This window comes from Eretmochelys imbricata, chromosome 4, assembly GCF_965152235.1.
Source record: "Eretmochelys imbricata isolate rEreImb1 chromosome 4, rEreImb1.hap1, whole genome shotgun sequence".
Taxonomy (NCBI): domain Eukaryota; kingdom Metazoa; phylum Chordata; order Testudines; family Cheloniidae; genus Eretmochelys; species Eretmochelys imbricata.
This window is the reverse complement of record NC_135575.1, coordinates 77,242,518-77,314,606: the sequence shown is the minus strand read 5'-3', so window position 1 is coordinate 77,314,606 and position 72,089 is coordinate 77,242,518.

Below are 72,089 nucleotides of genomic sequence, written 5' to 3'. Positions count from 1 at the left end.
ATCAATACACTAACGGGAAATCTCTTACTGGTAGCATTGTTATCATAAAGCAAGCTGGAGTTTAACAAATCTTTAACGTTAAAAAAAAACAACAACCCCAAATATGAATATTGTAATGTGTTTTCACATCAGTTCTCCCCCATCAGCTTCAGTGGTCACGACCAAGAGAGAGCCACTGCATATGGATACAGCTTTTTTTTTTCTTCTGCAGAAAAAGATGTAGACGAATATTCTAACTGAATAATATGCGTAGTTAACTAAACGTCTTTATAATGTCTATTGTTTATGTACAGAGCCACCATTAAAAGCTCATTACTTAGTGACAAGCTCAATGCTCTTGTTTTGAATTAGAACTAAATCAAATTTTTAAATAGTAAAATCATCTGCAAAATGGAATTGCTTTTCTCCACACAACTCTAATTATTAGGTTAGTGTCTCTCCATTGCTGATACACCTCTCTGCTCCCTGATTAGCACTGGCTTTGTGGCCCCATAAGCATTTTGCTATGGGTCTTTCCTAATTTGGAGGACCAAGGAATGTAAAGAAGAATCTTGGCTTATTTACTTAATAAACTGAAAGTGTCTATCCTTTTTCCCTGTTAAAGTAGCCTGAGAAATGTAAGCTGATGCAAAACACTGCAAAGCTAACCTTTTTACGTTCAACTGAGCGAGATATTCTCTGGTATTTCACTCACTCAGTTCATGTAGAAAACATATACAATAATTATGTTTACAAGGATGACCAAACCAACTCATATCGTTTTAACTTTACACAATAGTTTTTTGTATGTCAGCACCTACTGAAGATCAGAAACCGTACTAATCTAGGGCCAGCTTCTGCCCCCAATACAGGTCCCATTACTTTCAGTGACAGCTGGGGGGTGCTTGCATTGCTTACATCCACTCAGAAAGAATTTGGGCCAAGTTATTTAGAAGCAATTTGATGTAAATACTCCCAATTATTTATCATTAGAAAACGTATATTTTTTTAAACACCTGGTTGAAAAGGGACCCTGGCGGCTCCCATTAAAAGTCCGGTTGGGGCTGGCAGGCTTCCTACCTGGCTCCCCGGAAGTGGCGACATGTCTCTTGGCTCCTAGGCGGAGGATCGGCCACAGGGACTCCATGCGTTGCCACCGCCCTGAGCACTGGCTCCAGAGCTCCCATTGGCTGCTTCCAGGGAGCTGCCCAAGCTGAGTGCCGCCTGGATCTGGCACCCAAAAACCTCTCCCATGCCCCAACCACCTCCCCAAACCCTCGCCCGCACCCAAACTCCCTCCCAGAGCCCGTGTCCTGCGCCCACTCCCGTGCTCCAGTCTTTAGGCCCCTCCTGCAACCAAACTCCCTCCCTCTTAGTTAACCAGAATTTTTGACTTACCGGCACCCCCAATTTCCCGCAACATGCCAGAGAACAACTCTTTTAGTTTGTGTGTGTGTGTGTGTGTGTGTGTGTGTGTGTGTGTAAACTAATGAAGGATTATTCTTTGCTATTACAATCCTTCATTGGTTTTCATAAAGTTTTAACACCTGACTACAATCTTGAATTAACGCACCTTTGATCTAGATTCTTTTAATTACAGGGTATACATAATGTAGAATTAATGTAATAGCAAACTACAGGCTATAGACAGATGAAAATAATACAATCAACAGTTCCTTTGATTCCTATTCGCATACGAGTGAATTAGTTTGAATGCCTACTAACACTTAACATTTCTTTGATATTCACATACAGGTGAATTGGTCTGAGACTCTGGCATGTGCGGGCACCTGGCCCATCAGCATCAGGCATGTAAACCTTTAGCAATAAACTGAGGTTTTAGATCAGTGGTGGGCAACTTGCGGATGCGGTGCATCAGGATAATCCGCTCATGGGGGCTGCCAGACAGTTTGTTTACATTTGCACGGTCGCCCGCAGCTCCCAATGTCTACAGTTTGCTGTTCCCGGCCAATGGGAGCTGTGGGAGGTCCCTGCTGCTTGCTGCAGCTCCCATTGGCCGGGAACGATGAACCGTGGTCACTGGGAGAGGCAGGAAGCTGTGCAAATGTAAACAAACTGTCTGGCGGCCCGCCAGCAGGATTATCCTGATGGGCCACAGGTTGCCCACCACTGTTTTAGATATACCACTGTGACCTCCATACAGTCCAAGATTATTTCTGTGTCACAATGCCTGTGGTGTCTGGAAGTACAATTTTTTTTCTGATTTAGAATAGGAGATACATGTGCTAACTGTATGGCTGTAATAATTGGCAGTTGTTGACTGTTTAATGGCTTTTACTGGGCTTGTCAGTCCCCATAATCACCCTTAAAACCTTGCTAGTTTGCTCTAGGTAAATACCACTTTTTTGTTCCATTCTTCTCCGCTCTTTATTTACTGGGCTATACCTGCCCACAGCTGTGTAATGGTGTATACTCGTGTAGCGTGAAGCTTTGCACTGCCCTGTGGGAGCACTGAGAAAGAATGTCCCTTAGAAGACTGCATGGTGGGGTGTGTAGTCTGTGCCATTAGAATCATGCAGATTACTGTTCTTGGTATTCCAGCGCTGTACTGTAGACTGGTGTAGGGCAGGTCTATGACCCTGCTTCTTTCCCCGCCTTTTTCTGAGTGATTTGCACAGTATTGTCAAGCACAAACATTCAAAAATCATGAAACTGGCTTAAAAATCATGGAGTTTTTAAAAAATAATTAATTTTGGATTCTTTTTATTTGCCTTCTAGTTTCTGAGCCATTAGGATACACTTGATTCACCAGGCTAGGAACATTCTTTTTTCCCCAAAAGCTGAGATTCTCATACAATCTTGTGATTCTAGGAGTTGTTTTTATTAAAGCCCCTAAATGTTACAAGACTCATGATTAAAAATTACAAAAAGTGGCAGCCCTGCTTCCCCAAGTCATCTGGAACTTGTGTAGATTTGTTTCTTGTCTCCTGGCTATAAATACTTGTTTGTAGTTTCCTGCCAATGACTCCAGCCTGTAGGGGAGAAGCAGTCAAAGCAGGGTCCTTTGACAATTCAGATAACTTTTTACACTTTTGACAGGACTTTCTCTTCCCTGTGATGATTGTCTGTTTTGCTTCAACTCTTTCTTTCCCCTTTCCCTGCAGTCTCTTACATCAGATTTTCTCCACACCTGACCGTCTTTCCCTCTTCTCCACTGCCCAGTCCCCCTCACCTCTTTTCCCTTCCCTCCAACTTATCCCCTCCTACCTAACCCCCCCCACAACACACACACACACACACATATTGTGGAACTAACCTGACATTTGCTGCCATCAGTTGTTCACACTTCGTGTGTCTTATATTCCTTTCTTCATCATGTCTATCTTGTCTTTTTAAAGAGCAAGCTCTTTGGGGCAGGGACTCTGTACTTGTACAGTGGCTAGCACAATGGGCCCCCATTCTTGGCTGGTCCTTAGATACTACTGTAATAAGCGTTATTAATAATAGTACTCAGGACGATCTGTACCCTATTTGGAATTACATTTTAGGGCATCAGCTAGAAAAGCTATTAAAATATGAAATCAGAGGTGACATTAATATAGTAGTATTGAGAAAAGGAGATTGAAATTTTTTTGACTGAAAGTTTTTCTATTGGAAAAAGCTGGGAATGTGTTGATTTCAACAAAATTTCATTTTGAAAAAAAAAATGAAATGAAGTGTTATGTCAGAATTTTACTGACCAGCTCTAATCATAATCTAAAGCTACAGAAATTTTAATTTATAACACTTTATTGAACAGGTATGTTTAGGTATACGGTAACTTTAAATTAATTTCAAATACTGAATTAGCCCAATATCAGAATTCGGAAACATTTGATAGTTTTGCCTCTAAAAGGCATTAAAAGTAAAAGGCTCAAATCATCTTTGAACTTATGAAATGATAGTTCTTAGTAAAAGTGAGATTTTTTCACTGGACCATGGAAAAATGCTCATGGAAATGGAAATGTTAAAGAATATTGTTAGAAAACAAACAAAACCGGGACCAACTTGGCTATAGACTAGTTTGGCTTGATTATTGCCATCAATATGCTTCAACGCCAGAGAAGCTATAGAAAAGAATAAAGAGTCTGACAACAAGCTTCCATGTAATTATTTATTATTTTATTAGTTGCAGTACTGTAGTGTTTAAGAAAGCTACTCATGGACCCAGGACCCCCATGAACTAGGTGCTGTATTAACTTAGAAGAAAGAAGAGAGTCGGGCATGCTCTGCCCCATCTGCTGGTGACCCAGAAACCTCTCAGACTCTCTCCACTGAGTGGTAATTTCACGTAATTTATTTACACACACACACGCCCACCCACACCCCACACACATTTATTTCCCGGAGCGCTCCCCTGGGTGAATTTAAGCCCTGGTCTTCTCTATCTTTAGCCCTTTACCACAGGGCTGGGGAGGAACAGAGGTATCCCTTTCTTAAGAGTTCTGCAGACAATGAGCTTAGCTAGCCCTGGTTACCCCTCTCTCCTCCTGGTACTTCCTTCCTGTGTCCTTGTACCCTTCTGCTGATGGGCTAATTGGCTCATCCAGCTTCCCAGCCAGATCAGCCAATTAGCTTTCACATCCCCAATCAGCCTTCTCCAGGGGAGCTGATTGATACCTAAGTAATTGGAGTGCTAGCTTCCTGGACTCTGTCACAGCTTACATTGCTTATAGTTTTAAAGTATCAGGGTGGCATTATCCGAGTTAATCATTGCATTATGCTGAGTTTTCAAAACATCATTTTATTTCTTTGTAATTAATATTTGCATATAAAGTGAATTCCGAGTACAGGCACTTGAGCTGTGAATGTGAGAGCAAGAAATTTACAGTTGATGCAGTAGTGAAGGGAATAGAGTCAACAATGGGGACAATGTAGAGGGAACATGCATGGAATAGAAAAATTATGGGAAAAAGCCACATCCTTAAGTGACAAAGTGAAGCCAACATAACCCCCAGCATAAACAGAGCTAGGTCGATGGACAAAATCTTCAGTTGACTTAGATACTGTTCTTGGGGAGATGGATTAACTACAGCAATGGTAGAACCCCTCCTGTTGTTGTAGGTAGTGTCTACACTGACACGCTACATTGGGGCAGCTGCATAGTCACAGACATGTACACTGTTCTGATTCCCTTTACAGTGAAACCTGTCTTAAACGATCTCACAAGAATTCAGCAAAAAGCTGTTGCTAGTAGCAGTCGATCTTTAAAGGTCCAACAAAATGTACCAGAAATCTGGGGAGTATTTTAAACTTGTCTCTTAAGAGAAGGGGTTGTTTGGTTTGGGTTTCAATTGGAAGGTTGACAACGCGAATATATCAGGTTGCTTACGTTCTGTTAATTACATTCTGATACATGCATGAATAGAAAAGGGTTAGAAATGATTTTTAAAATAATATTATGTCCTACAGAGTCCGCTGATAACCACACAAGGCAGGTATGATTTTCTGCCTTGTATGCTAAATTGAACAATTTACTGGGTGGTTATTTGAGAAAAGGGGAGATTCACTTTACTCTGAACCCCAGCTTGTTGCCATGATGGGTCAATGGGCTGATCTGGAATGGCAAATCCCATGTTCCTGTGCCTGTGAAACAGGGGTCACTACCACAAATCCTTCCAAGGATCTCTGATTCTCTAGCCAAAATTTTGTATTTTTATTATTAGACAAAGGTACTATGGATTGTGAGACTGGCTAATAAAGCTTCCCTGTAACTGCTTAGTATCAGTAAGAATTCTATGTTAGAAACAAATCTGAATAAATGTAGGTTTTTAAAATTACTGATTTAGCCAAGGATTAGAGAGTCATAGTTTTATGCTATGTTTGGCTGAAATTCTAAAGGATAGACAGCAAAGTGTCTTGAAACATTGAATTTTGCTGGCTGAAAAGGAGGAGAAGATATGATACAGTCTAATACTAAAAACGCTAATGTTTAGCATGTAATCGATGGTAGGCTAAAGTTGACAGTGTATGTACTTTGGCTTGCCTTGCAGTGATATTTAACCAACTTCTTTCTCTGGGGGACAATTTTTTGCCATCTGAAAGCTGATCTGAAATCAATTTATGTGATTTAGTTTTCTGGATTAAGAGGATCCTCTAAACATGTTGTATTAAGAGATTCTAATTAGTTTGCAAAGGGAATTTAGTTTGAATATCTCCCAAAATGTGCACCATTATTATTATTATTATTATTGTGTTGTTTCTGGGCTTTCTGCCTCCCCACCAAAGAAAACTAGTGCTGTGGATAACATAGCTGGGTAACAAGGATATTCTACACCCCGTTGATTCTTTCAAAGGCACTAAGTAAATAACAAAGATTAAAAAAGGATTACAGGATCCAGAGGGTATGCTGAGCCAACAGCATTAAATCAGTACTCCTGGAGGATATCTATAAACTGTTCTTTTATAGTCTGTTGTTGTGTAGTCATTTTAAATTATGTTTTTTAAACCTTTCTCTGATCTTTTGGGGATGTGAAGAGGGTTAAGGGGTAGTTATAGGCTTACTTACTTTTATGTTCTTCCAGGACATAATTTAAATAAAATTTCATTTGCTGATGAACATCTGGATTGTACAAAAGTCTCATTTGCTGTATTTTCTTCTAATGAAAAATTAAGTCCTTCACTAACCCAGTCCTCTGTACTTGAGTAGAATGTGGATATATATTATAACTGGGCAGAGGAGTGTTTGCAGAAGAAGAAATGAAAGACCACTGAATAATGTCCTTTCAGTAGAAATGTGAAATGGTAAGCAAGATTTTACTAATTGCAGATTCCAATATATTGAACAGAGTTGAAGAAAACAGTGCTGAATACTTTTAAGTGGCACAGGAGAATCTCATGCCTAGCATAGTTTATCATGTTGATTAGTTTACAGTTGAGAGAATGGAGTCAGTATACCATTTCTAGACTTCTTACATCTGTAATTTGAAAACCAGTTCAGAGTCAGAGGCAGACTGCTCTTTTAGGGATATAGTAAGGTGTAAAAAGGCTGCTGGTAAAAATCTGTGAGCACAGTTTAACTTTTAGAAGTTCACTACAAATTCAAGATTTGTTATCTTGCCCAGTTTTATAACATACACACTCATCTAACGCTGACCTTAAAACACTGTTAAATATTTATGAATGTGTTGGCTTTACAATTCTTTTTAGTCCTCCAGCTATATGTGCTCGTGGGAGGGCTCAGCAAGCAGGCTTTTGTCTAGTTCTCTTTGTTCCGTTGCTTTTTGTCCCCTTCTTCAGTTCATTTTTCAACTCTTCTTTGTCTCCTAGTGGGAAAATGGGATGGATGGCATTTAGTAAGATGGGTCAACAGAAGTAAAGGGGTGCTAAAGTATGGGTGTAGCTGGCATTTTCACAGAGAATCTATGTAGATGATTATTTGTCCAAGCCTAAAAGAGAAGAGCCCTTAATGGGGCATCTGAACCTATTTGGAGCTCAAAACTTCCTGCCACTGCCAGCATATTTTTAGCTCCCTATAATCATTTTCTTTGCCCAACTCATTAGCTCAAGTTCATCTTACATTCCTTAAAACAGTTGTAGAGCTCCCATAATCATCCCATCTTGGTTGACAGGAATTTTCTAAAACAAAAATTAAAAAGAGCAAAAAAACCCCACAACCGCCACCAATCCTCATGCTGTCTTTGTTTTCCCATGCACAGTTCTGGTTGATGGCAGTGTATGATCCTGAGTCTGATGTGTGGACTTTCTTAGATACATAATTCCCATTGATGTTGCCATGTGGTTAACTAAGGAAACCATAATGTACTGCAGATTTCTCACAAGATATTAAAATTGGCAAAAGCCTGAATATAACTTATTTAAAGGGTCAGCAGAAGATTGTATTATTGTTTTGAAATATTTATATTTAGATGTATGTTTAGCAGTACTAAAGAGCAGCATTTAAAAAAAATGGCTGTACAAACACACACACAGAAAGATGTAGTCCCTCATCCAAAAAGCTTAGTCTAAAGCCCTGATCCTGCATTGTGATCCATGTGGACAGACTACAGTGGCCTCCCAGAACCCCATTGACTCCAATGGTGTAGGAGCAGAACCTAACTAAAACCAAAAAGAAACAGGTGAGTGTAATAGGCAAAAGGAGTGGGCAGTTAAAGTTAGCAACAGTAAATCTTAGTTACATATGTTAATTATATTCACAACTTAATGGTTCTATACCTTTTGGACTTCTGTGATTAATAGTTTATATCAGCAACCCCCCAATTATCACTCAACTTAGCCTATGTTAGCGGCTGATTCTTCTAGGCATAGTATCACTGTAAAAATGGATCTTGAGGTAGGATTTGAAGGTATTTGCAAATAGTTTCTTCAAGTGATGGCCTGATCATGGGTACTTAGCTCATGCAAATCCTGTTGAAGTCACTGGGAATTGCAGATGCACAGCATCACTAAACATCAGGCCAAGATTTTTTTCTGTTGTGTGAAGAATAATTATTTGCAGTAAAATAGATGCTGGAATACTATTCATTCAGATATAGAACTCACTACTGCGGAATAACTTATTTGTCAGTGTTTTCCCACCAATATGCAATCAGCTCTAGGACAGTGAAGAGTGCCCAACAGTAAGATGACCTGCAAGGCCCTGATAGATTATCTTTTTCAACAACAGTTGGGGCAACAGTATCTACAGCATCATTTTTAGGTAACAGCTTCATTACTTGACCATGTTAGAATGTCAACGGTATAATGTAGGGATTCTATTAAAAACTAAACTTGATGGGCCAGATACTCAGTTGGCATCAATCCGATAGCTCCATTGACTTCAATAGACCCACACTGATTTAAACCAGCGGAAAATCTGATCCAGTATATTGTTAGAAACGTTTTTGTGGTGCCTTGACTATAGTGATATAGTTTTACTAGATTTTTTTTCTTTTTCTTAGAATGCGAGCTCTGTTTGGTCTTTGCAGAAATGTTGTCATGTTAGTATTGTGATTCAGTTTCTTTTTTGGGGAGCTGTGGCAAGCATCAGGGAGTTTGCCCTCTCACTTAATCTCACAAACTAGAGCGAGTTCTTGGTGCAGAGGTAATCGGGCATTGGTACTCCAAGCAGAGATTTCTGAAAGAAGCATTGCCTGTACGCTGTTTGTGATCGCCTCTGTCCCAGCATTGGTATATATTGTTTAAGCAAAGTGGTACTGAGAATACCCAGACTCCACTTGATTGATTTCTCTTGCCAACAGTAAGCTGACCTGCAAGGCCCTGATAGATGGTCTTTCTTGACAACCGTAGGGGCAACACAATCTACAGCATCATTACATTTAGAAGAACAATTTCTTCAAGAAATCTTTCTCTCTCCTTGTGTTGCACTGGAAAGGGAACAGAAATGAGGGCAGGGACAAAAAAGCGTAGAGATAAGGGAAGGTTTAAATGATCAGGGGGAAAGAAGAGATGTATAGAAATAAGGGATGGGGAGGAAATGACTAATGTAAAAATGTAGGCATGGAACAGAGAAGCAGAAAAGTAACTAAAATAAATTATATACAATGTTCCTCCTATAATTTATTTTTTTCCCTTTGTAAATATTTATGATACTGTGGTGCTCTTGCTTTCAATGTAGCGTACCTTTACATTTCTGAGAACTCTGCCTGTTGGCAGAGACAAGATACCTTGTTCTCAAAGGAGAAACACACTTCTTTTCTTCTCTTTTTTTCCTTCTTGTTATCGTTTTCCTTAATCTGAACTGAGTCATTCCTAATGAAAATATATGATTTCTTGCAGAGTATGTATAACCCATTGGTCAGTGTGTGTTACCTGTCCCCGCTCAGGGCCAATCCACAAGTCTGTTACTGCCTCCACTTATGTCATGACTACCATCTTGGTTGCAACACTGCGGATTGAAGAAAGGACCTCCAGAGCTAAAAACACCAGGCTCTAAAGCATTCAGCACAAAGAGCTAGAGAAAAAGCTGAAAGCTTTAACAGCTATGCGGCGGGGGGAGGGGGGATACATAACACACACTGACCACTATGGTACGTATGGCATAATATTATATCCCTTACATCAGTGTGTCAGGAAGATGTCTCCAATGAAAGAGAAAAAAATTAAATAACTCTGCATTATGAAACCCTACGAATATGCACTTTGGTGCATATTGACCACAGAGGAAATCAAGGGAACGTGAAGGTTCTTTCAAGATTTGAAAGCTCTCAGGAAACAAAAATACAATTTTAATTAATTGTGATTGATTCATAAGTCATAAAGCCTGAAGTGAGGGGAACATTGTGATAATCTAATCTGACCCCCTGCATAAAAGGATTGGGCCTGAAGAAATCTGATGAGGTTCAACAAAGACAAGTGCAGAGTCCTGCACTTAGGACAGAAGAATCCCATGCACAGCTACAGACTAGGGACAGAATGGCTAGGCAGCAGTTCTGCAGAAAAGGACCTAGGGGTTACAGTGGACAAGAAGCTGGATATGAGTCAACAGTGTGCCCTTGTTGCCAAGAAGGCTAACAGCATTTTGGGCTGTATAAGTAGGGGCATTGCCAGCAGATCAAGGTACGTGATCGTTCCCCTCTATTCAACATTGGTGAGGCCTCATCTGGAGTACTGTGTCCAGTTTTGGGCCCCACACTACAAGAAGGATGTGGAAAAATTGAAAGCGTCTAGCGGAGGGCAACAAAATGATTAGGGGTCTAGAACACATGACTTATGAGGAGAGGCTGAGGGAAGTGGGATTGTTTAGTCTGCAGAAGAGAAGAATGAGGGGGGATTTGATAGCTGCTTTTAACTACCTGAAAGGGCGTTCCAAAGAGGATGGCTCTAGACTGTTCTCAGTGGTAGCTGATGACAGAACAAGGAGTAATGGTGTCAAGTTGCAGTGGGTGAGGTTTAGGTTGGATATTAGGAAAAACTTTTTCACTAGGAGGGTGGTGAAGCACTGGAATGGGTTACCTAGGGAGGTGGTGGAATCTCCTTCCTTAGAGGTTTTTAAGGTCAGGCTTGAGAAAGCCCTGGCTGGGATGATTTAGTTGGGGATTGGTTCTGCTTTGAGCAGGGGGTTGGACTAGATGACCTCCTGAGGTCCCTTCCAACCCTGATATTCTGTGATTCTATAACACAGGACCAGGGGTTTCACTGAATTAATCCCTAGTTGTATTAGAACACATCTTTTAGAAAAATATCCAATCTTAATTTAAAAAAAGTCAGTGATGAATAATCCATCCCAATCCTTGATAAATTGTTCCAATGGTTAATTACCCTCATTGTTAAAATTTTGTGTGTTATTTCTAGAGCACATTTGTCTAGCTTCAACTTCCAGCTATTGGATTTTGTTATACCCATGTCTGCTAGACAGAAGAGAGCCCTCTATTATCAAATTTCTGTTTGCCCAGGAGGCATAGGTGCTGACTCTGGGGGTGCTCTGGGGCTGGAGCACCCCCAGGGGAAAAATGGTGGGTGCTGAGCATCCACCAGGTCAGCCCCCCATCAGCTGTCCCCCACCTCCCCAGTACTTCCTGCCTGCTGGCAGGCCACACATGCCCGCTGTGATCAGCTGTTTCGTGGTGTGCAGGAGGCTGAGGGGAGGAAGGAGGAGGTGGCGGGCTCGGGGGAGGGGCGGAACTGGGCGGGAAGAGGCAGGGCAGGGTGGAGTGGGGGTGGGAAAAGGCGAGGTGGGAGCTTGGGGGAAGGCTGGAGCGGGGGTGGGGCCTGGAACAGAGCCGGGGGCGAGTACTCCCCAGCACTTCGGAAAGTCAGTGCCTGTGCTTTAGGTACTTGTAAATTGTGACCAAGTAATCCCTTAACCTTATCTTTGTTAAATGGATTGAGCTCCTTGTCTTTCACTATAAGGGATCTTTTATTTGTCCTGGTTTGTCTCTGAACCCTCTCCAATTTATCAACTTCTTCTTGAATTGTGGATTCCAGAATTGGATACAGTATTCCAGGAGTGGTTGCACCAGTGTGAAGCACAGAGTTAATATAACTTCTCTGTTCCTTCCTGTTCGTACATCCAAGATCACGTAAACCATAGGCGCCAAGTTTCTAATCTGCTGGGGGGGGTGCTCCCCCCCTGGTTCCACCCAGGACCCGCCCCCACTCCACCCCTTTCCCCAGTGTCCCACCACTGCCCTGTTTCTTTCCACCCCTGCTCCTCCGTGCCCCCCCCTTCCTGCCCCCACTCTTCCCCACCTAGTTCCACCCCCTCCCCCAAACACACTGCACCCTCGCTCCTCCCCCCCAGTACCTCCTGACGCCGTGAAACAGCTGATCTGCAGCAGACGGTCACTGGGAGGGAGTGGGAGGCGCTTATTGGTGGGGCCCACCAGCTGGCAGGAGAAGCTAGGGGGAGGTTCTGCTAGGGGAGATGCTGGTAGGTGCTCAGCACCCACTATTTTTTTTCCTGTGGGTGCTCCAGCCCCAGAGCACCCATGGAGTCGGCGCCTATGACGTAAGCCCTTTTGGCCACAGTGTTGCAGTAGGGGCTCGTGTTCAGCAGATCATCCAGCATGACCCCAAAGTCCTTTTTAAAGTCACTGTTTCTCAGGATAGAGTCCCTCATCCTGTAAGTATGGCTTAGATTCTTTGTTCCTAGATGCATGACTTACATTTGCTGTATTAAAACAGGTATTGTTTTCTTGCACTCGGCCTACCAAAGTTAGTCAAGCACTTAATTTTTTTGGAAGAGACAGCATTAACTTTTACATTATTAACTGTAAGAACTTTTTTAGCTTACAATATTGTGCTTAACCTTGACATTAAAACTTTCAACAAAATGAACCCAAGGGGGGGAAAAACCAAGAGAACCAGATCTCCATATGGTAGCTCTATTGAAGTCATATGGACCTATGCCAGTTTATACCACCTGAGGATCTGGCCCAATAATAATAAAACATATCAAAGAGTCTTTTGCTTTGGGAAACTTATGAGGTATATGACATGGTACCAATTTGGATGTGCACTCTGGAGTGTAATGGGTTAGGATTTGACACACATGGACTTAATTTAATTTATCAACTGATGTGGCTATACTTTTTATGATCCAATTGTAAAAATGTAAACCTTAATTGGTGGTAATCTGGAAACACATCTGGTCAAAATTCAAGGTTTTAAGTTGTGGTAATAGTCTGGAAATATGTTAAGGCTGGTATTTTATATCAAAGGCACCATATAAATCTAAGGTATTACTATAATAATTCCCTTAGTGAGTATAGCTCTTGGGTAGTATTATATTTGTGTCCTGAAAGGAGAGTGTTTTTTAAAATCTCAAATTTTAAGATTATATATTGCAATACTCGGTGTCATAGGTAGCAGAAGGCATCTGCAACAAAGTGAAAATTTCTAAATGGGTTAGTTATTCAGAGCAAGGCTGTCCTTGATCCCTTTTATAATTAGTAATATAAATATAATTTGGTAATACAGAGCCACATGTAAATTAGACTACTGTATCTTTCTTTACTAAATATAATCCTTCATTGCTGAAAGTAAAGTACTAGGTTACCAGGATAGGGAAAAACAAATGATAAATACATTTTCAAATTCAGGAAGAGAATTGTAAGAGACAAAAATAAAGGCAAAGGTAGGAAAGCAATAAGGGAACAAGGAAGACCATATCCATATGCATACAGGAGGACACTGAACTCTCATTAAAAGTAAAATGTAAACCTGACCTTAACACTACCTAAACAATAAGAAAAGCCCTTCCTTTCTCCCTTTATACACACTTGTACCAATTATGGGGCACACTTCCTCTTCTCTTTGTCCACACTCTCACAATATTATGGGCTAGATTTTGAGCTTTTGTAAATTGGTGTAGTTCCATTGATTTCAGTGGTATTATGTTGATTTACAGCAGCTGATCATGTCTCTATATAATATGGACATCCTACCATTCTCTTAAGCATGAGCTTTATGATTGGTTTTACCTCTGGGGATATTTCTCTTGATTAGCAGTAGTTCTGGAAAAGGGGTACATGTACCTCTGGGAGTACGAGAGGTCTTCCGGGGATACATCAACTCACAGGCACTGACTTTTATTTTTCTTGGTGGGTGTTCCACCCCCTCTGTGCCCCGAGGTACTGCCCCTGCTCTGTCCCTCCCCCCAAAGGCCCTGCCCTCACTCCGCCTCTTCCCGCTCCTGCTCTGCCCCCTCCCACAACACCTCCCGCCTGCTTGAGGCTCTGTGCCCTCCCCTGAGCGCCTCCCACCAGCTGTCAAACAGCTGATTGATGGACCCCACCGAAGAGCTGTGGCCAGTGGGTGCAGAGCACCCCTTATTTTTTTTCCGTGGATACTTGAGCCCCAGAGCATCCATGGAGTCGGCGCCTTTGCATCAATGTATCTAGATATTTGCCTAGTTTTACAACAGGCTATATAAAAAGCACTAGCGAAGTCAGTACAAACTAAAATATCATACAGACAAAATGAGAAAGTAAGCAATTTTTCAGTAATAGCATGCTGTGACACTCCTGTATGTTTATTTCTGATTTTGTAAGCAAGTAGTTTTTAAGTGAGGTGAAACTTGGGGTATGCAAGACACATCAGACTCCTGAAAGGGGTACAGTAGTCTGGAAAGTCTTGACAACCACTGCCCTATAGCCTTGTTACCCCCACTGTTTTACCTCCTTTCTAGTTGCTGTTTTGGAAATCCAGGACCCAAGTCCTTGATCCCGTCATAGCTTATTTCTTGAGGTACTGATAACACATAGTTACCCCAGTTAGATCTTCCCTTCAATTCCTTTCCTCACCGTTTCAGTGTTCCTCCCTTCCTCAGAGCTAACTTTTGTTAGTTACTTTTTCATGACTTGAAACACATCTGTTCCCAGACGTTTGCCTGATTGTGTAACATAACGGAAATTGTGGGTTTTGGTGGGATTTTAGTTCTTCATCTTGAGGCTTGTTTCCTCCACCCTTGTCATATTATTTAATGTGCACATGCCCTGGAGTGTGTATTTAGGCATATTTTAGAAATTTTAAATAAACAGCACTGAAAGCTGCTGCCTCCAGCATTGTCCCATAGGGAATTCCAGGGGTGAAATCTCTTCATTCCATCACTAAATGGTAGTATTTCTGGTGTTATTGTGCCAAACTTTAAATACATGAAGTGTTTTTTTTAATGAAGATCTGATATAAATAATGTTTATCATGAAGAACAAGACATTATTATGCAAAATTTTACTGTGAAATTCATTAACTCGTGTTTTTACCATTTTAGTTTGTGTAGTATTTTACAGTCTTCTTGAACCTAAGTGACCTTGTTGTTTAACTTTTCCAAGATAGTTACTACATACTATAGTGTACCTGGCAGCTCTGTTGTGGGCTACTCATTCCTTTCTTGGTTGTTTTAGTCGATGTAAAAATAATACTTAGCTCTCTGTGACACTCTGTAGCTTGAAGTAGCACCCTAGACTAGACCCTCATATTTGCCACTGCGATATGATTACGATATGTTTTGTATAAAGTATGTCTTGTGAGGTATCATTTTAAAAGTCTTGAACTGCTGAACATTAATGTCCTATTGAATTGTATGTGCTGTGATTGTATATGACGTTATGAAGTATTACTATGTGTGTGTTACTGAAATATGTTGTGAAGTTGGGAAACGCCCACAGCTAGCCTTTCAGTGACAACAAAGGAGCACTTAGTAAGACAGATTTTCGACAAGACCAGCCATATATGTATTGATGGCCCATTAAGGGAAATCTTTCCCAATGGCCATCCTAGAGACTTCTCAGAGAGGGCATGTACACATTGAGGGCTGCTTAACCCCCATGTCACAGCGAGGATCTTTCTAGCAGCTGAAAGAAAGTATAAAAGAAGGGAAATGACATCATCACTTGGCCTCTCTCCTCCCCCATCTCAACACCTGGAAGATCATCTGGAAGACAAAGACTTTGAACTGGGGAGATTGGTCCCAGACTGGGAAGGGAATCCAGTCTGTGTATCGAGAACTGTGAGCTACCTATAACATCCATTAGAGCTGCTTGATTCAAATCTTGCTTATTCTGTAGAACTTAGACTGCAAATTTATTTTTGTTTCCTATGTAACCAACTTTGATCTCTATGCCTGCTACTTATAATCACCTAAAAATCTACAATTCTGTAGTTAATAAATGTGTTTTATATATTATCTACATCAGTGGGTTTTTGTTTGAAGTGCTTGGGAAATCTCAGCTCAGATTACAAAGGCTGGTGCATGTCCACTTTCTTTTGCCAAAGTGGCAAACTAATTAATGAGCTTTCACTCTCCCAGGGAGTCTTGAGCAACTGTAAGACGGTATATTTCTGTGGTGCAAGACTGGGGTGATTGGCTGGTGCCCCTCTCTGTACGATTCATGAATAAAGCTGCAATTTAGTCACAGAGATCCTGGAAGTCACAGAATCCATGACTTCCAAAGACCTCCGTGACTTTGGCCAGTGCTGGTTGGGAGCTGCAGGGTCCCCTGCTGCCCGCGGCCTCCCTGCAGCTCCCGGCAGCTGCAAGTAGCAGGGGCCACCACCGCCCACTCCCCGCCACCTCTGGCAGCAAGGGGGACCCTCACCCGCTCCCTGTCACCTCAGTGGCAGTGGGAATCCCGCAGCTGGAAGGTGCCAGCAGAGGTGGACCCTGTGGCTCCAAGCCCCACGGGTGGTGGGGGCCCCTGGAGCTCCCAACCCACTGGCAGATGCCCAGGCTCCCCATTTTGTCATGTATATTTTTAGTAAAAGTCAAGGACATGTCATGGCTTCTGTAAATTTTTCATTATTGCCCATGACCTGCCAGTGACTTTTACTAAAAATGTCCATGACAAAATCTTAGCCTTATTCATGAGTGGCTTATTGAACCTTCATGCAATTTAGCTGGGTGTGGGGCCCCACATGCTGATGGCTGATAGATCACAGTGCCCGGAGGAGATGAGTGTTTGTCACTGACATAGCTGGAGAGTTAAGGGGGCACAGCAGTACCAAAATTCCAGGTTGTACCCCGGGATCCTCTCACAACCTCTCATGCTGCTTTTCATGTGTAGATCAACATAGTGCTTTCCAAATGAAGGCAAATATAATTATCCTCATTGTGTAGTTGGACAGAGTGAGGCACAGAGTACTGAAGTGACTTGCCCAAGGCCAGTAGTAGAACTGGGGATAGAACTCAAGTGCCTTGTCATCTACTCCATGGTTCTACCTGCTTCACCACACTTTAAAGCAGTGGTGCACAAACTTTTCCAGTCACATTCCTCTTACCATTCATAGCCTTTGTCTACACTAGGAGTTGAGGTCGAATTTAGCAGTGTTAAATCGATTTAACCCTGCACCCGTCCACACGATGAAGCCCTTTTTTTTGACTTAAAGGGCTCTTAAAATCGATTTCCTTACTCCACCCCTGACAAGGGGATTAGTGCTGAAATCGGCCTTGCCGGGTCAAATTTGGGGTACTGTGGACACAATTAGATGATATTGGCCTCCGGGAGCTATCCCAGGGTGCTCCATTGTGACCGCTCTGGATAGCACTCTCAATTCGGATGCACTGGCCAGGTAGACAGGAAAAGGCCTGCAAACTTTTGAATTTCAATTTCCTGTTTGGCTAGCGTGGCAAGCTGCAGGTAAGTGCAGAGCTCATCAGCAGAGGTGACCGTGCAGAGCTCATCAGCAGAGGTGACCATGATGGAGTCCCAGAATCGCAAAAGAGCTCCAGCATAGACTGAATGGGAGGTACGGGATCTGATCGCTGTATGGGGAGAGGAATCCGTGATATCAGAACTACGTTCCAGTTTTCAAAATGCCAAAACATTTGTCAAAATCTTCCAGGGCATGAAGGACAGAGGCCATAACAGGGACCTGAAGCAGAGCCGCATGAAATTTAAGGAGCTGAGGCGAGCCTTCCAGAAAACCAGAGAGGCAAACGGCCGCTCCAACTCGGAGCCCAAACATGCCGCTTCTATGATGAGCTGCATGCCATTTTAGGGGGTTCAGCCACCACTACCCCACCCATGTTGTTTGACTCCTTCAATGGAGATGGAGGCAACACAGAAGCAGGTTTCGGGGACAAGGAAGATGATGATGATGATGATGGGGTTGTAGATAGCTCACAGCAAGCAAGCGGAGAAACCAGTTTTCCCGACAGCCAGGAACTGTTTCTTACCCTGGACCTGGAGCCAGTACCCCCGGAACCCACCCAAGGCTTCCTCCTGGATCCGCCAGGCGGAGAAGGGACCTCTGGTGAGTGTACCTTTTAAAATACTATACATGGTCTAAAAGCAAGCATGTTTAAAATGATTAATTTGCCCTGGCATTCACGGCTCTCCTAGATGTACTCCCAAAGCCTTTGCAAAAGGTTTCTGGGGAGGGCAGCCTTATTCCGTCCACCATGGTAGGACACTTTACCACTCCAGGCCAGTAGCACGTACGCGGGAATCATTGTAGAACAAAGCACTGCAGTGTATGTTTGCTGGCGTTCAAACAACATCCATTCTATATCTCTCTGTGTTATCCTCAGGAGAGTGATATCATTCATGGTCACCTGGTTGAAATAGGGTGCTTTTCTTAAGGGGACACTCAGAGGTGCCCGTTCTTGCTGGGCTGTTTGCCTGTAGCTGAACAGAAATGTTCCGCGCTGTTAGCCACGGGGAAGGGGGAGGGATGAGGGGCTCGCCTCGTGGTGGGGGGAGGCAAAATGTGACCTTGTAACGAAAGCACATGTGCTATGTATGTAATGTTAACAGCATGGTTTACTGTGAAAGAGCATACCTATTGTTCTATAAAATGTGTCTTTTTAAATACCACTGTCCCTTTTTTTCTCCACCAGCTGCATGTTTTTCAAGGATCACAGGATCTCCTCCTTTCCAGAGGCTAGCGAAAATCAGAAGGTGAAAAAAATGCACTCGTGATGAAATGTTCTCTGAGCTTATGCTGTCCTCCCACACTGACAGAACACAGACAAATACGTGGAGGCAGACAATGTCAGAGTGCAGGAAAGCAGAAAATGACCGGGAGGAGAGGTGTTGGGCTGAAGAGAGTAAGTGGTGGGCTGAAGAGAGGGCTGAAGCTGAAAGGTGGCAGCAGCGTGATGAGAGGAGGCAAGATTCAATGCTAAGGCTGCTGGAGGATTAAACTAATATGCTCCAGCATATGGTTGAGCTGCAGGAAAGGCAGCTGGAGCACAGACCGCCACTACAGCCCCTGTGTAACCAACCGCCCTCCTCCCCAAGTTCCATAGCCTCCTCACCCAGACGCCCAAGAATGCGGTGGGGGGGGGCCTCCAGCCGCTCCACCCCAGAGGATTGCCCAAGCAACAGAAGGCTGACATTCAATAAGTTTTAAAGTTTTAAACTTTTAAAGTGCTGTGTATCCTTGTCCTTCCCTCCTCCACCACCCCTCCTGGTGCTTCTCTCCTCCACCACCCCTCCTGGGCTACCTTGGTAGTTATCCCCCTATTTGTGTGATGAATTAATAAGGAATGCATGAATGTGAAGCAACAATGACTTTATTGCTTCTGCAAGCGATGATCGAAGGGAGGAGAGGAGGGTGGTTAGCTTACAGGGAAGTAGAGTGAACCAAGGGGCGGGGGGTTTCATCAAGGAGAAACAAACAGAACTTTCACACCGTAGCCTGGCCAGTCATGAAACTGTTTTTCAAAGCTGCTCTGATGTGCACTGCACCCTGTGTTCTTCTAACCGCCCTGGTGTCTGGCAGTGTGTAACCAGCAGCCAGGCAATTTGCCTCAACTTCCCACCCCACCATAAATGTCTCCCCCTTATTCTCACAGATATTGTGGAGCGCACAGCAAGCAGTAATAACAGTGGGAATATTGGTTTCGCTGAAGTCTAACCGAGTCAGTAAACTGCGTCAGCGCGCTTTTAAAGATCCAAATGCACGTTCTACCACCATTCTGCACTTGCTCAGCCTGTAGTTGAACAGCTCCTGACTAGTGTCCAGGCTGCCTGTGTATGGCTTCATGAGCCATGGCTTTAAGGGGTAGGCTGGGTCCCCAAGGATAACTATAGGCATTTCAACATCGCCAACGGTTATTTTCTGGTCTGGGAATAAAATCCCTTTCTGGAGCTTTTGAAACAAACCAGAGTTCCTGAAGATGTGAGCATCATGTACCTTACCCGGCCATCCCACGTTGGTGTTGGTGAAACGTCCCTTGTGATCCACCAGTGCTTGAAGCACTATTGAAAAGTACCCCTTATGGTTTATGTACTCACCAGCTTGGTGCTCCGGTGCCAAGATAGGGATATGGGTTCTATCTCTGGCCCCACCACAGTTAGGGAATCCCATTGCAGCAAAGCCATCCACTATGACCTGCACATTTCCCAGGGTCACTACCCTTGATATCAGCAGATCTTTGATTGCGTTGGCTACTTGCATCACAGCAGCCCTCACAGTAGATTTGCCCACTCCAAATTGATTCCCGACTGACCGGTAATTGTCTGGCGTTTCAAGCTTCCACAGGGCTATTGCCACTGGCTTCTCAACTCTGAGAGCTGCTCTTATTGGTATTCTTGCGCCTCAGGGCAGGGGAAAGCAAGTCACAAAGTTCCATGAAAGTGCCCTTACGCATGCAAAAGTTTCACAGCCACTGGGAATCGTCCCAGACCTGCAACAGTCTGTGCTTGTTTCCCAATCCCAGAATCAGCGTTCCACCGCATGAACCTGTCCCATTAGCACCATGATGCCCACATAGCCAGGGCCCGTGCTTTGAGAGAAGTCTGTGTCCATGTTCTCATCACTCTCGTCACCACGCTGATGTCGCCTACTTGCCCGGTTTTGCTTTGCCAGGTTCTGGTGCTGCATATACTGCTGGATAATGCGTGTTGTGTTTAATGTGCTCCTAATTGACAAAGTGATCTGTTGGGCTCCATGATTGCTGTGGTATGGCGTGTGCACAGAAAAAAGGTGTGGAACGATTGTCTACCGTTGCTCTGATGGAGGGAGGGGCGACTGACGACATGTCTTACAGGGTTGGCTTACAGGGAATTAAAATCAGCAAAGGGGGTGGCTTTGCAAGAAATAGAATGGCCCCCTCAAGGATAGAACTCAAAACTGAGTTTAGCAGGCCGTTGATTTCACGGAGGGAGGGAGGAGAAAGTGAATACAAAACAAATCTGGTCTATTTCTTGTTTTGATCCACTTCATCTATCTTTATAAATCTTGCTGGCAGCAGACTGTGCAGTACGACTGCTAGCCATTGTCATCTCCTGGGTGCTCGGCAGAAGAAGGTGCAGTATGACTGCTGGCCATTGTCTTCTGCTGGCTGTGAATTAAAAGACAGTGCACTGCCGGTAGGACTGAATTGCCATGAAATGACAAGGGAAATGGGAAATGACCTGGCTGAGTCACTTGCATGTTTGCCCAGGTGCCCCGACCTCCACTGATGTCGGTTAAAAGAGCACCCAGGACTACGTCGAAGATGGCTACCAGTCATACTGCACTGTCTGCTGCCAAAAGGCAATAAACTGCTGCTGTGTAGCAATGCAGTGCTGCGTCTGCCAGCACCCAGGAGACATACAGTGACGGTAGCTGAGCAGGCTTCATGCTTGCCGTAGTATGGTGTCTGCTCAGGTAACTCAAGAAAAAAGGCGCAAAACGATTGTCTTCCCTTGCTTTCACAGAGGGAGGGAGGGAGGAAGGGGGGGCCCTGATGATATGTACCCAGAACCACCCGCGACAATGTTTTAGCCCCATCAGACACTAAGATTTCTACCCAGAATTCAAATGGGCGGCGGAGACTGCGGGAACTGTGGGATAACTACCCACAATGCAATGCTCCGGAAGTTGACGGTTGCCTCGGTACTGTGGACACACTCCACCGACTACATGCACTTAAAGCATTTGTGTGGGGACACACACAATCGACTGTATAAAAAGGCTTTCTACAAAACCGACTACTATAAATTCGACCTAATTTCATAGTGTAGATATACCCATAGACTTTGTTGTGCCCCCCGTCCAGCCATGCCCCACTGCCCCTTACTTCTGCACTTGTGCTGGTGGTGGCACTGCCTTCAGAGCTGGGTGGCTGGAGAGCATCAGCTGCTGTCCAGGCCATTCATGTTGTATGTGGCGTGGGAGGACTCTTTGTTTTGTTTTGTTTTTTTAATCTGATCCCATCCTGCCCCACAATACCTGTTCCCACTCCCACCCCTTTTCTGTTGAATTTTTATCCCATTTCTGGTATTATGTCTGCGGGTCCTGCAGCATCCATAGGATCCCAGTCCTGCCGAAGGGCTCTACTAGTAAGTCTGCTGTGAAAAGTGATATTTGTATAGTTGTTTTTTAAAAGAACAAAAGGTCGAAGTTTCTTCATGCTCCTTTTCCTCCAGAGAAACTCTCATGCCCCCGAGCTTGCGTACCACTGTTTTATAATATCCTAATTGCTGGCAGATGGTCTGTTGATCTCATCAGCTTCCAGTTGATTGGTTACTGAACTATTTACCGGGTCCTGATACCAGAGTTGGATGTTTTGTCTTGTTTCATTCTTTACAAGTAATATCATTATATTATGTTCACTTGCACTATAAAGGCCATCTGACTTTATCTTTTTATCTTATCCAGTCTTCTTAAACCGAATGGCTTCTTCTCGCCACTTGTACTGTGTTGTAATTTATTGTTAGTCCCAATCCCTATTTTGATATTGGACAGGCCTTAGCACACTGCTGGAATGATTCTTTTATGGACTTCAGAGAAAGCAGATTTCTTCTAGAGCAACAGAAAATACAGTAGGAGTGAAGGGTCTGGCATAAGATTCTCTCACTCCTCACTCTCACTTTATTGTATGGAGATTATAAGGTAGATCATGAAAAACTAACTTGATTTCCTTCTTTGAGAAAACAATTGATTTTTTTTTGATAAGGGAAATGCAGTGGATCTAATATGTTTGGATTTCAGCAGAGCATTTGACACAGTACTGCATGGGAAATTATTAGTTTAATTAGGGAATTTGGGGAACAGTACAAGCATTTTAAAATGGATGGAGCATTAACTAAAGGGAAGAAAATAGTGGGTTGTGCTGAAAGTTGATCTATCGGACTGGAAAGCGGTTACTAGCAGAGTTTCTGAAGGATCAGTCTTTGGAACAATCTTATTCAATATTTTTACTAATGATCTTGGCACAAAAAGTAGGAGTGTGCTAATGAAATTTGCTGATGATACAAAGTTGGAAGCATCCTCAATACAGAGGAGGACCAGAATATTGTAGATCTGAATGACCTTGAAGACTGGAGTGACCGAAATGGGATGCAATTCAGTAGTACAAAATGCAAGGTCATTAGGGTCTAAGAAGAATAATGTCTGCTACAAGCTGGAAGAGACAGAGGAGGAGAGCAGCCACCTCTTCATGGCTTGGCCTTCGTCTGCAGCGTGTGGTCACTTGCAAGGATTATCTGGGCATTTAATAATTTCCCTGTCATTGCAGTATTGGGATTCCCGCCAAGACCTATTCAACTGGCTTATCCAGAACACCTTGTTCAGTTCTGGGAGAACACTTCATCCAGTTCTCTGGTATCCAAAAAAACCTCCAGATTTTAACTCCAGATTTCATCACACAGGTTCTTTTATTTGGTGTTCAGCAGTGCTATGCTCAGTTGATCAGACTCAAGCGTGGAGGATGGGTATAGGGTGTACCACACATCTGAAGTTACACATAATACCTCTTCCTTTATATACATGTACACATTACCTTGTATTTCTGTACATTGCATCACATGTTTTGGGATTGGCTTTGTTACTTTTCAGGAAAAAACTCCTATGCAGCATGCTCTGTCTGTGCATTGTCCAGATTCATTATGGTCTTTACCTCATCTCTACATTCCTAACTTGTCTTGTCCATTGTTAGTAGATGGTTCTCTCTGTGTTCTCCCTCTTAGCTGGCTCAGATGTTCTGTGTTTTTAGCCTATTGACCTATTTACTTATTTTATTTAGCACAAAGTTCTGTTTTCAGCCTAACAAACTGTTTACCTCCCTAATCCTGTCCTCCAAGAAATGAGGCCTCCCTCCATGTGTTAATTACATGTGTCAGGCCAGACTTTTGCCTTATACGGGGGCCTTGAGGATTGGTGCACTTTGGTCCCACCTAGTCTCTGCCTGTGGCCCATAATAATCTAGTCTCCTGTGTGTCTCATTTACTTTGGTCTCATTTCAATTGTTGAGCTTAGTGTATGAGTGCTGGGTCTTGTTGGTGGCCTGTGATATACAGGAGGTCAGACTAGATGATCTAGTGGCTCCTTGTGGCCTTAAATCCTGTGAGCAAAGGGAGGATATTCCAAGTTTAGGACAAATCATGAAAAAGACACTCAAGGGTTGGAAGGTGACAGAAGATTCTGCGGAGTGATATTCTTTAGAGTGCAGGATCAGGAAGAGAGGACAGCTGAAATGTAGATAGAAGCAGACCTGTTTAGTACTTTTTACAGGTGTGGATGATTAGCTAGAATGTAATATGCATAAGGGTGATTAAGTCAGTGAAGGGATGTGAGTTAAATGCTCACATTTGCAAATAAAGTAGTACAATTTTATACAGCATATATTTTAAGAAAGTCTTGGTGCCTTAGAGAAATGCCCCCCTTTTTTTGAGGAACAACAGAATGCATCAAAAATGCCTTACTGAGGCCCATCTTACTGGAACTGGTGGATGCTAGGAGAAATCCCAGGAGAGTGTGGGAAACTAGGACCAGTTGGTCAGTCAGAGGGGGTGCAGATCAGGCTTCTGTTTGATAACTGACAGCTGGGAAGGGGTTAATGGATTGACAGTTGGGAGGGGAGTGGTCAGGCACTTTACGTATTGGGGGATATGTTCATTTTAATGAATTGTTATTGGATTGAACATATATGTCCTAGACTGTAGTGTGTTCTTAAAATATTACACATTCTGTAGACAGCTGAGATCCAGGGATAGAAGCTGCCAGATCTGCTGGTGTATTTTCAGTGCCATCTGAAAGATATGGGGAAATGAGAGACTAAGGGTAGCTTCATATGGTAATATGTTAAACCTGCAACATTCTTCAGACTGCTATCTGTTGTGTACATTAGAAGTGGGGAAGGGGGGGGGGGAGGAGTAGAGAGAGACACTATAGGGAGATGGTGGGGATTAATTGGGTCAAAAAGAGAGAGCATTGACTGTAAATTGGTTTCATTATAATGTTGCATTTATTATATATCCTCCAACACAGGCTGCAGAAGACTTAAAAACTTTGAGAGAGCCTGAAATGGAGTTTGAATTGTCCTTTGCTCCCTAGCTCATCATTATTATAATGTTGACAGATTCCAGAGGGAGCTGTGTCCCGCTCTTCTGAAGAGGATGGATGATTGCTGTGAAGGAAAGCCTCTGAGGGTGGTGGTGGAGCAAGTCATAGAACGTAAACAGAGGGATCATAGTCACCCTTATATCCCTCCACCCCAAAAACACTTCGAAAATTAAAACTGTGATTTTTCTCAGGTATTACCCAGCAATTGAATTTGCATGTGCAAGCAAGATTTACTTGTATGGTAGATGACTCTCAACTGTATGTCACTCTTTCATTAGATCTGCTAGTAATGTTGATTGACTTATAGAATATCTGGCTAGGATCAGGGTTTGAATGAGAGTGAACTGACTGTAACTCAATTCAGAGAGAGACTGAGATTATGCTGGAAGTCCAAGTCAGAAGAAATGTCTGAATTTATATCACCTCTCACTGAGCCGGGCATTTGCACACCTTTTAATTACTCTAATTTGTCAATTGGATGTTCTTTGGGACTTGCATCTTCTTTCAGATGCCTGCATAGCGTTCTGTCATTTACACTTGGCCAGAAGGTTACAATCTTCTCTCTCTAATGAGGGCCATTCCTCAGTGACCCATTGTGAATATACCAGGTCTTGAACCCAGGTTTGGGAGCTCTCAGACCAGCTGCCACATACTAGCCTTCATCCAATGTTTGCTGAAGCATGGTGGGCTGAGAAGCTAGTAGGACTACAACCTCAGCCATGGTACCACCCCGGGAAACCTTGGTTGGAGGATCACCTGGGCTCCACCAATTTGTCCAACCACATTATATAAGTCAGAATGAGGCACAGGAAGTTGTCTGAGCAACAAGGTGATTTCCTGTTGTGGCTGCATTTGACCCTGCTTGTACCCGCTTCTTGAACTGAAACTTGTTCCTGATTCCTGCTCTGCTCCGGTTCCTGCCTCCTCCCTGCCTTTGCTCCTGTTCCCAGTATGCTCCTGCTCTGTGCTTGATCATTGCTTCTTGTCTAGTTCCTGCCTTTACCTCACTTCCACCATCAGTTACCAGTCCTGTCTGCGACCGTGGCCTCCAACTTCTAACACTGACTCTGGATTGACCTGGGCTCTGGCATTTGGTATCTGACCTCGGCTGTGACCCACAGCTTCAATTCCTGACCCTGGTTTGACCCAAGGCTCTGGTAATTAAGTAGTTGACTTTGGTGCTCACCCTTGGCTTTCCCCCCCATCTGGATATCTGCTCTGCCCACTAGATCTGACTCCTGCTCTGACTACTAGGCCAGGCCACCTACATCCTGGCCACAACACCCATAACTTTGCAGTGCAATGTGTTCTACATGGGGCTATACCTCAAGACTTCTGAAGCTTCAGCTGGTGCAAGATGTGTTTAGTGTGCTGAATCAGTGTGACTCTTCAGAATAGAGTCTCTTCACTTATTGCTAACAGTCATAGGTCTGTGTGACTGTTTGGCACCCATTGCTCTAAAGGAGGCTTACCAGTAATATCCTATAATAAAAACCAACCAGAGGTTCCTCAGATTCTCTGCAGGACACCTGCACTTCCAGTTTAACACCAAGTTCTTTCGTTTAGTATTGGTCAGCCCCAAGGACTGTTTTGAACATAATTGTGGTCGTTGAAGCATTCTTCAGGAAGAAAGGGGTCTGAATAACTCCCAGTCTGGCCCAGTCCCCGACATTTGAGATTCTGGCAGCTCAGCTTGGTAGTGAATTGGGAGAAGAGTTCTCTTACTCCCTCACAGACACTTCTGTAATAAAGGTAATGGTGGACAGTCTTTACCACTCCTGACATAATCCTCAAACTAGAGACTCTACTTGAACTTGTCCACGTTAGTGGCTTAGTGCCTATCTATTTGTTCATAGCACCACATTGCTCTGTTAGAATCTGGTCCCAGGCTTGAATTCATTCTTTGCCTCTCCAACATCTGCTTTTCTTCTTTTCCTCAATAGAGGAGAACACAGAGGACCTAATTCCTTTCGTTCAACCACAAGAATCACATCTCAGTTGGGAGCTGACAGGGTCTCACACTATAAAGCGAACCTCACTTCTGGACTCTCAGTGCATCAATATGGATGGAGCAGTCACAGTTCAGTCAGTCGAGGCATCATCTCCTCAGGAACAAAAGCCTGACCTCACCATCCATTGTTTTGAGCGGCCAGTAGATTGGCTATGGGAGCCACATTCTAACCAGGTCCAACACTGCCCCCATGATGGCCTACCTGAATCATCAAGGTTGAACTTGGAGTAATCTCTTCCAGATTCTAATGATGTCTTCCACTAGGAAGAGAAAATCCTGGGGTCTGTCAAGGCCCTACATGTGCCCAGACATTGTGCTGAACCAGAAAGGCCTCCATCTGGATGAATGCTATCTCTAGTGGGAAGTCTTCAGCCAAGAAGTGACCTGGTGTGATGCTCTGTACCTCAGGGGAACACCCAGCACCCCTATGTTAATCCTTGTAAAATGATTGTATGATATCCAATACAAAGTTTGTCATGTCGGGTGTCTTCAGAAGGCTCATGATGCACTGAACATTGTTGTTACAGTAATGTTATAGGTTTTAATTTCATGTATGTATTTATGAGGCTGAAAATGTATCCTCATGTCTTAAAATAAGCCCAGGCAAAAACTCTCCAAGAGCAGAGAGGCAGTTCACCCTCATCAGGACAGGTATGGGACAAACCCAGCCCAGCCTCACAGGAACAAAGGCCGGTGGCCTAGGCAGCAACAAAAGAATCCGTTATACTCTCAAGGGAGTCACCTCTCCTTCCTTTGGTCAGTTTGGAACTGCGATGAGGTAATGCTCACCTGACTCTGAAGGGGGAGGGCAAAGCCAAGAGGGAAGAAAGGACATGATAAAAGGGAGAGACATTTGCCATGCTCTCTCTCTCTCTCTCTCTCTTCCACCAACATCTACAGACACTACACCAAGCGACTGAAGCGCTGATCAAAGGGGAGAGCCTGGCTGAAGAGTAACCAGCCAGCCTGTGGTGAGAAGCATCTAAGTTTGTAAGGGCATTGAAAGTGTTAAGATCAGATTAGAATGTGTTTTGCTTTTATTTCATTTGACCAAATCTGACTTGTTATGGTTTGACTTATAATCACTTAAAATATATCTTTATAGTTAATAAATTTGTTTGTTTATCCTAACTGAAGCAGTGCGTTTGGTTTGAAGCATGTCAGAGGCTCCCTTTGGGATAACAAGCCTGCTATATATCAATTTCCTTGTTAAACTGACGAACTCATATAAGCTTGCAGCGTCCAGCGGGCATAACTGGGCACTGCAAGATGGAGGTTCCTAGGGTTGTGTCTGGGACCGGAGATATTGGCTAGTGTCATTCGGTTGCACAACTCAAGGAGCAGCTTACATGCCAGAGGCTGTGCGTGAATAGCTCAGGAGTGAGGGTTCTCACAGCAGAGCAGGGTAAGGCTGGCTCCCAGAGTCAAGGATTGGGGTGACCTAGCTGATCACCGGTCTGGATAAAACCAGAGGGGAATGTCACACCTGGTACCTGGCCTCCTTTGATCAACTTCTTCACATCAAGCTTCAGCTCCCTAGTTCCCAGATATGATTGAAAATGCCTTGGTCCTTACGCATAGGAACAGGGTACCTTCTCCATTTCAAAGGTGAGGGAGGTATCTTAGGTCTTCCTTCCTCTACTTCCTATGTGTCTAAGAAAGCAGAAAGAAATCAGTGACTTATGATTCTGTATGGCCCCACAATGATATAGATGGGCCTGGTGTGCCCAGCCCCTCCCACAAGCTACCCTATGATCTGTCTTTGCCTAGCAGAAAGAAAGGGTGTCCTACACATCAGTCCCACCCCACAAATCTTATGAACCCTCTTTCCTTTCAAATCCAGGAATGTTCATCCATGTCCTTGTTGTTAATCTACCTTCATGAAAGAAGTGTACTTACTCTGCTTATTGTAGGGCATGGTCTGTCTTTTTTTTTTTTTATCCCATTGGATGTTAGCCAAGACATTTACAATCCGCTCTGTCGCAGGGTTCACTTGCTACTGGTGGTGCCTCCTCTTGGCAGTCTTGGGGATTAGCTCTGCCAGGTGTAGCACCCTTCTCTGGTGGTATCTTTACCCATCCTTCCTGCCCCGCAGCCCATCTGGCTTCAGGAACTGCAGCCACCTCTTCATGGCTTGGCCTTCAGGCCAGGTCACTATGTGGTTTCCCCTTCCACAGGAGGTATGTAACAAAGTCTTTCTAGAATAAATCATCCCAGGCAGTCCGCTGTCCTTTGCCTGGCCTGTGACATGCCCCCAGTAGCTGGTAGGGGAACCTGGGCCTGTCCTCTATGCCAGGTTCCAGCTCAGGGGCCCTCTAGTCAGCAGCCAAGGCCTGCTCTGTCCTACCTTGCTGCTTTCCCATCTTCCTGGCTTCCCACCTCTCTGGGTTTGTCAGCTTTCCAACTCCCTCTGCTCAGGGAATGACTGCAGCCTACTTCCCTGCAGCCCCTTTCTCTGAGTCTCTGGGTTTTATACAGGCACCTCCTGTTCCTGTCAAGATGAGCTTTATTTAATCAATCCCTGGTTGCTCCTCCTGGTGCAGCCTGAGAAGTAAATTGGCATACCTGGCCACCTTAACCCTTTTAAGCCTTGTGTGGGTTGGACACCCTATCACGCCGTCCTTTCTGGAGTTCTTCCAGAATGGGGTTCAGAGAGTCTCTGTGCTATCTCCATTAGGGTCCAGACCTCTGCCCTCAGCTCTATTAAAGTCCATAGGAGGGTTCCCAGTGGGGTTCACACCTCCTCTCCCGTAGCTAGGCTCCTTAGGGCAGTCTCTTTCTCTAGGACTCTTGTTTCGTGTGGCTCTATCCCTTTTAGTTAAATATAGTTCTCACTTGCTCTCAGTTCAGACTTATTTGGTCCTAACTTCACCAGTCCATGCTCTCTCCTGTTATGGAAAGCAAGTTTTCTAGTGGTCACTAACCCATTCCAGAGTCTGAACTCACAGCCCTGGCTTGTGGAAAATGAAACATCACATAGAGAAGGTTTGTTCTGTGGACTTGCTCCCAATTTGGTCTCAGCCATTCACCTTATTTAGGAGGTCTCACTGTTGAATTTCTGTCACAAATGTAAGGCAAGACTTGAGGTCCAGTCCCATTCTCTGTATGTCTGGTTTGTTCTTAGGGTCTACCTTTCTGAAACCAAACTCTTACACAAGTCCCTTTTGTTTGTGCTGTGCAAAGGGCCCCACAAAGAGTAGAAGCAATTCGGATACATCCTCTGCCACTGGATAATAGCCAGCATCTGGTAACCCTACTTCCTTGTGTGTGTTCCCTGCTCAGAGAAGCTTCAAGCTCACTTTTTCCAAGAGATCGCCATCTCCTGGATGGAGCACAAAGAGGCTCGATGGGTTAGCTGTGCTGTGTAGCCATGTGATGTGCTGAGACCTTCTGGAGACACCACTGGCAGGGTATGCACAAATCAGCTGATGTTGCCTTTGGTAGTGAGGTTCTCAGAGGGGTCTGATAGTAACCATAGTACTGCTGCCTTGGGGAGGAGATACACTGTCCCTAGTGGGCTCTAATAGGTCTTCTCACCTCACATCTCCCCTTATGATACCATGGTAGTTCAGTTCCTCTCAGGTGCTTAAGCTAACACTCCCCTGGTTTAATGATGGGGGGCCTAGAGGAGGGTGTTCTCAATAAGGAATGTTCAGCTGTGACATGCATTTTATGATGCAATTCAACAAAATCCAAATCTGTGGATTTTTAGGTCATGCTGCAAGCTCATTTGTTTCCCCAGATTTTCTGGGGGAGGCAAGATCCTTGCATACTACAATGTTGAAGCCATCTTAGATAGATGAGCAGCTGAGTGGTGGTTTTGGGAGATTTTGGTTTGAAAAATATCTAGGGGGTCTGGGAAGACTGAATCTGTTGTAAATTGGTCCTTATCTATTCCATATAAGAGGTGTACATGCAACGAAAGTGCTAGATAGGTGTATTTTAAAAACAGAATGGTCAGGTAGGTATCTATCTGAATGTACAAATTCATGAAATTTCTGTTGATGTGAACTGTTACGAACAAAATAGTATATAAAATATTTAGCAGACTTGAAAACAATTTTAAACTTAGAGCGAGCTGGTGAGGGGGTCCCTTTTAATAACATCACATTAAAAATAGTTTTGCTTCTGTGTTTACCCATTTTAAGTCTTGACATTTTAGATTCATGGTGAGAATTAGTCATATTTTCCCAGGAGGATGGGGAAAAAAAACCCAGAACACACATTGTGTGTGTTTTTCTTGTTGCACTTCTAGGAAGTATTCAAACTCTTAAGATGATGCTATGCCACTCAACAGGCCAAGGTACAAAAATGCTAATTTATTGATAGACTGCAGTGTCCAATTTGCATTTCAAATCAGACTGCACAGCTCCCCAAACAAGTAAGTGTCCCCACAATGTACTGAACCTGTGTTTTTCCTCCAACAATCCATGACAAAGATTGTGTAATGTGTGGGGTTTTGTTTTTGTTTTGTTTTAAGCTTCACCATCTTGAAAAGGTTCCATCTTTTAATAAGGTACTACAGCCTACCGATAATTTTGCATGTTATACTGCAGGAAAAAAATGGATAGGATATTTATTTAAACATCTCGCTGTCTTATTTTAAATTCACATCTACCAATTTGTGGCATTGTGAGAGATAATTCACCTTAAATAGAGGATTTGATGGGCAGTCAGTAATATTCTCTATTTCATACTTTCTGCTTTTTTATATATATACTTGAAAAAAACCCACCTTAAACTACAAAGGTGTATCCTTCTTTTGAACAAACCCTTTTGCAGCCTGTCAGAATACATTATAGAATAAGTATAATAGTATGTATTTCTAATACTAATTATACCCAAATAGTATAAATATATGAGAGAGCGAGAAAATGAAGGAGAATATCAGTAATGTATCTGACCGAGAGTGAGACAACTACTGCAGCATAAAGAACCCACAGGCATCTGGGTTTTCCCACTTTGGTAGCAAATAGGGGGAATTATGGGTTGGTGGTCTGCTTCATGTTAGGAGGACTCCCCTCCATCTGTTCTCAGTGCAGCCTGTTTCCAATTTAAAACGCAGATTTCAATACAAACCTCAATTTCTTTCCCCCATTTTATATGCAAAGCAAGGCTTATGAATTACAGTGTCACTGCTACTGGGACGGACACCAAATTTCCCCCTAAAATTCACTGGCTGTTCATTTGAATACCTGTTTACAGTGATATACAATGGGCAGCTTTGAGAAGAAAAATTGATAATCTTCACGGAAGAGTAATTTGAATGAAATTACACTTGACAGCCTGTCTCCAAGCAAACAAGGAGAGTGAGAGAGCCTTAGCTAAGCTCTGAGGACTTGCCTAAGCCTCTGCTGTTGGAGCTTCCCAGGAAAAAAGCACCCCACACTTTTTCCAACATCTAATTGAAGCTTTTGATTAATTCTGTGTAGCAGTTTGTAGTGAAGAAAGGTAGCCATGGAAGAGAATATGGAAGAGGGACAAACACAAAAAGGTATTGTGATAAATAGTTTTCCGTTTACTGTGGTATTATTTTGCAGTTTCCTTATTTGCTTTGAGTGCATGCCTCTAAGGCTAGTGAATATCCTGGTGTAGCAGATATGAAAGATTTTTCCATTTGGCTTCTTGAAGTAATGTCTGGAATTAATATTGTGATTGTGAATATTTAAGACTTATGGAATTCAAATGCACAGTCTTATATGCATAGTAGTAACACTGCAAGCTTTTAATGTGGACTGTTTCCCAGACCAGTCCTTTGTTAACCTTCATTTATTTCATGTTTTCACGCTTGTCTAGCTGGGTCAAGGGAGCCCACTGTGAACTATGAGAGAGCCACTCACACAATATTTGGAGCTAGTTGGAGTTAGAAATCTAACAATGTAACCATTATTTACACCTTTCAATGAGTGTCCAGACTGAACAAAGACCTGGAGTATATTTTGTATATATCTGGGAGGTGTCTATATTTCTTTCACTTCCCCCCCCACCATTTCTTTAGGTATCTGTGGAAGCAGCCTTGCTATAGTATCTATGAAGGGATTGGTTGTAAATTTTGCAGTGTATATATCCAGTTAGCTTTTTGTTTTTGCACAGTGCAGTTCAGTTTGTGGTAGAAAAAATAAATACACAGCATGGTCATGATATTCCTATTTCAAAATCTCTGGACAAAGTTGTATGTAGCTGATTGTTCCTGGGCGTATTACTGTTTTTTAAAGGTACACCCCTAGATTGTTCTTGCTTGTACAGTATATCAAGTTGTAGCTCAGGAAATATACTGTTCATAACGTCCTTTTCTCTAAGGAGGAGAGTGTATGATCACTGCAACTGTGTTCTCTTTCTGTTCTGTCCATGCTGGATTTTATCTAGATGTATTGAAATGAGGGCATTTTTTGTATTGTAAGTGAAAAGGCAATGCTGGCAAAAATTTGCCACATTTAAATCACAGATACTGTTTAATCTAAATTGATCTGGAGATCAATGCTTGAGAGGGACATTTTGGATGTAAGAAAATTGGATAACCTAAACTCAATGTATATGCATATTTCCTGAGTTGATGCCATATTCCGTTTTTCAACACTCCGATCAATCTGCTTGTTACATGTAAATGTCATGCTTGCTCATTAGAACTGACCCACTTAGACTAAATGCAGCTTTGGAGTGTTTATTATCTTGTGTTTATCTAGATGTACAGTAGATTGTCACACAACAAAGCAGAATATATGTATCAAATGTAAAACAGATTAATTTATAAACAATATGGTGAACTGACAGGATATCTGACAATTGAATCCAAATACCTAGCCACAAATGAAACACTGATTTGGAGAAACAATGTACAATTCAGGAACCCTTAATTCCTCATTTAAAAAAATCCAATTTGAAAACTGTAAAAATTACCAAAGAAAAATGTGAATCAATTAGTGGATTGCATGAACAAGTTGCTATAGATAACTGTGTCCTCATTGTTCAAATGACAAGCAGTTTGAACGACCAATAGCCTCTCAAAATAATGTGATTAATAGTGTGATTACACCAATAGCTAATGCAACAGATTTTCCCCCCATTTAGAATGCTGTGCCTTTAGTAGTGCCCAGCTGTCATCACAAGTCTGGGCAGAAATGTGTTGAGATCCCAATAAATTATTTATTTTCCCTTATGCAGGAGGGGTGGTGTTGGTTAATTGCTGTGACTGTGTTTGTGGATATGTTGTTGGAAAGAGGAGTCCCCTTACCCCCACAGAAGGCTGGAATTCAAGATTTGGAAATAAAATGAGGACCCATGAAGGGAAGAAGAGTTGGGACCTGAGTTTGTAAGGGGCTGTTAAGGAAAGTACTGTGATCGCTGGTCACTACACATGCTTTAAAGGCTGCACTTTGCCTTGGAGGAAGAATATTGTCTCTAGTTACACACTTTGGTACTTCTGTCCTAAGTTGCTTTCACGTACCATAGCACTTCTATTGTGGTGTGCTTTGCCAAGGTTGAGCAGTGTATAGTTATAATTTAGCTGGACCATCACTTGTTATTTTTCCTTAATGGAATATCCCAACAACTTTCATCAAGACATGTTTATTCTAATTTTCTTCATGCTTCCATCTTGAGTGAAGCTGCTTGTTTCTGCCTCTCTCCTTCTCTCTTCTTGCTATGAAATCAATGGGAGTATAAATTGTCACTGCTTCCCAACTCCTACACCTTTCATAGCAGATGCTTTGAACCACCCACGGCACGGCATTACATGTTGCTAGCAGCCATGATGGAAGTGAATAGTTTCATATTGGTGCATTTCACAAATACAATGCAAATAGCTCTAATATGGTACTTGCTGCTTCAACAACCATTTTATTCCTATAGAGTCAAATACAATAAAATACCAGTGAGTACAAACAGTATGTTTTCTATAGTGATACACTGAATGTCACTGTTTGAGCAAGGGATTCTGCCTGTATATTCTCTATAAATTCTAGTTTTTGACAGTTAAAAGTTCTTTTAGGGCTATAATTTGGGAAACAAACTGCCAGCAAAGGAGACTGCTGGACAGACACATTAGCCTTAGAAATCAGACAAATAATACATAATATGTATTAATTGTCTGGTTTCTGATGCAGATTCACTGTGAAGCTGCATCATGATTGGGGATCAGACACTCTAGTGTTCAAATGCTTTCTCCAGTATTGTCTTGCTGTGTGGAAGTAGCTTCTTCTCTCAGCTTCAGTTTCCGCATTCAGAAAATAAAGCTCATGCTAACCTATCTTGTTTATGTGTGTTCAGCAGTTTAAATATGTAAAAGGGTGTATAAGTGCTCTTTATTTATTATCTATTCATGTTTGCACTTAAACTATGGGAAGGCCCCTTTTCTTTTCTTGTTGGTCCTTGGCCCATCTCATTGTCTCCCAAGTGAGCAGAGGTTGGTGAGACAAGTCCAATTACATCCACTAGGCCATTCCTGTCCAAGAATTAGACCTATGCATGGAAATGGACTTTTCCTTCAAAACATTACAATGTATCTATTGGGTGCATATTAAAAATAATAGTCTCACTAAATATCTATAGCATAATATCTTGGGAGACCTTTCAGCCATTACAGTGTCTATGAAAGGAATATAAGGAGCTCTTCGACATTGTACTGTGTTCATAGGAAATCCAAAGCCAGAGCAAAGTCAGCAAGAGTTTTGTCGTCCTACTGCTGAAAAACACAAAGGTGATAGAGATGATGGTTCAAGTTATTATTAATAAGATAAAGTGTGAACATTGCAGAAGTGTCTCAGTGAGTAAGGAGCTCCCTGACTTTCGGTGGGACACTTGCTATGAAGTCACTTAGGTGTTTTTCAAATATCCCATCCATAAAAGCTAAGTGATGTCAGTGGTTAATTTCCCAGGTCACGAGTGGTGGAAAGATGGTAATAGCAGATTGTTATTAATTTTGATACATGAAAAAAAATTGGGTGGTCTCAGTCCAGTTTCTGCATCACTGTTTGTCACCTCAGCAGAAAGTTTTTTGTGGAAGAAACAGTGGGCTTTTTATTAAACATTTTATGCAGCACTTAGCATGGGTCCTGAATTCCAGTGCTACTGCACCACAAATCATAAGACTGTATCAATGTAGAATTTAAACTACTCTGGAACCTCCAGTTTTCCTTAAGCAGAACAGTGTGGGAAAATGTTCATTGTTGATGCTCCTCATGTATCTGTACTGAGTGTAATTATGTATAATAAGAAGTGCCTGTATTTAGAGAGGAGCATGTTCCGGGGGTGCAGGGTACTGCACTGTGACTCATGAGAATGGACTTCTACTCTCTCATCTATCTATAACTTGCTGTATAATCTGGGACAGATAACTTCCTCTGTGCCTTTTGTCTTGTATATTTGGACTGTAAACTCTTTGGGGGTGGGGATTGTCTCCTTCTATGTATATGTACAGCACCAAGCACAGTGAGAAACTGATCTTGTTTGGGATCTCTAGGCACTACTGTAATATAAACAATAATTACCTAATGATCTGAGCACTTTTACAAAGTTTAAAACTCTCCATATATAATTCAATATAATGTAATGTAATATACAGTTCATAGCACTCTGAATATTACCAGCCAAACAATAATTCTTCTTCGAGTGCTTGCTCATGTCGATTCCATTCTAGATGTGTGCATGCCCACAAGAACAGTCATTGGAGATTTTTGCCGTGCTCATGTGCTGGTATATTAGGTGCTGCTGACCCTACATCCTCTCTGTTCCTCCTTACCGCCTATGACGGTTGGTCAGAGCGCCTTGTTTTGCATCACAAAAGCATTAGCGATTCTTACAATCCATTGTTCTGTCTCCTTTGTTGTTAGTTGATAGGTATTGAGTTAGACCTTTAAATTAAGTGTTAGAGTAGAGTTTAGGCATTAGAGACCCAGCTGGGACTTCGTCTCGGAGCCCGGCATGCCCCATTCCCCATGCTTTAAGCCATGTTCAGTGTGCAGCTGGCTGAAGCCCGTTACTGACCCCCATGAGAGCTGTTTAAAGTGATTGGGGGAGTCCCACAGAAAGGATAAGTGCAGGATCTGAAATAAGTATTTTGCCCTCGAACTCAGAAGGAGTGGGATATCTGCTTAAGGGCCCTCCTCGTGGAGGCTTCGCTTCATCTTACCTCGAAGCCCTCTCAATTGGACTCCGTGCCCGACACCTTGGTGTTGGCACACAGTACACCACCAGCACCGGAATCCACCTGGCACTGTTCCCCCTCCCCGGTGCCTAAGAAGCAGTCAAAGTCGACGGGCCCGCCGGCACCACAGGAAAAGGGGGCTTCAGGCAAAGGACCTGTGTCAGGTCATGTGCCCACCCCAAACCTGCTTGGGGGTACTTCTGGGGTCAGCCCCCCTAGTCCAGCCAGGGACCTGCCTCTGACTTCTGGGAGCAGAAGGGGGTATCAGCCCCTAATAGGGTCATCTGTGCCCAAAGTGGGCCTGGCAGCCAAACAGCAAGTAGGCTGACCGGCACCAGACGTCAAGCCAGATGACAGACCTAGCCCAGGTCCCGGCATCTATGGGCAAGCTGGTTATGGGACCACCCCCTAAAGCAGTGGGAGTGTCCCCAATCCCTGGACTGCAGGCATCAGTCCCCATCACTGCGGCCTTGGACCCTGGCACCACAGCCTCAGTCCCTGGTTAGAAGACACAGGTCCCTGATGCCAAGGTCTCTGCCTGCAAGTCACACCTGAGTCACGATGCTGATCCCTGTACCCCTGGTACTGTCGGGCCTCCCGCCAGAGTTTATCATGGCGCAGCTCACCATCACCTAGGCGGTCTTCCAGGCGTCAGTCCCCCCTGTGCAGGATTGTTCCCAGTCACAGCACCGGTCTCCGGCTCCCTGGTACTGCTCTTCAGGCTGGCATGGGTTCTTGCCCTCTCCTCACTGGTTGCCGATGAGTGTCAGTTGGCAGACTCAGACATCTACAGCTCTGCGATGTCACTGGAAGGGCAATGGTCCAAGCCTGAAGGGGAGTTCAGCCCCTCACCTATAAAAGGCAAATCACCACCAGCCCGTGAGACCAGCCCAGCTCCTGCGTGTTGGAGCACGGTGTCGAATCCGACACAGGGGCAGCACAGCGGGCTCCGATGCCCTGGATGAGCCAGGGGAAGCTGCCCCTCCCTCTGCTGTGCAGTAATCTTTGTCATCTCTGGATGAAGCGTTCGGGGGCCTCTTGCAAACAAGCAGCCTCCCTGACAACTTCAAGGAGCAGTGGACCTGCTCAAAAGGGTGGCTGCCAACCTGAACTTGGAGGTTGAGGAGTTAGCAGAGGAGTCCGACGACCTCTTTAATGTCATACCCTCCACCCTGGCCCGGGTTGCATTGCCCATCCACCCAGGGGTCCTTAAAATTGCCAAGTCTGTGTGGCAGACCCACTCTTCCATTCCACCTACCTCCAAGAAGGTGGAAAAGAAGTACTATGTGCCCACAAAGGGATTTGAGTACCTGTACACCCACCCTCCAGCAGGGTCCCTGGTCATGTCTGCCGTCAATGAAAGGGTCAGGTGAGTGGCACACCAAAACATAAAGATGCCAAGAGGCTGGACTTGTTTGGCAGGAAAATTATTCGACAGCCAGCCTGCATGTTCGGATGTCTAACCATCAGGCCCTGCTAGGCAGGTACAACTTCAACCTGTGGGACTCCATCAGCAAGTTCAAGGAGGGCCTACCACAGGACCGAGCCCAGGAGATCACTGCCTTGGTGGAAGAGGGCAAAGCGGTGGCAAGAGGTGCTCTCCAGATAGCCTGGGATGCTACGGACTTGGCAGCCAGGGTTGTTGCCTCTGTGGTGGTGATGAGGTGCAGCTCCTGGTTACAGTTCTCTGGACCTTCTGTTTGAGGGAACAGAGTTGACCAATGCGCAGCTCTATGGCCTTAAAGACTCCCATGCCACCCTCCATTCCTTGGGCCTACGCACCCCTCAGCTGTCCTAGAAAGCCATTCCATCCCCTCCGCCTCCATCAAGGTCCTGGGGTGTCCCCCTGTCCATCTCCTACAGGAAAGACAGAGACAAAGGATTTAAACATCGTCACCCTTAGTCTGCCCATTCCTCTGCCCAGCCTGGTTCTTCCAGAGGCCAAGGAAGCGAGAAGCAGGTATTTTGAGGATGTGCCCAAGGACAGCACCTTAGTCACTTTCCAGGATCCACCCCCTTGTTCTTTCCTCAACCGCCTGTGCCCCCTTCCGGTCAGCCTGGTCGCAGCTGACCTCAGACCATTGGGTGCTTGACATAATATCTTCGGGCTACACCCTGCAGAAATAACACTTCTTTATACACTTTCTCCGTACCATTCATGATTTTATAGACCTCTGTCATACCCTCCCTCAACTTTCTCTTTCTTAAGCTGAAGAGTCCCAGTCTCTTAACTCTCACCTCATATGGAAGGTTTTCTATACCCTTAATCATTTTTATGTTCTTCTCTCTACTTTTTCCAGTTCGAATATATGTTTTTTGAGATGGGGTGACAAGTACTGCATGCAGTATTCAAGGTGTGGGTGTACCATAGATTTATTTAGTCACCTTATGATATTTTCTCTCTTATTAGCTGTCCCTTTCCTAATGGTTCCTAACATTCTGTTCAGTTTTTTGACTGCTGCTATACATTGAGCAGAGAACTATCCTTAATCGCTCCAAGATCTCTTTCTTGAGTGGTAACAACTAATTTAGACCTCAACATTTTGTATGTATAGTTGGCATTATGTTTTACAATGTGTGTTAAGTTGCATTTATAAACATTGAATTTCATCTTCCATTTTGTTGCCCAGTCACCCAGTTTTGTGAGATCCCTGTGTAAGTCTTTGCAGTCTGCTTTGGATTTAACTATTTTGAGTAATTTTGTATTTTCTGCAAACTTTGTCACCTCACTGTTTACCCTTTTCCAGATAATTTATGAATATGTTGAACAACACGTGATCCAGTACAGAACCTTGGGGGACTCAGCTATTTACCTCTCTCCATTGTGAAATCTAACCATTTATTCCTAGCCTTGGCTTCCTGTCTTTTAAGCAGGTACTGATCTATGAAAGGACCTTCCCTCTTATCCCATAACTGCTTACTTTTGCTTAAGAACCTTTGGTGAGGGACTTTGACAAAGGCTTTCTGAAAGTCAAAGACAGTATATCAACTGGATGACCCTTGTCTACTTGTTTGTTGATAACCTCAAAGAATTCTAATGGTTAGGCATGATTTCCCTTTACAAAAGTCATGTTGACTTTTCCCCCAGCATATTGTGTTCATCTTATGTGTCTGATAATTCTCTTCTTTACAGTAGTTTCTACCAATTTGCCTGGTGTTGAAATTAGGCTTACCAGCCTGTAATTGCCAGGGTTGTCTCTGGAGCTTTTTTAAAAAATTGGCATCACATTAGCTATCCTCCAGTCATCTGGTACTCAGGGTGACTTAAGTGATAGGTTACATAACACACTTAGTAGTTCTGCATTTTCATATTTAAGTTCCTTCAAAACTCTTGGCTGAATACCATCCAGTCTTGCTGACTTATTACTGTTTAATTTATCAATTTGTTTCAAAACCTCCTCTATCAACACCTCAGTGTGGGACACTTCCTCAGATTTGTCATCTAAAAATAATGGCTTAGATGTGGGAATCTCCCTCACATCCTCAGCCATGAAGACCAATGAAAATAATTCATTTAGCTCCTCCACAAATGCCCTGTCTCCTTCAGTGCTACAATAGTCTATTGGTTCCACTCAAGGCTGTCCATATGGGGTGCGGGGCCTGGGGTGGAAGTGACAAATCTGTCACTTCTGGAACCGACTGCGCCGGCCAATTGCACCGGCTTGTGGGACCCCCCCAAAGCATGGGGCCTGGAGCGGTCACCCTGATTTGCTGTACCCAAGGGATGGCTCCATTGATTCTTTGGCAGGCTTCCTGCTTTTGATGTATTTAAAAAAATTGTTGCTGTTAGTTTTTGTGTCTTTTGCTATTTGCTTTTCAAATTCTTTTTTGGCCTGCCTAATTATACTTTTACACTTTACTCGCCAGAGTTTATGCTCTTTCCTATTTTCCTTAGGATTTAGCTTCCAATTTGTAAACAATGTCTTTTTGTCTCTGACTGCCTCTTTTACTTTATTATTTAGCCCTGGTGGCATTTTTTGGTCCTTGTATTGTGTTTTTGATTTGGGGTGTAGTTTTAGTTTGAACCTCTATGGTGTTTTTTAAAAGAGTTTCCATGCAGCTTCCATTTCACTCTTGTGACAGTTCCTTATAATTTCCATTAAGTTAGCTTACTCATTTTTGTGTAGTTCCCCTTTTTGACGTTGAATGCTACTGTAGTGGGTTTATTTGGCATTTTCCTCCCTACAAAGATGTTAAGTTTGATTACATTGTGGTTGCTATTACTGAGTGGTTCAACTATATTCACTTCTTGGACCAGAACCTGTGCACCATTTAGGACTAAATCAAGAATTGCCTGTCCCCTTGTGGGTTCCAAGACCAACTGCTCCAAAAAGCAGTCAAGAAATGTTATTTATGTATCAAGTCCTGAGGTGACATGTACCCCATCAATATGAACAGGAGTTGAAATCCCCCATTATTATTGGATTTTCTTTATGTAGTCTCTCTAATCTCCATAGTCACTGTCACCATCCTGGTCAGGTGGTTGGTAGTAATATTCCTATTGCTGAACTCTTATTGTTCAAGTGTTGAATTTCTTTCTACAGAGATACTATGATATAGTTTGAGTCATTTAAGAATTTTACTATATTTGATTTGGCTTTCTTTCACATATATTGCCACTCCCCCATCAGTATGACCTACTCTGTAATTCCTGTATATTTTGTACCATGGCATTACTGTGTCCCGCTGATTATCATCATTCCACCAAGGTTCTGTGATGCCTATTATATTGGTATCCTTATGTAATGTAACTTGGCACACAAGTTCACCCATCTTGGACTTCTAGCATTTGTATACAGACCCTTATAAAATTTGTCAGTATTTAGTTGTCAGTCTTCATGTGATGTAACTGAATGGGACTCTTTTTCATTTGACATTTTGTCTTCAGTTCCAACCTGTACATAGGCAAGTTCTATCCTCTCCTCTTTACTAGAATATAGAGTATCCCCTTTAATAGATCCTCCTCTTTGGGATGTCTGTCTCCAAACCATGTGCTCCTCCGCACCTGTTGGCTTTCTCCCAACCCTTAGTTTAAAAACTCCGCTATGGCCTTTTTAATGTTGTGTGCTAGCAGTCTGGTTCTCTTTTGGTTTAGGTGGAGCCCATCCTCACCATACAGGCTCAAGTATTATGGCTCACAAAGTTAGAGGAAAAGATTCTCCACTTCATCTGAGATCTGCTTGGAGGCAGTGGAGAGGGGGACCTCTGCAGGGAGCCTGTCATAGCAGCACCTGGCCCTGGTAACCTTATGCCAGAGGAGGACTGAGTGGGGCAGAGTAGAACTCCACTTGGCCCACTTTCCCCGCCTCCAGTCAGTCTTACTGCTGGAATGTCCTGTCCCTCTCTTTATACTGGGAGTTGGGAGGAGGCTGGTACAGAAGCTGCTATGCCACCTCCGCTGACTTTCCACCAGTCCCCCTTGCAGGGGGATGTCTCTGTTGTCCATTACTGGACAGTTCATGTCTTTTGAGCAGTGGAAAGCTGACTTAGCAAACCAGAGATTTCAGCCGATAGACTACATAGTACAGTAAGTTTAGGAAGGAATGGTAACTCAGAGTTTCTCTGCTTTGCTCTTTTCAGGCCAACATTTAATATGGCTGTTGAAATATGTGTGTATATTTGTCTTTTTATATGGTACTTTTGTATGCTGGTGTTAGATGATATCATTAGAATCACTCATCTTGGAGCTGGAAAAAGCCTATTCACTCATATAGTGAGTTTATACTATTTCCCCCACCAGTGGTAGACTCTGCAGTATATTATCTAAGGCTGTTTTCATTCTTGTTTTAAATAACATAGTTGATGATTTTTCCACTGTTTTTTATTCGGAAGATTATTCTAGAGAAGAAAAGATCTGCCATGAAGTTTTCCTTATATTCAATCTTTAACTTTCCCTGTTATTTTCTTTTCATCACTTCTTTGGTAATTTCATCTCCTTCATCCCACCCTCAACAAATCCCTGCTCATTTTAGTGTATGATGTAATATTTGTATTTTCCTATTTATAATCTCTATACATATGTAGCGATAGTTGTTTTATACTCTATAATGTATTATTTGTATCTAATATTACATCCATTTTGAGAGCACTCATCTGTGAGCACTTTTAGCTGAATTTGTTAGGAATACACAACACTTCCTAACAGTGCTCTCCTTCCTTCCTTCCTTCTCCTCCTTGAATATTGGTTTCATTGGAGAGAACATATTTGGTAGTTTTGCTAGTAACAAGGGTAATATAAAACTCACGGAGAGACTGATCAAACAGATGTTTTCATTGAATCATAGAACCATAGGGTTAGAATGGACCACAGGGATCACCTAGTCTAGCCCCCTGCCAAGGTGCAGGATTTGTTGTGTCTAAATCATCCAAGAAAAATGGCTATCCAGCCTCTATTTGAAAACCTCCAGTGAAGGAGCTTCCATGACTACCCTAAGCAGTTTGTTCCATTGTCCTATTGTTCTTACAGTTAGGAAGTTTTTCCTGAGATTTAATCTAAATCTGCTATACTAGGGGTGGCCAACCTGAGCCTGAGAAGGAGCAAGAATTTACCAAAGAATTTGCCAAAGAGCCACAGCTAATACGTCAGCAGCCCCCACCATCAGTCCCACCCCCCCCCCCCCCCGCTCCCAGTGCCTCCTGACCACTGGCAGCCCTGCTGATCAGCACCTCCCCCTCTTTCCCCGCACCTCCCGATCAGCTGTTTCGTGGCATGCAGAAGGATCGGAGGGGAAGGAGCAAGGGCACAGCAGGCTTAGGGGAGGGGGCAGGAAGGGCTGGAATGGAGGCAGGGCCTGTGGCAGAGCCAGGGGCTGAGCAGTGAGCACCCCCCTGCACACTGGAAAGTTGGTGCCTGTAATTCCAGCCCTGGAGTTGCTGCCTATACATGGAGCCACATATTAATTTCTGAAGAGCTGCATGTGGCTCCAGAGCCACATGTTGGCCGCCCCTGTGCTATACTGTAGTTTGAACCCATTGCCTCTTGTCCTGCCCTCTGTGGCAAAAGAGAACAATTTTTCTCCATCTTTTTAATGTAAACAATTTATTTGTTGCAAGTATTTGAAGACTTATATCATGTCCCCTCTGTCCTTTAATCTCCTCTTTACCAAACTAAACGTACCCTGTTCCTTCAGCCTTTTCTCATATGTCATTCCCATATTGCCATTCAATCCCTTTGATCATCTTTGTTGCTCACTTCTGGATACTTTCCAGTTTCTCTACATCCTTTGTATACAGTGGTGACTGAAATTAGACACAGTACTCCAGCTGAGGAGTAACCAGTGCTGAGAAGAGTGGTACTATCACCTGCTGTGACTTGCATGATACGCCTCTGTTAATGCAACCCAAAATTCTATTTGCTTTTTTGCAACAGCATCACATTGTTGGCTCATGTTGAGGCTGTGATCCACCACAGCTTCTAGATTATTTTCAGTAGTGCTGCTGCCAAACCAGTTATCCCCCATTCTGTACTTCTTCCCTAAGTGTAGCACCTTACATTTGTCTTTGTTGAATTTCATTGTGTTGTCTATAGTCCAGTTCTCCAATTTATTAAGGCCCCTTTGAATTTTAGTTCTATTCTCCAAAGTGTTTACAGTCCCCCCTAACTTTGTGTCATCTGCATATTTGATCAGTATGCTCTCCATTCCTACGTCTTGATCATTAATAAAGATGTTAAATAACACCAGACCCAGAACAGCTACCTCATTCCAATCTGACTTCATTCCATTAATAGTTACTCTTTGTTTGCAGTTGTTTAACCAATTATGTATCCACTTAATGGTAGTTCTACGAAGCCTGCATTTCTCCAGCTTACTTACGAGACTGTCAGTCTCATATTATGTCCTCCACATTCCCCCTATTCACCAAACCTGTTACCTTATCAAAGAAGGAAATCAAGCTGGTTTGGCATGATTTAATCTTAGTAAATCCATGTTGGCTGTTATTGATCACCCTCTTCATCATCCAAGTATCAAGGTCAGGCTGACTGGTTTATAGTTCCCCCGCTCCTCCTTTTTCCCCCCTTTGAAAAGTTGGGCACTATGTTAGCCCTTCTCCAGTCTTCCTTTCCTGTCACCCACGAGTTTGCAAATATTGTCAGTGGCTCTGAGATTTCTTCAGCTAATTTCTTTGGCAACGTGGGGTGAATAGTAACATGCCCTGATGACTTGAATTAATTCAAATTAGTCAGAAGATCTCTGACGTGTTCTTTACTTATCCTGATCTGCATCCCTTCCCCTGTATTGTCTATGGTAACTTGCCTCATACCCTAAAGTTGTGAGATCATAGTTCTGAATTTCTGCTGAAAGCACAATATAGAGTTGAAGTCAATCTTATTATTTGTATTACCATAGTGCCTAGAAATCCCAGTCATGGACCAGCAGCCCATTGTTGTAGCATCATAGACACTTATAACAGAAAGACAGTTCCTGCCCCAAAGAACTTATGGTCTAAGTATGAGACAAAAAGCAACAGGGAGATACAGAGATGGGGAGCACCAGGAGAAAAACAGTTGAGATGGTAAAAAGAAAAGGAGTACTTGTGGCACCTTAGAGACTAACCAATTTATTTGAGCATGAGCTTTCGTGAGCTACAGCTCATGGTGTAGGTCAATATGGTAGGCAGTGGTCTGAGAATACTAGCTGCCAAGCCACTGTCAAGATTTTTTGTAGTCGTCACAGCTAATGCGAGTTTTAAGGACGGAGGACAAGAGGTGGTTAGGTGCTGCTGGGAGCACCCTACGCCAAGCCCTAGAAATTCAATACCAGCGACTAAAAGCTGAATTTCTCTTCTCTATCACAGTTGCTGTGGGGGTCTTAAGAGAAGAGACAGTCTCTGAGATAGCTTGAGTCATGGACTCGAAGACCATAATCAAGACTTTGAATTGCACCTAGAAGTTAAATAGCAGCCAAAGTATAATACCAGACACAGATGTGATCAAAGAGAATAAATCTGTGAAAGAGAATAACTGTCCAATTTCTCTTTTGACTGTGATTGGAAAATTAGCTGTGTTCTCGACTAAAAGGAAGTAGATCATAATATTCTGCCCCTTAATTTTCTAGGTGACTAGACTTGTAAATGAAGCCTGAGAGCCAAATTCTTCTCTTACATATGATATTGCAAATGAAAGCCATATTTGGCTCTCCAGTAATGGAAAGTTTGTTTGTATTATGTAGCTGGTGCTTTACCAAATCTTCTGGGACCCCTAAAGTGCAATCAGTTTTATCCATAATTAGGATAATTCAGAAACAGCTTTTAAATTTGGCTTTGTGAAAAATTTATGAGGGAGGGGAATGCTCCTGTCTGATACTTCTGCGTGAAACTGGCATTTACAATGTTTGGTTTTTAGTGAATTTAATGTGGACTCCACTTTTACCTCCCACATGTGTTCAGACTTGTTTTTTTGCCAATTCCTTCACTGTGGTATTGTCTTAAATCAACAATAAACATAGTATGAAAGCCTACTCTTTTTATATATATGTATATACACCCCCTCAGGGATAGTAAGGTTCACTGACAAACCAATTAGAGATTCTCCCTTAATAAATATTAAATAAAGCATCACATTTTAGCAGCTGGTGAAGTACCGTGGCTTACTTCCCTGCTTAATACTCCAAAGTAGTTAATCAAGAATTTTATTAAAGGAAAATGCAATAATAGCATTCAATGTGAAACTGAACTCAATTGCTTTCATTCCATAGCATGATCCTCCATGAGCCTCTCTCTCCAGGTAGTTGGCCACGCAGTATCTAACATAAGATGCCTATATGAAGATAAACAAATTCCAGCTCATTTTAGCACAGGATGTATCCTTCCACATATTCCCATTTGATTCTCAGTGAAAACTTAGTATGCATGTTTTATATGTTATAGAGCGTATACTGAATCTTATAGTATTCCTATGGATGATATGCACATAGCACTATTCATTTCTCTGTGAATAAAACCATTCTCTTTTATGCAGTCTTAATCTGAATGGGAAGCAATGCAATTTCTAAATTAGTACTATGCAAATGGCACTTTTACACACATCCTTAATAAAAAGTCAGCCTGGTCCAGCAAGATACTCTAATGCTGATATGACTTAATATATGCCATAATATATGCTTTCATTGTATCAGCTCTTGAAAATGAAAATCCCCCAGCTGCCTCAGGGAAAGGAGGAAAGAATATGGATCACATGTGGCCTTTAAATTGTGGTGATGATGATTTTAATAATTATTTGGATAGTGTACAGATGACTGTGGTGTAAATGTTTAAACAGATTTTTTTTTAAGTAAGAGGCTAAAAAGAGGGCAATATTCTGCTTTCTATGCAAAGCTCGTAGTGATTTCAATGAAAGGATTTAATGCGGAATGTTATAGAACTACTAACAATTCTACATCACATAGCACAATATGGTATTGATAATCCTCTATTAGACGTGTCAAGAAGGCGAAGAATCATTTTGAGAAAAATCATTTTTAATGATATTGTAGGTAGGGTTTAAGTTATTCTGACAAAATAGGAAATAACAGCAAAATAATACAAGAGATGTAACAAAATGTGCAGTTTGTTAAGCAGGCTGTGAATACGTTTTTGTGACTTTAACTTCCAAATCCTTTTCTTATATTTCCATTTTAGTATCATACTTACTGAAATGTAATCTAAAGTCTCTGTTAAAGAAAATATCTAAGGACAATTCCAGCACCAGGATTTTAATATGATACAGATTGATACATTTGAAACTATACTACCTGCAACCTTGATATTTCTAAAAAGCAATTTTTATAAATCAATTTTTAGTAAACATTCAAGAGTAGATGGGGAAAGGATGTACCTTGACTGTTAGAAGTGGAAATGCTGCTCCTTTTTTGCCCAGTTATATTCCTTTTTTGCCTAAGGAACTCTTAAAGAATATACCTAAGTCTTAATTATGTTAACTAACTAACTGGGAAAAAAGATAATTCATAAAGTTAGATTATGAAATATCTGCAAAGGCTTGCTTATTTTGCAAATGAGGTATAAGAATCTGGCTAAAGTGAAAGTTGTATTTGAGCTTTTGGAAGATACCAAGGATCTGACTTAATTGAAAGCAAAAGTGAAATTTATAATTTAAAATTTAGGAATCTATTATATATATACAATATATATTCTGTTCTCTGTATAGAATCATAGAAATGTAGGGCTAGAAGGGACCTGGAGAGATCACCTAGTCCAGCTCCTCATGCTGAAGCAGGACCAAGTATACCTACAGCATCCCTGACAGGTGTTTGGGAGTTTTTAAAAACAGGTTAGACAATGACTGAGAGTCCACAACCTCCCTTGGAAGCCTATTCCTATGCTTAACTATTCTTCTAGTGAGGAAGTTTTTTTCTAATATTTAACCTAAATCTTCCTTGCTGCAGATTAAGCTGATTACTTCTTGTCCTACCTTCAATGGACATGGAGAAAACTTGGTCACCACTCTTTTTGTAACAGCCTTAACGTATTTGAAAATGGTTATTAGGTCCCCTCAGTCTTCTTTTCTCAAGACTAAATATACTCAATTTTTTTAACCTTTCTTCAGAGGTCAGCCTTTCTAAAACTTTGGTGATTTTTGTTGCTGTTCTCAGGTCTCTCTTCGATTTGTCCACAGCCTTCTTAAAATGTGGCTCCCTGAATTGTACTCTAGCTGGGGCCTCACCGGCACCAAGTACAGCAGAAAAATTACCTGTTGTGTCTTACAGATGACACTTCTGTTTAATACACCCCAGAATGATATTAGCCTTTTTGCAACTGCACCACATTGTTGGCTCATTTTCAATTTGTGATCCATTATAACCCTCAGCTACTTTTCAGTAGTACTATCACCTAGCCAGTTATTGCCCATTTTGTAGTTGTGTATTTGATTTTTCTTTCTTAAGTCTAATACTTTGCAGTTGTCTTTTATTGAAATTCATTTGTTTATTTCAGACCAATTTTACAATTTATCAAGGTCATTTTGAATTCTAATCCTGCCCTCCAAAGTGCTAGCAGCCCCTCCTAGTTTGGTGCCATCCACAAATATTATAAGCATACTCTTCACTCCATTATCCAAGTCATTCATGGAAATATTAAATAGTAGCATACCAAGGACAGACCCCTGCAGGATCCCACCAAATACATGCTCCCAGAAAAAAATGGGAAGATATGTATTGACCATATGTAATGTTCTCTTCCTAATTGTGCTAATTAGTAGTTCAGGCCAAATCCTGCTCACCTAATTCATGCCTGTTGAGTTTAGTGAGTCAAATGAGCAAAGTATGGATCTTTTGTGTGTAAGAGTGAACTTTTCACTACAAAAAAACATAGCCTGAAATAAAGTTGCTGGCCTAAAGCCAGTAACCAACTCATCTTTTAAGTTGTTTCTCAGGAGAGACAGATTTATGATGGCTACTAACATCACATAATTACAGTGCACTTCTAATCCGCCATATGTGCGCATGGGCGTGCACACACACTATCAATAAAAATATATTCTTTGCTGTTAATAGGAATGTTCTGTCACCATGACTTTTAATTAGAAATCTAGCCTGTTCTGCCTTAGATTGTGGACTTAGGGTAAAATTTAAAAACGTGCATCAGTGACTTAGGCTGGGGATACATCCCCAGCTTGACAGCGAACCTCTGACAACTATTCTTTGAGTACAGTCTTTCAACCAGTTTTGCACCCATCTTCTAATAATTTTATCTAGACCACATTTCCCTAATTTGCTTATGAGACTGTCACATGGGACTGTGTCAAAAGACTTACTAAAACCAAGATACAACATGTCTACAGCTTTCCCTCCTTCACTAAGCCATTAACCCTGTCAAAAAAGGAAGTTAGGTTGAGTTGGTGTGATTTATTTTTGAGAAATCCATGTTGGCTATTACTTGTCACCCTTTTATCCTTTAGGTGCTTACAAATTGATTACATAATAATTTGTTCCAGTATCTTTCCAGGAATCAAACTTAGGGTGAATGGTCTATAATTTCCCAGGTCCTGTTCCCCTGCCCCACCTTTTAAAGGTAGGAGTTCCCTAAATCATTCCCCCAGAGAGTGTTGCTGGGGAAAACAGGGCATGGCCTGGTTTTCCCTAAATCCAACTGGTCCTCTGCTACCAATTGGTCCCATGAAGCCATAGGTAGCTGACATAACTCGGAGCAACTCAAGGAGCTTTGAGAAATGGTGAAAGACTAGCCCATAATATCTTTTTGTAACGTGTCCCTGAGGCATATATGCTCCTTAGTTGTAGCTAAGGATCTAGGCCTATATTTTTTCACCTGGGAGAAAAAAAATGTCATCAGCTACCATTGGACATCTGAAGTCATCACAGAAGTACTCCAGCTGGAGGAAAGGGATAAATTAGGGGATTGGTAATGGGGATATTAAGCGTTTTACCTCTTAACTTATTGATTGGAATCCAAGCCTTGACTAAAAGTGACTAAAGCAGTGACTAAAAGTTGTTACTGTCACAAGGGCCATCTTAAGGTATGTGGCCTATCTGTAATTAATGTATGACTTTTAGTCCAGATCCCAGTTTTAACAGTATGAACATACCTGACACTGTCTCCCTCTTTGGGACTTGTGTTGATATGATTAGTAAGATAGTCAAAGATGGCAATATAGTGTCTGAGCTATCATTTCACCCTTAGTTGTAGAACACTCCAGGTTTGTATTGGGGAACGTTGGTGAAGCAGTGTGGTGAACATGTACCACTACTGTTTCTTTAATATTGTTCTGTGTCAGAACCTGGAAATGGGCGACAGGGAATGGGTTACTTAATGATTACCTATTTTGTTCATTCCCTCTGGGGCATCTGGTATTGGCCACTGTCAGAAGAAAGGATACTGGGCTAGATGGACATTGCTCTGACCCAGTGTGGCCATTCTCATGTTAAATAAAGGCCTTTAGTCCACAGGGCTGTTGTTCTGGTAGATTTCGCAGTGACTCAACATGCATAAGCTTGGGGTGTTTTTTGGTGTCTCTTACAGTTAGTAGTAAAAAAGAATATTCTTATGCCTCATTTTAAAATCAAATGCAATTGTAATAGTAAAGACACTATATTTTCCCTTATGCAGTCAATATTACTGGATGGAGTCTCAACTTGTGCATGGTCTTCTAAGTGATAACATTCAAGACTCTGGTTCAGATTTTCAAAGTTAGGTGTGGGCAGTTATTACTATTTATCATTGTATTCTTATACTGCACAAGTTGTGCTAGGTGGTATCCATACCTAAAAGCAAACTCCGTGACAGGCCAAAGGAGTTTACAATCTTAGAAGACATATGAAGGGTAAGAGAGAGCAATAAAACATGAAGGGGCTGCTTTTTGGAAGTACTGAACAGCACCACTGACTTTAGAGTTGTAGGTGCTAAGCACCCATAAAAATCAGGCCCACAGTCTGTGTCCCTGTTCCTCTGTCTGTCTCTCTCTGCATCTATATATGCTAGTACTCTAGATGTATATGCAAATCACGTATTCAGATGCATTCAGACCTGACCATGTACATGTGCAAATACTTAATTGGTATGCACACACTGGAAATTTACAAACTTAGAAAATCTGGCCCTTCATATTTAATTACCACCTCATATAAAATAAAAGCACGAACATTACTTTATAATAACATGTCTAAAACCCAAAGGGAGAAATAGCATGCAAAGATACACTGAAGCTGGAAAATAACATTGAAAACACAGTGAAAGCCATTTTTGTAGCAATTTCAGATTGAACGACGATATGGTGAATGGAAGACATTTATTCAGTCACAGGAGGCAGGTTGATCTAAAGGTGCCATCCTAGATTTTCATTCTCTGACCCATGTCAAAAGTACTTAGACACCAGACAGCAAAAAGCAAGTGTTTCTAAATCTGCATGTTGCATTCAAGTGACAGGTGGCATAATGCACAGTGTCTTCATAGTTTCCCTAGCCAGATGATTTATGTAGGGGAGACTTCATCTGCCCCTATTTGTCCCATTTTTTCCACATGAATGTCTGTAGTAATTTTCAGCTCTGGATTTATCCAGTATATAGTAGAATCCACAAAGAAAGTTTTTTGTTTGAGTAGTTTATGTAGAGATCTGATGAGATTATACTATTGCTATGGATCTCTTTTTCTCTCTTTGAAATATTGATCTACTTGTTATTTCCGTTCCCACCACCACAAAACAGTTTTCTAGTAAAAAAAAGTTGTCATTTTCAAAATGTATTGAACTGGCCAAATTCTGCTCTTGGTTACATCTGTATAGACTAAAATTGTGGATTTCAGTAGAATTACTCCAAATTTCCTTTTCAGTGTAACTGAGATCAGAATTTGGCCCAAACATGTGAGACCCTGCTCTGAATGTAAAATATTGCAATTTGTTCAGTGTGTTTTGCTGGAGAATCAGCCTCCTTGCTGAGCATTCATAGAATCATAGACTATCCAGGTTGGAAGGGACCTTAGGAGGTCATCTAGTCTAACCCCTGCTCAAAGCAGGACCAATCTCCAATTTTTGGCCCAGATCCCTAAATGGCCCCCTCAAGGATTGAACTCACAACCCTGGGTTTAGCAGTCCAATGCTCAAACCACTGAGCTACCCCTCCCATTGAAATGGTACAGGGTAGTGCTGGTGTATACACATGTAATTACGTTAAGCAAGGGGTTTGATGTTCTTATCTCAGTGGTCCCCAAATGGTGGGGGAACGTTCGGGGTGTATGGCAGGGCCTGGGCCATCCCCCATGGGGGGGCAGGGAAGGAGTGCCACCCAGCCCCGGTCTGCCCCAAGTTCCACTCTGGCTCTGTCCCTGTCCCCCCCCCCGAGGCACTGGCTTCGGTTCCTGGCCCCAGCCCCAACTCTGTCCTGGCTCCCGGCTGCAGCTCCTGTTTCTGGCCCCACTCCTGGCCGTGGCTCCCAGCCCTGGCTCCTCTCCCAGCCACAGCTCTGGCCCAGGCCTTGGTCCCTGGCCGTGGCTCCTGGGGTGGGGAGAGACAGATTAGATTACGGGTAAGGGGGGGAGGGGCGACATAAAAAGTTTGGGAACCACTGCCTTATCTGGTGAATGTAGCCTCTCATTTTGTAATGTTCCCCTTTGAGTAGTACAGTGTATATAACAGGACAAAATAACAATTGTTGCATGGCTATAATTAAATCATGTTGTGATTCCTGTTCTTCCAAGTGCTTCCCACAGTTTGAGTGCTATAAACTACATCCCATGGACTCTGTGTTTTTGTCCTTAATTGAGTGGTGAGGAAGGCACATGTGGATATTGGCACATTTGCTGATTAGTTATTTGAGCCAAAAATTAAAAATTTCAGAGCACATACATGATTTAGGAGACTAAGGGCCAGGATTACAAAGGAATTTAGACACTTAAAGATGCAGATGGATGCCTAGTGGAATTTATGAAAGTGCATAAGCAGATTAGGTGCCTAACTCCCATTAAAACCATTAAGAGACCAAAGGTGGTGTAGAATACAGTGGCTCACTTACTGGGTGGGACATCACACTGGGAACATACGATGCCTGTACTCTGGGATTTGCTTGTCTATTGGTTTTTAAATTGAGTTTTTGTTGGTTATGACCTATAAAGCCTTGGATGGACTGGGACCAGCCCCCCTCACATATAGCCTCCCTCCCCATGCCATGCTGCCACAGCTACAGTCAGAAAAGGCACTTGAGCTGGATCACCCTTTTCCTAAGAGAGGGTTTGCTGTTCTGTGTGTGAGCTCCTGGACTCTGAAATGGGCCTTTTCCAAAACAGCCTGAATTCGGTGACTTTCTGGGCATACTGTCAAAAATATCTGTTTGACAGGGTTTTTGGAGAGGGCTGAGGATCTGTTCCCAGAAGGATGAAGAACATTTTTATAGATGGTTGGCTGGCAGAGTTCCTGTTGGAATGATTGGTTTCAGAGTGGTAGCCGTGTTGGTCTGTATCAGCCAAAACAACGAGGAGTCCTTGTGGCACCTTAGAGACGAACACATTTATTTGGACATAAGCTTTCATGGGCTAGTTTTCATGCTGCTGTGGTTTTGTTGTAGTACTCATTATATTTAGGCACCTAGAGCCTTGTATAGGTGTCTCTTCTATTATTATTTAAATAGAAATAAATACACAGTACAGGTAGCATAAAACCACTCTAAAAGCCCTAATGGCTAACTACCATCAAAGGTATAAATTTAAGGAGAATAGAGCATTCAGCCATCTGAGTGCTTACCAATGGAGAATTCCATTTAGAGAGAAGATCTTTTTCTCATTGGGCACATGGTGAATCATGCTTTCATTTCATACCTATAAAGTATTACATTTAATAACCTCTCATACTGCATTAGATTCTTTTGCTTTCTGACCAGTGTTGTGATGATCATTTTTACAGCTACATTCATGAAAATGAATAGATTCATTGATTGTCCCAGAACATGATGATGCTGGTAAATAAGTGAAACTATTTTTGGACTCCATGGCGTTCTACTCATGGCACAGGAGGTTGGGAAGGCTACTGATCTTTATAAGCTTTTATGGGATGCTGTTTTTTAATATGCCAAGTCCATTAGTTTGCTTTTATTTGTGGGAGCAGGTTTCTGCGCACAATAATTGGAGTAGGAATAACTTCAGCATAAAGTAACAATTGGAAATTGTCCATGAGAAACAAAGGCCACTGACTAATGTGTTTGTAAAGCTATCCTTTTTATTTTATTTTTAATTTTTTAAAGTTCATTTACAGAGAAACAGTGTTACAATTTCTTCCGAGTGGTACTCTGTCCTTTCACTCAGCATATAGTTCATAATTGCATGTGATATATCAGAATGGGAACATAGGCACATTGGAGGCTGATTCACTAATATTTGGTGTCATCTTTTCCTCCTCCCTCCAACAGCCTATTTCTTGCAAATATTGTACATTTTCCTCTTATCTCTGAAAAAAAATCTGCCTCCCTTTCTCCATTCCATTGGCTAAAATCCTTGTTTGTGCCTTGGTCATGTCTCAAATCCCCTCCTACAACTACTGACTTCCTGCCACCAGACCATTCAAAATGCCACTCATCTTCCTCTTTTACTGCTCTGACCATGTATCCCCACTTCTTCATTCCCTTCAGCAGCTGTCACACCTTCCATGGTAAGTTCAAGTCACTCACCCTCATTTTAAGGCTCTATGCAACTCTGTGCCTGTGATAAATGTGGGGGGGGGAGTAGTTCCCTTTTATGGACACCCAGCCAGCCAATAGCTATAGAATCCTCCTTAGCAACTGTACTCTAATTGCCTTGACTGTAAAGGGTTAAGAGAAGCTTAATCTGACTTGGCACCTGACCAGGGAACCAATAGGGAGGCTGCACCCTTTCAAATTGGAAAAACTGTCAGGTGTGGGGTTTTTTTTTCTTTGTCTCTCGGGCTAGAGAGCGGGGAAGGCAGTAACATGCTGTAAGCTTTAAGCCAGGTATGGGAAATCATCAGCATCATACCTAGAAACTCCTCACTGGAAACCCCAGATATGTAAGTAGCACAGGAAAAGTTAAGACAGATCCGATTAGGAACCTTTTTTGGTTGTTTTGGTTTGTGGATTCCTCTGTGCTAACGCCAGGTGCTTTTGTTTTGCTTGTAACCTTTAAGATGAACCCCAAGAAAGTTATTTTTGGTGTTTATTCCCTAAAGCCTGAGTTTTCGGATGTGTTTCTTTCTTTTTAAATAAAATGTCTTTCTTTTTTTTAAAGAATCCTTTGATTCCAAAGTTCTTAGACAAAGGGTTGGCCTGTGCTCACATTGCTAAGGCAACTGATTGGTATTTTATTCTCAAGCTTCCCCAGGAAAGGGGGTGAAGAGGCTTGTGGGGATATTTTGTGGGGATAGGGATTCCAAGTCATCCTTCCCTGAATATTTGTGACCATCACTTGGTGGTGCCAGCAATATCTGACCAAGGCAGAAGATTGTGCCTTGGAAGAGTTTTAACCTAAGCTGGTAGAAGATAAGCTTGTGTGTGGGGGGGGGGTCTTCCATGTTGGTCCCTACATCTTTACCCCAGAGTTCAGATTTGGGGGGGTATACGCTGACAGTGTCCATTTACATTCTTCTTTAGTCTCTATCTACATTTCCCATCTGCTCTTTATGCTATGCCCAAACTTTTCGTGGCTGCACTCTTTGGTTCCTCTCCAGTTTCTCGACCTTTTCCATGCTCCCTAGCCCACTTTACACATGGGACAGTCTCTTTCTCTCCTTCTCTTCCTTTCAAAGGCTACTTCAGATCCACCAAGATCACCCATTCTGACTTTCTCTTGTTTAGTATTATGTGATTTACCATATTGTATCTTTAGTCCATAGACTGTTTGCAGGTAAAGACTTGTATTTACTGAGCACATACGGTATAGTGCTGTATATTTCATAAATTAGAATAACAGTAGTTTTACATCTGGGTAAAATGAGGCACAGAGTGATGAAGTGACTTGCTAATGGCTACAGAACACATCAGTAGCAGAACTGGGAACAGCACTAAGGTGTCCTGTCTCACAGTCCTGGGCTTTAACCACTACACAATACTTTCTTTTTGCTGGTAATGCTTATTGTCATAGTAAGTATGAAGTACCATATAATGCTCTTTATCCCTACCCCTCTTTGATGTCAGTAAGATTTACACATAAATAGCAAGGACCGTATATGACCATAACATGTTTTACAATATGTAACTTTGACACTAACATACTTAGGAAGTCTTTGAAATTAGTGACCGAGGCTCTAATCCTGCAAAGAATTACTTTAGTTATGTTTAATTTTATGAAAAGGAAAGGACTTGTGGCACCTTAGAGACTAACCAATTTATTTGAGCATGAGCTTTTGTGAGCTACAGCTCACTTCATCGGATGCATATTGTGGAAACTGCAGAAGACATTATATACACAGAGACCATGAAACAATACCTCCTCCCACCCCACTCTCCTGCTGGTAATAGCTTATCTAAAGTGATCATCAAGTTGGGCCATTTCCAGCACAAATCCAGGTTTTCTCACCCTCTGCCCCCCCACCCCCAACTCACTCTCCTGCTGGTAATAGCCCATCCAAAGTGACCACTCTCTTTAAAATGTGTATGATAATCAAGGTGGGCCATTTGCAGCACAAATCCAGGTTTTCTCACCCCCCTACCCCCCTCCAAAAACCACACACACAAACTCACTCTCCTGCTGGTAATAGCTTATCCAAAGTGACCACTCTCCTCACAATGTGTATGAAAATCAAGGTGGGCCATTTCCAGCACAAATCCAGGTTTTCTCACCCCCCCACCCCCATACACACACAAACTCACTCTCCTGCTGGTAATAGCTCATCCAAAGTGACCACTCTCCCTACAATGTGCATGATAATCAAGGTGGGCCATTTCCAGCATAAATCCAAGTTTAACCAGAACGTCGTGGGGGGAGGGGGGGTAGAAAAAAACAAGGGGAAATAGGCTACCTTTCATAATGACTTAGCCACTCCCAGTCTCTATTTAAGCCTAAATTAATAGTATCCAATTTGCAAATGAATTCCAATTCAGCAGTTTCTCGCTGGAGTCTGGATTTGAAGTTTTTTATTGTAAGATAGCGACCTTCATCTCTGTGATTGCGTGACCAGAGAGATTGAAGTGTTCTCCGACTGGTTTATGAATGTTATAATTCTTGACATCTGATTTGTGTCCATTTATTCTTTTACGTAGAGATTGTCCAGTTTGACCAATGTACATGGCAGAGGGGCATTGCTGGCACATGATGGCATATATCACATTGGTGGATGTGCAGGTGAACGAGCCTCTGATAGTGTGGCTGATGTTATTAGGCCCTTTGATGGTGTCCCCTGAACAGATATGTGGGCACAGTTGGCAACAGGCTTTGTTGCAAGGATAGGTTCCTGGGTTAGTGGTTCTGTTGTGTGGTATGTGGTTGTTGGTGAGTATTTGCTTCAGGTTGGGGGGCTGTCTGTAGGCAAGGACTGGCCTGTCTCCCAAGATTTGTGAGAGTGTTGGGTCATCCTTCAGGATAGGTTGTAGATCCTTAATAATGCGTTGGAGGGGTTTTAATTGGGGGGCTGAAGGTGACGGCTAGTGGCGTTCTGTTATTTTCTTTGTTAGGCCTGTCCTGTAGTAGGTGACTTCTGGGAACTCTTCTGGCTCTATCAATCTGTTTCTTCACTTCCGCAGGTGGATATTGTAGTTGTAAGAATGCTTGATAGAGATCTTGTAGGTGTTTGTCTCTGTCTGAGGGGTTGGAGCAAATGCGGTTGTATCGCAGAGCTTGGCTGTAGACGATGGATCGTGTGGTGTGGTCAGGGTGAAAGCTGGAGGCATGTAGGTAGGAATAGCGGTCAGTAGGTTTCCGGTATAGGGTGGTGTTTATGTGACCATCGCTTATTAGCACAGTAGTGTCCAGGAAGTGGACCTCTTGTGTGGACTGGACCAGGCTGAGGTTGATGGTGGGATGGAAATTGTTGAAATCATGGTGGAATTCCTCAAGGGCTTCTTTTCCATGGGTCCAGATGATGAAGATGTCATCAATATAGCGCAAGTAGAGTAGGGGCGTTAGGGGACGAGAGCTGAGGAAGCGTTGTTCTAAGTCAGCCATAAAAATGTTGGCATACTGTGGGGCCATGCGGGTACCCATAGCAGTGCCGCTGATTACCAGCAGGAGAGTGGGGTGGGAGGAGGTATTGTTTCATGGTCTCTGTGTATATAATGTCTTCTGCAGTTTCCACAGTATGCATCCGATGAAGTGAGCTGTAGCTCACGAAAGCTCATGCTCAAATAAATTGGTTAGTCTCTAAGGTGCCCCAAGTACTCTTTTTCTTTTTGCGAATACAGACTAACACGGCTCTGAAACTAACAAACTAACACGGCTCTGTTACTCTGAAACCTGTCTTTATGAAAAGGGTAAATAGCCCCATTGGCTTAAGTGTTACTCACACAGTATGTACAGTTAAGCATGAGTATGGCTGTTTGTAGGATGTGGGCCTAAAATGGCTATGTAATGTAGCTTTGAAGAAGGTAAATGGACATTTGTGGTTTTGAAACTTGCCATCTGAACTGCATCATTTTGATGTGATAAACCCTTAAAAAAAGAGAAACTAATAATTTGACATAGGTTTTGGAGGAAAATGACATCTAATTGATAATACTGTTCTAACAGACACACATAAAACTAATCAAGAAAGGATGCATATCATTATTGCTAATAGAAACTTTGCTGGAGTAAGAAATACAGAACAGAGCCATTTACATGTGGTTAACAGTAAAAAATTAATCGTGATTAATTGTACAATTAATCACACTGTTAAACAATAATAGAATACCATTTATTTAAATTTTTTTGGATGTTTTCTACATTTTCAAATATATTTATTTCAATTACAATACAGAATACAAATATGCTCACTTTATATTTATTTTATTACAAATGTTTGCAGTGTAAAGAAACAAAAGAAATAGTATTTTTCAATTCACCTAAAAACAAGTACTGTAGTAGTACTCTTTATCATGAAAGTTGAACTTACAAATATAGAATTATGTATAAAAAAACTGCATTCAAAAATAAAACAATGTATAATTTCAGAGCCTGCAAGTCCACTTAGTCCTACTTCTTGTTCAGCCAATCGCTCAGACAAACAAGTCAGATGCCACCAGCAGAAGGTTGATTTTCTTTTTTGGTGGTTCAGGTTCTGTAGTTTACACATCGGAGTGTTGCTCTTTTAAGACTTCTAAAAGCATGCTTCACACCTTGTTCCTCTCAGATTTTAGAAGGCACTTCAGATTCTTAAACCTTGGGTCAAGCGCTGTAGCTATCTTTAGAAATCTCACATCGGTACCTTCTTTGCCTTTTGTCAAATCTGCAGTGAAAGTGTTCTTAAAATGAACAACATGTGCTGGATCATCATCCGAGACTGCTATAACATCAAATGTATGGTAGAATGCAGGTAAAACAGAGCAGTGGGACATACAATTTTCCCCCAAGGAGTTCAGTCACAAATTTATTCAATGCATTATTTTTTTAACGAGTATCATCAGAATGGAAGCATGTCCGCTGGAATGGTGGATGAAGCATGAAGGGGCATACGAATGTTTAGCATACCTGGCATGTAAATACCTTGCAATGCTGGCTACAAAATTGCCATGCAAATGCCTGTTCTCACTTTCAGGTGACACTGTAAATAAGAAGAGGGCAGCATTATCCCCTGTAAATGTAAACAACCTTGTTTGTCTTAGTGATTGGCTGAACAAGAAGTAGGACTGAGTGGACTTGTAGGCTCTGAAGTTTTACCTTGTTTTGTTTTTGAGTGCAGTCATGTAACAAAAAAAATCTACATTTGTAAGTTGCACTTTCATGACAGAGATTGCATTATGTACTTGTATGAGATGAATTGAAAAATACTATTTCTTTTGTTTATCATTTTTACAGTGCAAATATTTGTTATAAAAAATAACGTACACTTTGATTTCAAAAAGAAAAGAAGTACTTGTGGCACCTTAGAGACTAACCAATTTATTTGAGTATAAATTGGTTAGTCTCTAAGGTGCCACAAGTACTCCTTTTCTTTTTGCGAATACAGACTAACACGGCTGTTACTCTGAAACTTTGATTTCAGTTACAACACAGAATACAATATATATGAAAATGGAGAAAAACATCCAAAATATTTAATAAATTTCAATTGGTCATGTATTGTTTTTTTAAAAATTGCAATTAATGTTTTTGAGTTAATTACATGAGTTAACTGCGATTAATTGACAGCCCTAGTTAAAAGGCAGGAAAATGAAGCAGTGCAAATACTTTCTGCTTCCTTTCCACAGCTCTAGCAGAATTTGAACACTGTAACTGAGCAAAGCTATTAACTTTGAAAATCTATGTGGAGTTTATGAAATTGTTCACTATTGAAGGCACTGGGATGATTATAGCTTAATGGTGAGCAGGCCTTTTAGGTCAGCTGTGTTTTGTTAATGGACCAGACTAGATTCTACCCCTCCCGCCCCCAATCTGGCACAATCATTAAAAACTGAAGACACAGCGGAAGCTTTGTGGGCATTTGGAGTATTTTCTTGGCTTTGTGTGTATGTGTTCGGATTTTTTTTGCCATGAACTGCTGTGCACTGTCTGTGCCATCTGTATTGTCTGTGCATCCAGCATATCTCCTTCCATTATCGCCATACATACCCTCTTCAACAAGATGAAAGTTCATATTGTATCAAATATCTGTTGACTGTCTCATTACGTTTAGAGTCCTGCTCAGGCATCTCTACCTTTCTTGCACACAATTTGAATTTATAAATCTGTAGAATGTATTTACAGCACCACAGAGCTAGATGTCAATTGGCATTGTGACTATTATGCACCCACAAAGAGAGAAACATATTATCCATGCCTGCTAGCAGGAGATTGGAGTCATATGTTCATGCTTGGGGTGTTATCTTCTCATGTACAATCTTTCCCAGTTTGTCTTTCCAGATTTCTTATCTATCCAAGCATTCCAATGGATTTATTTTTATAATTCTTTTTTAATGTAGGCTCAGCTAGATTTGATTTAGCAGCATCATTGTTTCTAGCAGCTAAATTTTGCTATACTACTTTCTGGGACTTCATTGTTCTATATCTTGTTTTCTCCTCCCTTATAATTCCTGATCTTGCCTGAGTACTTACAAGCGCCTTACCTCCAGCTGAGAGGATGTAATATCTACACCCTTTAGAAGTCTGAGAGCGTTGCCACTCAGGAATCATCCATCCTTAGCCATTCCTGTATTCTAATACTCAGCCAAGGCAATGCTGCTACAGAATGAGATTGCTCTGTTTTATTTCTAAAGGAATAATTTTACTAGGCTGTTTGTAGTCCTTCAGGGACAATGAATTACACAATGGCCCAGATGTAACAAGCAATACAAGTGTCCCAGTCATTAAATTGAATGATTGTAGTCATTTTTATTGCCTTTAAGATCTGTTGTTTAAAAATAGTTTATCACACTGAAGGTTACTATCTTATCTAAAATCTTCCTTACAGAAATGTGATGAGCAATAATTTGGCCATTGGTTGTGTGCATAATAGTGCAGCAGAGCTTATTGAAATGGAGTTAGTCATAAATCCTGTAATAAATTAATCCAGCAAATAGAAAAATAGTACATTTTCAAGCAGCTAATGTAATGGAGATATCTGCTCTTCATAAATGTAGTAAGTGTGTTATTGGTCTCATGGGTCTTACCGAATTTGTGCAACATGTCCGCATACACTTGTGCAATACATCAGCGTACACTTTACGTATTTTGCATTTTGAAGTCACCACACAGAAATATGAAATATATTTTTCTCTTTCTGTACCCAACTGATTTTTAGTGTTTTTCCCCCCAACTTTGTTTCTGCACCTCAAGTTTCTATTGAATTCAGTGGGAATTCAACGTATTCAAGAAATGCAGAATTGAGCCTTATGTAAACTGTTGAAGATTATCCTACATTATAGTACAGCCTGTTACGGCTGTAGTATTTTGGAATTGAACGCCTTCTGCAGCAACTCCAAGAGAGCCACATGTGTATTCTGAGTCAGTACTAACCATCCCCTCTGAGTCCACAGTGACAATGCCTGAACTGCTAATACAGCCCCGTTATTCAACTTGTGAATTCATTCAGCAGATCTCTCTCTTCTCTTAGGAAGGCAGGAAAGTCGATAAGCACATATGCATACAAATCAGTGGCAGTCTTAAAAACAAACAACCCCCGCTCCACAACCCTACAATATTGTCCAAACCACTGCAGTAAAATACTGCTGAATTCTAGCATATTGTTATAAGGTAAAGGACAACACTTTTTTGGGACAGTCTCTAAAAAACACAGTCTGACCAAAACAACATTATTTTCAGCTCTTTTCAATACCACCGTTTACCAAGGGACAAAGATTGATAAACAAAAGTGCTTGAATACAAGTTTGGAGATCCCTGAAAATCAGGGACAGTGAAGAGTCATGGCAGTCGGTTCTGGTTTATTCTGAGACCCATAGCTGTAAATTCATTTCTCACTTCTCATCTCCCTAAATACAGTGTGTCTCACCCCCACCCCCCGGTTTTGTGTTTCTGTGCTGGTGAACTACAGAAGCTTGGAAATGAGTGAACAAATATTTTAGCTGTTTGTTTATGAGGAGCGAAACACTCTGCGGGCTTAGCATGCTAATGCCCTACTTTTGTTAGGCTCTTGTGTTCTTGAGGTTCAAACCTTGGCTTTGAAAATTGATTGACTCAATTCCTGGTACCATAGAGCATCATTCTAGATGTTGGTTTTCACACATACACCCCTCTCTCCTCCCCCTCCTCTCCCATGTGGGAGAGGAACAAGTAGTTAATAGCAGAGCCATCTGCAGGAGCAGTGACCATCTTTTGGCTGAGTTCAATGGTTCTAAAGCCTACTGCTGATCAGGTCTGTCTGAATGATTAGGTGTCACTAAGAATTAAGTGATTTGAGTGTATTTTAGTTCAGCCACAAAGGCATCATAAATATTAAAAGAGAGAGAACTAGGAATGCTGTACATCATAATTATTGTGTATTAAGACTGCAACCTTTGAACTCTGTGAACACAACTAGCCTCTGGCAAAGCTTTTCATCTGCTGTCTTGCAGCTTTAATTTAAGCTGCATTTGCGGTTAGTCAGACAACAATGGGATTTTATTTTAGAGCCTTCTGATGGGAGTCAGGTGAAAACAAACATCAAAAACATAAGTTTATCAACAACTCCCGTTATAGGAGTGCTACAGAGGAAGCAATAGGTCAGTTGACTGTATTTTCACATTCTAAAACTCAGAAACGTTACGTTTGTTTGGCAGGTGCACCACTCAATAACGAAATATGGGGGCTACAAAATGATGTTAACACTTACCAGTGCTACATGGCATTCTGATAATAATTAAGAACAAAAATAAAAAACGGTAATTCATCTCATACTAGATCTTTGGGAGACCTGCTGACCCCTTGTTGTGTGCAAAAATGATGACATATTCCACTAGCATTCTTAAGATTGTATTTGTGTTACCAGGGGGGTCTCTCAAACCATCTTCATGCCATCATCTCTTGATAAGTCTTATCTGTTTTACTGCTTAATCATAGCCTACAGTGATGGTTGCTGTGATGGTGGTTTTCCATTTTCAGTGTACAACAAACGGTTATAAATCTCACACAGCAGAAGCATGCAGATTTTTCTATTGCATAATAAGTGAATGGGTACTGGTAGAGTAGATAGAGAATATTTATTTTTGCCCCCAAGCTGTGCCATAGGCCCTGTGGTGCTTACCTGGCAAAACCAGTTCTATATGGTACTCAACATGATAGGCCATTGAGGTTCTTCAACAAATGGAAACTAAATAACCCCCCCCCCCCGCTATTTTTCAAGTCTATCCATGGTCGGTATGGAGCAGCACTATATACATTATGACCCTTTTCCTAACCTGTGGATTCTCCTATTACAAACAAAAAGAATTGCAAATATTTCACATTAAGTAATACTAAGCACAGTTATAAAATAATGAAGGTATCACAAAATAAGTCTAATCTTAAAACTGGAGGCTTCTGTGCAGAATTAAAAAAACCAAAAATTATTTCCAGCTAGAGAGACACTGTTCCCTCAAACTATTAACTCTATGAAGAAGTCTGGTAATGTGGTTAAAACACTGGACTGAGACTTAAAAGATTCTGCATTCACTTCTCAGCTCTGCCATAGACCTCCCTTTTTGATCTTGTGCAAGTAATTTATGGGATCCGTGCTTCGAAGTTCCTTAAGTGCATTTGATAATCCTATCCTTAATCTTTCTGTGCCTCAGTTCCCCATCTGACAAATACTTTATTCCGTGGTTCTCAAACTTTTTTTCCTGCGGACCACTTGAAAATTGCTGAGGGTCTTGGTGGACTGCTTGATGAGCTTTCCAAATGTTGTTTGTACTGTTAGCTAACTATTGTAAAGCGCTTTGGATAAAAGCACTATATAAAATTTGTTTACGTTTTTTTGTTCTACAAATAAAAGCGCACAACTCATATTTTAGTATCGGTAGTCTTACCTTTCTAATGTGATGCATGTGCCTCCTCTCCTGCACCATGGCAGCCCTCAAGCTGAGGCTGTGAAGTGGGGGGGTGAAGTGGGGGAGGTGGTGTCTTTAGCTCTGTCCCTGACTGCAGCAGCCCCTGAGCTGTGGCTGGGAAGGAGGGCCGTCTCTCCCTGGCAGCTGCAGCCCTGGAACTGGGGAAAGTCACCTCTTTCTCTAGCCACTGAAGCCCTGCATGTCCCAAATTCCTCCCACCTCCTTTTCTCACCCCACTGCCCCTCCCACCTACCCTCTATTCTCCCCAAGGCCACCACCTCACCTTACATGGGCGTCTTCTCCAGGGTCCAGGCACCTAATTAGTGGAGCCACACCTGCGCGGCTCCACTAATTAGGTGGGTGGCCCTTCATTCTTTCATGTGCGGCTGCCCAGGCATGCACCTTAGAGGGAACTATCCGCGGACCACCTGAATGGAGCTCGTGGACCACAGTTTGAGAAACTCTGCTTTATATAATAGAATAATACTTCCTTTCTCCCACTCCTTGTGGGTCTTGTATATTTTCTGATCTTTTGGACAGGGACTATCTCTTACTGTGTTTTGTACATACCTTGCACAACAGTTGTCTGGTTTCAGTTGGGCCTCTAGGTGCTACTGTAATTCGGAACAACCATCATTATTACAATCTATCCAAGGGAGGTCTCTCTCAGTGGCCAGCAAAGCTTGCAGCCAAGAGAGCTCCTCATTGACAGATGGGGTGAAATGTTATGAGAGTGGCATGGATGCATGACCTGGCATCCTGATCTGGAAACTCCCTTTTAAGGGTTGCACACTTGGAAAAAAACAACAAGGGACTTGCAATATTTTATGCATATCTTCAAAATAAAAGATGTGCGTCATAAGGCAGCCCTGCCTGGAGTTCCCCCCTCCCCGTGCTAGGCGACAGCATGACAGGCACACCTGGCTTAGTTTTCCCTTTGAATTCCCATTACTTCATCTAGGCTTATCTTCTGGTCCATCAACGTGGTTGATTTCCAAAACCTATTTTATGTAGTCCTCCCCAAAGTCCCACACTCAGTATAGATAGTCATTCAAACCCCGCTCTTTCCATTGGGCACCCCACCACCTTTTCTGGCGGGAGTCCTTTCCCACCACATGCCAGCATCTTCTGCCACACTCTGCCACAAATACAATCAATGCCATGCTCATTGTCAATCTTCTTCTGTTACTCTGCCAGGACAGCCACCTAGCCCTTCCAGCTGGAGTGCAACCCTACCCTTCCTAGTGGGAACCCCCTCAGCCTCTCTGCTGGGAGATCATAATCTTCATGAGAACATCCCTCACTTCCCCTGGCCCTCTCACTGTTCCCGTGGGTCCACCTCTCCAGTATGGAGACATCAGTGATAAGCCCCTCCATTGCTCCCCCACCTCCAGCCTTCTCCAGCCCTTGGCTCTGGTACTGCAGCTTATAGCTAGTAGGAACCTCCCTCTGCTGCTGCTGTTCCTCCTGCTTTCAGCCCTCTCCAGCCCTGGCCCTCTGGCTGAGGGAAGTCAGCCAGCAAACCCTTCTTGTTGCTCTCTTCGCCTTTAGCCTTCTACAGGAAACACATTCCTCTTCCTTCTGGGACCTTTCAGTCTCTTATCTGCCTCGCTCCTTGCTCCTCCAGTCTGTGCTCCCAGGCAACCGTGGCTCACCAGATCTCTCTCTCTCTCACTGGGTCTTTCCCTGGTCTTTTATAGCACCCAAGTGCTGCTACACCTTCTTAATTGGCCGAATGGGGCAACTGATATGGCACAAGGGCGCTGGACCTACTTCATTTACTAGGGCCAGCCACCCTGCGACAGTGGGTTACACACCTGATTTTTCAGAAAGACATAACACAAACCATAGTGTTATGTTGCACATCTTGATGGCATACAACAGTGGAAAATTATATCTGGAATCTGCCTTTTCTGATACTTCAGTTACAACTCCTATTGCTTCCTCTAGAGACTGATTTCCATGTCTACACCATGAAAGTACTCCGATTTTAGAGAAGTCAATTTTTGGGAACAGATTGTATAAAGTCGAATGCATGCGTCCACACAAAGCACATTAATTCAGCGGTGTGCATCCACAGTACCTTGGCAAGCGTCGACATTCCGTAAGTAACTTGCTTTCCCCTGCCCTGAAGCGCAAGAATACCGAGGTGAGAGCAGCCCTCACAGTTCACAAGCGAGTGGCAATAGCCCTGTGGAAGCTTGCGACGCCAGACAGTTACTAGTCAGTGGGTAATCAATTTGGAGTGGGCAAATCTGCTGTGGGGGTTGCTGTGATTCAAGTAGCCAATGCAATCATTGAGCTGCTGCTATCAAAGGTAGTGACTCTGGGAAATGTGCAGGTCATAGTAGATGGCTTTGTTGCAATGGGATCCTTAACTGTGGTGGGGCTATAGACGGAACGCATATCCCTATCTTGGAACCGGACCACCAGGGCAGCCAGTACATAAACTGCAAGGGGTACTTTTCAATGGTGCTGCAAGCACTGGTGGATCACCGGGATGTTTCACCGACATCAATGTGGGATGGTCAGGAAAGGTTCATGACTCTCGCGTCTTCAGGAATTCTGGTCTGTTTAAATGGCTGCAGGAAGGGATTTACTTCCCAGACCAGAAAATAACTGTTGGGGATGTTGAAATGCCTATAGTTATCCTTGGGGACCCAGCCTCCCCTTAATGCCCTGGCTCATGAAGCTGTACACAGGCACCCTGGACAGTAGTAAGGAGCTGTTCAACTGTGGGCTGAGCAACTGCAGAATGGTGGTAGAGTGCATTTGGATGTTTAAAGGGTTGCTGGTGCAGTTTACTGACTCGGTTAGACCTCAGCGAAACCAGTATTCCCATTGTTATTGCTGCTTGCTGTGTTCTCCACAATCTTTGTGAGAGTAAGGGGGAGACGTTTATGGTGGGGTGGGAGGTTGAGGCAAATCGTCTGGCTGCTGAATACCACACAGCCAGACACCAGGGTGGTTAGAAGAGCACAGCAGGAAGTGATTTGCATCAGAGAAGCTTTGAAATCCAGTTTAATGACTGGCCAGGGTACTGTGTGACACTTCCGTTTGTTTCTCCTTGATGAAAACCCGCCCTCTTGGTTGCCTCTAAATTCCCTGTAAGCCACCCGCCCTTCCCCCTTCTATCACAGCTTGCTTGCAAAGGAAATAAAGTCACTATAGTTTAAAAAACATGTATTCTTTATTAATTGATTATAAAAAATAGGAAGATAACTCACAAGGTAGCCCGGGTGGGGTGTGGGAGGAGGATAGGAGGGAAGGAAAAAGCCACTTCAAAACTTGTTGAATGACAGCCTTCTGTTGCTTGGGCTGTCCACTGGGGTGGAGTGGTTGGGTGCCCAGAGCCCACGTTCTTGGGTGTCTGGGTGAGGAGGCTATGGAATTTGGGGAGGAGGGAGGGCGGTTAAGCAGGGGCTGCAGCGGCAGTCTGTGATCCTGCTGCCGTTCATGAACCTCCACGAGACGCCGGAGCATGTCCCTTTGATCCCGCAATAGCCCCAGCGTTGCATCCTGCCTCCTCTGATCTTCCTGCCACCACCTCTCCTCATGTTCATTGGCCGCTTTCCTGTACTCTGCTATTGTGTCCCTCCACACATTCTGCTGAGCTCTGTCAGTGCCGGAGGACTGCCTGAGCTCAGAGAACATTTCATCGCGCGTGCGTTTTTTTCGCCGCCTTATCTGAGATAGCCTTTGGATGGAGGAGGGAGGCTTGAAACATTTGCATCTGCTGGAGGAAAAAAAAGGAGTGAAGTATTTAAAAAGATACATTTTACAGAACAATGGCTATGCTCTTTCACAGTGAACAACACCATTCACATTACACAGCACATGTGAGTTTGGTACAAGGTCGCATTTTGCATCTTATATTGAGTGCCTGCGGCTTTGGTGTGAGAGATCACACACGCAGGGCCGGGCAACAGAATTCGGCTTGCAGGCGGCCGTGGTAAGCCATAGTCTTTCGGCTTCTGCAACCTTCCTAACAGCAGCGACCTCCTCTCCCATACCAAGCAAAGCACACTGAGTTGGCCATTTAGTGCTGCGGTTTTCCTGTTAATGTGCAGTAGCAGCAGAAACCAAACTAATCCCCCCACATCTAATTCTCTAGGATGATCACTTTACCCCTCACCCCACCGTGTGGCTGGTATCAGGGAAGATCCCTGCTAGCCAAATGCAAACAGCTCAGCGCCAATGGCCCCCCTCCCCAAACGCGTGGCTAACTGCAGGGAGGATTTCTTTTCAGCCACAGGCAAACAGCTCAGTAGGAACGGCTACCTCTGGATGTCCCCTTATTATTAAATTCCCCTATTTCAACCAGGATACCATGAACAATATCACTCTCCTGAGGATAACACAGAGAGATAAAGAACGGATGTTGCTTGAATGCCAGCAAACACTGGGACCATACGCTGCCAGGTTTTGTCATATAATGATACCAGATTACTTGCTACTAGCATGGCGTGGTAAAGTGTCCTACCGTGGAGGACAGAATAAGGCTGCTCTCCCCAGAAACCTTCTGCAAAGGCTTTTAGAATACCTCCAGGACAGCTTCATGGAGATGTCCCTGGAGGATTTCCGCTCCATCCCCAGACACGTTAACAAACTTTTCCAGTAGCTGTACTGGCCACAAATGCATCCCAAGCCCTCAGTGATAATTAATCATTAAAAAACGCTTGCTTTTATAACATGTATTATATTTAAAAAGTTACACTCACCAGAGGTCCCTTCTCCGGCTTGGTTGGGTTGGGAGGGTATTTCAGTCAGGGTGATAAAAAGATCCTGCCTGTCGGGGAGAACGGTGTGCAGTGTGCTCTCCTCAAGCTCGTCATCCTCCTCCTCATCTTCCCCATCCGCAAAATCCTCAGACAAGGCGGAGAGTACCCCATCATCGGAGTCCATGGACAGGGGTGGGGTAGTGGTGGCTGCCCTCCCTAGAATTGCATGCAGCTCAGCTTAGAAGCGGCATGTCTGGGGCTCTGTCCTGGAGCGTCCTTTTGATTCTTTGGTTTTCTGGTATACTTGTCTGAGCTCCTTAAGTTTCATGCGGCACTGTGTTGCATCCCTGCTGTAGCCTCTGTCCCTCATGGCCTCGGAGATTTTTTGAAATGTTTTGGCATTTCGTCTTTTGGAACGTAGTTCTGATAGCACGGATTCCTCTCCCCATACAGCGATCAGATCCAATACCTCCTGTTTGGTCCATGCTGGAGCTCTTTTTCGATTCTGGGACTGCATGGTCACTTGTGCTGATGAGTTCGCCTGGCGAAACAGGAAATGAGATTCAAAAGTTCCCCGGGGCTTTTCCTGTACACCTGGCCAGTGCATCCGAGTTCAGAGCGCTGTCCAGAGCGGTCACAACGGTGCACTGTGGGATAGCTCCCGGAGGCCAATACCTTTGAATTGCATCCACACTAACCCTAATTCGAAATGGTGATGTCTGTTTTAAGAGCCCTTTATGTAGAAAAAAATGGCTTCGTTGTGTGGACGGGTGCAGGGTTAATTCGATTTAACGCTGCTAAATCCAACATAAACTCGTAGTGTAGACCAGGCCTCAGTGACTGTACAGAGGAGACTTGAAAACATCCAGTACAGATGGTGAATGATGCTTAACCTGTAGGGTATATGTGTCATCTTTGAAATGAGTTTCCAAATCTGGGAAATCTGGTCCCTGATCTTTTGTCAGAAATATATGTTTCCTTCAGATGAATGGCTGTTCCATGTTAGAGGATGATCATTCAAATTTCGGTTAATCAAATGAGTAGGAAGCTTATTTTGTGTTTGGCAGCTGGAAAGAAGGACTTTGAATGAACATCACACACTACAGCAAAGCTGTAGATACGTTTCTGATTAAACCAGGACCGGCTCTAGGCACCAGCAAAGCAAGCACGTGCTTGGGGCAGCAAAATTCCAGGGGCGGCATCATTCCGGCCACCCTTTTTTTTTTTTCTTGGGCAGTTGCGCTCTTGGAGCTTGGGTCGGCAAATGTTTTGCTTGGGGCGGCAAAAAACCGAGAGCCGGCCCTGGATTAAACCATGACCGTGTGTTTCTGAGATACATGTCTGCCATATTTGTCCTACAGTCAGATCACAATGGGAATAGGGAGAGGTTTTGGTAAAGTTGTAAAAGCCCTGATATTTCACAGAGATCTGCTGAATACTGGGCGTGAAATGAAAAAATCTTTCGGATAGAAATTTGTTGCCTATGGTACATATGCCACATTGTCCATGGAGAATAGGTCACAGGCAACACAAACGATAAGATAGGTCACATTGGTTTTATTGGTTTTATTTTCTCCAGACAAAGCAGCAACACCTCTTCTTATTCATTGGACAGATTGTTATTTGGGGTAGGAGGTGTGTAAAAGAAGAGCTGGAGAGCAGTAGAAAACCCTATGATTACTCTTGCTTATCTGACTTCAGTCCAAATCAGACTTTTAGGCCATCTACACCCACAAATGTCCATTGTCTTCATTGGAAGTTCCACTACAGTTTAAGGGCAGTATCTGACCTCTTAATTGTTGCCCAGCTTGGTTTGGTGGATGGGAGGATTTTCAGAGATCTTGAAGTTGGAATGTAATAAAAAGTTAGGTTGAAAGTACGCAGACCATGTATTTATTTCAACCCCCCCCCCACACACACACTTCCTCATAGCTATCGTTAACTATAAATCACCAGCAAATAAGAACATTAAGAAAGATAAATAAGTCCTCTCTTTCTCAGTCTAAATGTTTATACCTAAGGATGGCCTTCCAGTATGCCTGGGTGGCTAA